General features: G+C 40.9%; 1 protein-coding gene across 1 annotated transcript; it reads right to left on the bottom strand.

The window, feature by feature from the left end:
- Positions 1-47,739: 47,739 nt before the first annotated feature.
- irf2bp2b (interferon regulatory factor 2 binding protein 2b) lies at positions 47,740-50,461 on the bottom strand. Its single transcript, XM_054604529.1, is given in 5 exon segments — positions 47,740-48,658; positions 48,661-48,808; positions 48,810-49,000; positions 49,403-49,616; positions 49,618-50,461. Coding segments are annotated over 5 exon segments (1,617 nt in total). The 5' UTR covers positions 50,266-50,461; the 3' UTR covers positions 47,740-48,242.
- Between the last annotated feature and the right edge of the window lie 21,628 nt (positions 50,462-72,089).

Raw genomic sequence — 72,089 nt, 5'->3', positions numbered from 1 at the left:
TTGACGTTCTGTCTTGAATTTGATTATATTTCTGTCTTTTGTTCTCTCTCTCTCTTTGGCTTTTTGATATATTTTTTTTATCTTTATCATTTAAACCTTCACCTGAGCAAACACTTATAAGACACCTCCTGTCTCTGCTGGCTGTGACTTCAGGGTCTCTTTAGGTTTGATCCCAGACTGAAGCGTCCTGCAGCGTGACCCTGAACGCACCACGTCAGGATTTCAAAAACACAAACCACCGATCCTCACGCTGAAATGTGAACAGACTTTTTTTTTCTTTCTTTGGGAATGTGACCCACAGACCACCTGTTGTTACACACACACACACACACACACACACACACACACACACACACACACACACACACACACACACACACACACACACACACACACACACACACACACACACTGCTGGGTATCAGAAGGTGAAGCTCGCAGGTCGGTGTTGCGGGTTCAACGAGGCGTCCAGCCGGCCTTTCATGTCCGCTGTCACCCTGCATCTGAACAAACACACAGCTCCATTAAACACGCAAACACGCACACACACACACACACACACACACACACACACACACACACACACACACACACACACACACACACACACACACACACACACACACACACACACACACACACACAGCCCTTTGAAGAAATAAGGACAGGCCCAAATGTCCTCACTTTAACAAACTTGAGTAGGTAGGAAGGATGGAGGAAGGGAGGAAAGGAAAGCAGAATACAATGAGGGAATGAATCAAAGGAATGAAGGAGTGATAATGAGGAAAAGGAAGGAAGGAAAGAGAGAAAACAAGCAAAATTGGGATTAAAGGATAGAGAAAAAGTGTTGGGGTGAATCGGAAGATAAGGTGCAAGGATGGAGAAAAGAAAGGATGTAAGGATGGAGAAAAGAGAGAGAGAAAGGGAAGTTATAGGAGGAAGGAATGAAATAAATAAAATGAACAAACTGATGCTATTAGATGAGAGGTGACAGTGTGACTCCCCCTTCCTGTCTCGTCTTCATCAGAGTCTTTTTTCTGGGGGAGGAAAGGTCTTGTTGCTTCGCTGCAGAAAAAGGAAACTGAGCGACGTGTAGAGGACGGTCACGTCTTCCTGTGAAGGACTTTTTAAGGTAGAGAAAAAAAACACCTTTTTTTAAACAGCTTCCTGTGGTGAAGCTGCTCGTCTCTACTGGATGACTTCACTCCTTCATCACCACGCACATTCACAACCAGTCTGTTGTCACACATAGTAACAGAAATTACCGAAATAAATGCGCTGGATTCTGTAGATATCGCATCATATTTAATGATCATGACCCAGGAAGTATAAAAACGGCAAAAACCCCGAACTTGGCGGACGGATCAAACAGCCACATTTCTATTACCATATTGTTTTTTTGCATTTTGAGTTATCGGGTTAGAAAAGCTGTTTGGAAATGGAAAAATGTGATCCATTTATTAACATAATGTTGATTTTTAGCTGTTTTAAGTTAATTTTCTGCATCAGATTAACTGTGTTCCACCTGTTAAATTGTTTACAAACCTTCTTCTAGTCCTGCTTAATCTTTCAGCATATACTCTGATGATCTCCTCTCGAAGATGTTTACGTGCTGAGGTGAATGCTCTGATGCAACCTAGCTGCTGGTTTCTCACATGATGGACCACAGACTGTATTTGGTCTCCATTTGTTTTATGAGCTGACTGGAACGGACTGGAAGTGAATGAGCCCGGGAGGTTTGACTAAACTGATTAAAACCAGCTTTAGTCAGAATAAACATTAAAGGGATGGAAAATATATCCAATGCAGAAAAAACACCCGAGTCACACTGGATTTGTCCTGTGAAGCATGTCGGCATCAAACGGCGTTTTTTTTTTCTATGTTTGGTGAAACATGTCAGTAGAGACACGGAGGCTGTGTAGCTCTGCCAGAAAAGCCTCCGGCAGCCGGCGAGCAGAACATTTGCATCAGAGTTTCATCAGGTGTCTCCAATTCAGACCTCAATATGAAGGAAAGAAAACAATATAGACACAGACTGAAACACGTAAAAACCCGAGAGCGCCGAAGAGCCCTCGGGGTGATGTCATCATCACATCCTGGGAGGACCAATCGGCTTCCTCTGTCGTTCTCCTTTTTACTGTATGCATATCCGCACCTGAGACGCAGCAAGTAGAGCAGAGAAACAGACAGTGGAGACGTTGAAACAGGGAAAGAAATACAGAAGAAAGATCTCAGAATGTAAACATCCATCACTTCTGCACAAGTATGGATCTAGATTTGCATTAAAATAAACAAAAGACAATGATGCCAAGCAAATCTCAACATTGGTAACGGCTATCTGCCCCGTTTGAAAGTTCGACTCACAGATATTCAGCTAACAATATGACAGGGACAAACACGTCTATAAAGTTTTGCAGCTGAGTGTAATTTGCACTTTCTTGCAAAGAAAAAGAAAAACTATTTTTATTTATAATTTCATAATCATTTTTTCGTTTTATTTTTTCACTTTTTTTCATACAAGACTGATATTGCATCTTGTCGTACCCAAATAATCGAGTTTGAGAAGATACTCTTTATAAACATGATCCAGTTACACCAACTCAGGAATAATTTCATTAGAACTGCGCGTGACTATCAGCGCTGCTCTTCTCGAATTGGACTGGTTTTTGCAATCATGCTAATTTGCATAGAAAGAGGCCAATTTTGTGCAAAATGTCTGCATATTCAACCATTATATATATATAAAATCGATTATCCTGGTCAGAGTCGCTGACATTGGCCGAAGGCCGGGTACACCCTGCACCGGTCGCCTGACTATCAGAGGAGTATCCAGGCTGTACCCTGAACACACTCACATCCACACCTAAGGCCAATTTAGAGTCTCTGATTTAACGAAGCTGCATGTCTTCAGACTGTGGGACTTAGCCGAAGAACCCAATAACCCACGCTGACACAGGTAGAACATGCAAATTCCACACAGAAGGAGTAAACACATGCAAACAGAGGGAGTTTGCATGTGTTTACTCCCACCGTGCAGCTTCTGCGCATTACCACACCGCAGGTTTGGTTTTGTCGTATGTGTGAAGGTTAAGCATCTGCAAGAATCCTTGTGAAGAGTATCACCATGTGAAGTCCATTGCTCACTTCATCAAAAGAAGGCTGTACTTTTAAATGAGATAAACAATATTTTCTCTCTGGTTCCTGCACCTTGTTTTTTGGGTATGCTTGTTTTCAAAACCTTAATGGCTGGAAAATAAAAGTGTCCCCACCTTTCCCTGATAAGTTTCACCCATTTTTGCTTTTTGTTTTTCCAAAATAATCTCTGCAAATAAAAGCCTGGGCTTTTAAGTGCAGCTTTACACTATTAAATATAACGTTAGCCTCTTTCACCATTCATTTTGCGTATTTTGTCAGATTATCTGAATTTCCAGTGTGTTGAACTCTCAGGGCCACCGTACTGTCCACAGTTAAACAAACCAGTTCTTTGTAGATCTATTTTCAAACTTCCACTGAATCTCACCAAAAATCTGTGAATTTTACTGAAAGAAAAGAAATAGAGCCTCTCTTGTGTATGTAAGGTGCTCCCAGATGTTCTCCACATCACATCCATCAAATAATCTGCTGCAGTGCTTCACACCGCTGATGTCATCCGACCGCTCAGCGAACAGGAAGTTGAGTGCAGCTGATTTATTTAAGGTGAGAGCGTCTGAGCGCTGAAATCCATCAACTCCCATCATGAGCTCAGCTTCATTAAGTCCTCGCCGTGATGTCATCTCTGCCCCAGTGTCAGCTTTCATTTAACACACACACACACACACACACACACACACACACACACACACACACACACACACACACACACACACACACACACACAGACAGACAAAACATGCTTACACACTGGAAACGGTATTTATATTAAATTTTTCTACTTGAATAAACCAAATGGTGATTTGTTTGAAACTGTGATGGTTTGTCTCTCAGCACAGATCATATAAATAACAAATTTATCATTGAGTCGGGCAAACAAAAGAAAGGAAGTGACTTAAAAATTGAGCGATGTGTGTTATGAAAACACATTAAACTGCATTAAACCACCAGAGATGATTTGAGCAATTGTATGCATTGAAACTGTGCGGTCAAATCTTGAGTCAAGAGTTCAACGAGCTCGAGGCTGAGCAGTTTGGACACTGACTCCACTTAGAAGAAAACCATATCAAAAAACATCATTCTGGTCCGGATTGAAATATTGAAAAAAAGTATTGGATGTATTGTGATGAAATGTAGTCCACAAATTCATGTTCCCCTTAAGGATGGATTGAAACAACTGTGGTGATCTTCTGACTTTCCGTCTTCCGTCAGGTCAACCAAGAGACCGATGAATGATCCCCACGTTCGTGTTATAAGGAAGGCTGGTTTCATCCAGAATTCGTAGCTATACCTTTGAAAAATAATGGGCCGTAATAAGAAGATATGCAACAAGATCATTTCCTATGTGATGTAATCATGAACCAGGAAGTATTTAGACCACAAAAGCCCACACATGACGGGACAAACAGTGATCTTTCAGCCAGTAGACCCCGCTGTCCGTTCAATGTTGATTTATTTGCCTAAACTAAATAGATTTGTTGCCTAAACCTAACTTTTGTTTCCTGTAACAACAAAACTTTATTTACATAAGACCGTATTGCATGTAACGAGCGGAAATTGACTCACGTTGCTGGCTTTTGTAAGATAACGCACAAAGAATTAGGAGAAACTTTTCGTTAGATATCAAACAAACCTTTGCATGAGGATACGTTGCCCAAAGTGTTATTGAGTTACAATAGTGACGTTGTGTTGTTTACGTAATTCACTTATTTTCTTGCTTACTTTAAGCCCAAACATGATGTTTTTTTCCTAAAACCTATCTTTGATGCCTAAACATAACGTTTAATTGTTCCTTGCTTGCGGCAACTTAGTGTGATGTTAACAGGTCTGTTATTTATACGTATTTCTGTGGCGTCAAAAGCGCTATCGACTATTCAATCCGAAACAATGGGCTCCGATTAATTAATATATTCATTATTTTATAATAATTGTCACTGATATTTGGTTCATTTATTGAACACTAGTTTAATAACCAGATAAATGTAATAAAAACATAATGATCCATAATGAAAAAAAAGAAAGAAGAAAGAGTATTGAGAGTTTTGAGGCCAATCTTTCTGCTAATATTTCTGACCAACATCTGAACACCTAGCTCGCCCATGGCGGTTTTTTTTTTACAACTTTTAATCCGCTCTTGAATGTTGCTGTGTCATCACAAACAAACCCAGGGGGCAAAAAAACCTGCAGTTCTGAAAAAAAAAACACCCTTAGTCATGCAGCTCAGACTGGAGCACTTTTACTCCAGCTTTATGCCTCACAGAAGGTAAAACAAGCTGGAGGTTTTATAGTCTGCACAGTCTGTAAAAACTATTAACATGGCAGATTTACTCAACACTAAAGTTACAGACATGCTCCGCTGGCGATTACAGTTCCCCCGCCTCCTCGCTGTAACACTAATCCCGTCCGAATAGGGCTCCCGAGAAGGCAGAGGCATGTCCTAACAGGGATTAGTGAGGTTGAAAAAAAAAGAAAAATCACTTCTTCTGCAGAGTAAATGAAGCTATCAGAGAGCAGGTATTAGCCGCGGGTGACGGCGTGCTGCTCTGCTGCTGTCATCGGGCCATGGGATTGCAGGAGAGTGAGTCACAGCCGCGGGGCCCCAGGCCTTTTGTTTTGGCGGGGAGGACGGTGACTGTGCACGGAGGTTAAGATGGTTCAGATGTTAACAAGGATCAGACATTAAAGCTCGCACACTGCAGCAGCTGTCTGAGGACCGGAGGGGGGGAGCAAAGAATTCTTCTGAGCAGGGAATTCTTCTGTTTACCATCGGAAAGCAACAAGTTAGCTTCAATATTTAACCTTTTATGCACAATTCTCTTACATTTTCTTAAATTGGTTCCAAGTTCCAAGTTAGTTGCAGTGCAACTCGTTAAATATTGTACTTTTTACTCCACTGCATTTATCTTAAAGCTTTAGTTATTACAAGATTTCTGTACACATTTAATATTAAGAGGTTATACAATTGGATGTTTTGTGATGAATTAAACTCCCTAATAGTTTATACAAGTACAGCTGAACCTATAAGTTGACTAATCAATCAGTCTCAAAATAAATTGATTACTATTTTGATGGTTGAAGTCACTTTTAATGTAAAAACATTTATGGTTGCAGCTTCTCAAAGATGAAGATTTGCTGATTTTCTTTAAATAATGTTTATAATGTTAATATATTGGTAATGATATTGAGGTTTGGACAAAACAAACATTGTAAAGGTGTCACTTTGGGCTCTGGGTAGTTGTGAGTGTATTTCTCACTATCCTCACTGTTTTTACAAACCACACAACAGATTAATGGAGAAGATAATCAGCACATTAATCTAAAATAAAAAAAATCACTAGTCAGAGGCGTGAACTCCAGTGGCATGACTTTCACTGAGGTCAGACTCAAGTCACAAATCGAATGACTAAATAAAAAAAGACTTTCAACTTGATTAGGACTTGGACCAAAGACCCGTGACTTCACTTTGACTCGAGCCTTTTGACTTGAAAATACTTGCTACCTTCCCCCAAGCCCAAAGCTTAAAGAGCATGTTATGTAAAAAGTTTGGCACCGATCATTTTACTTTCCTTAATTTTCTGAATCAACTAACACTTATTAACACTATTCATTCCAAGCAAGTCGACACTTAAGTTTCCCAGATCCACTTAGTTTGAACTGATCGGACAGCATCCAATCAAGTTGCAGGAGAGAACCATGAAAAATGACATCGCGTCAATGAGCGCAGGCTGGAAAAAATTGATATCAAAGATAATTTTGTTCGCCACGAGTGGTCGACAAAGTATGCAAAAGTGGCGCAAATGGCATTACGTTTGGTGAAGAGCACACTATGATTTATTTAGCATTCAGAAGTCAAAGTTTAGGACTTGGGACTTCAGAGCAAAGACTTGAGACTCACAATGACTTGGTCCAACCTCTGTCATTAGTTAATAATTCAAAATGAACTCCACCTCAACCAATTCCAGCAGTTATATCCTGATTTATACGTGAATGCATGAGTTAAAATAATCAAATGATGTATTATATAACAGCATAACATTTTCAACGCAGGTCTTTCACTTGTAACTTTTAACTTTTACTGAAGTTAAGGATCTGAATACACTTGAATCCAAAGTGCAATTTCCTTAAAAACAACTGAGCAGAACAGCCGTAACCGTACAGTAGAAAATGCTGTGATGGCGATCCAGATCTCTCTAGTTGGCTATAGTATTACCCACAACCCCATGATCCATCTCACATCAGCCGCTATCTGGCCGTCAGCGAGGCTCTGAAAGCCGCAGGAGGGAGATCAGGTTGTTCCCTCTCTCGACTCTGGAGCCGATCTGACCACAGACATCATCATCACCAACCGAGTGAAGGTCGCAGAGGACACACTCATGGGGTGAAGTGACTCCCAGCAGCAGGGAGACGTCTCTGAGCATCAACAGAGCGCTAACGGTAAGTTTGGAGACCCAGAAATGCAATCTGACATGTCAGTGGTTCGGTTAGTGTGCGGTTTGTTATGAGAACATAAAACATTTTACTCAATGTGGAGCAGAGAAAATATTTTGGGTTTTATGTCCAAGTTTTCGTAACAAATTTTTCGATAAATGTAGAATCAGATATAGACTGATACACTGATTTATTTCACTATCGAGAAGGTAAAGTAGTAAAATGCATCCATCATGTTCAAGATGTTAAAACTATATTTTGTTCGGTCTGATTATTCGAAAATGTCGCACATCCAACATCATGGATGAATCCTGACCATAGCTGTATATAAGAAGTGAACATAGTCACTGTGACGTCACCCATTGGTTTGTTGACTTCCATTTTGAAGATGAAAATTTGAACATTTGGCCAAAACAGTGGAATTACAATATCGGGGTCTGTCACATAAGACTTAAATTAAGAAAGAGGCATCTGTAACTCAGCGGACAATTTTCTTTGCGGTAAATAAACTTCCCAGTACGAACACTTGTCTTTACAATGTTTACTGAGGGAATAAATCAAGAGAGAAGTAGAGTCATTTTCTCATAGACTTCTATACAACCAGACTGCTTTTTGCAACCAGATGAGTCGCCCCCTGATGGCCAGTAAAGAGAATGCAAGTTTCGGACATTTCCGTATTGCCTTTACTTTTCTAAACTGGAGCTTGCTAACTGGCTGAAACGACTGCTATGTGGGAGCCGTTTATTGGCGGTTTCCTATTGGAGCTTAAACAACCTTCTGTCCGTGGCCTGTTCTGCTATTTATTTTATACTCCAGCAACTCCAGCCAAACATGAAAGCGTTACATTAGTCCTAAAAGTGTTTTGTACAAGGTAAATATTAAATACAAACAAAAAAGAAGCATAAGCTTATCCATATGCTGATTGTCTCCATGTTTTACTATAATAAGCTTCCAAACAGGGTTAAAATGCCAAGTATCATTCTGATCTTATCTTTTTTCTGAACATTACTGTATAATACTGTATATGGCCAGCAGAGAGAATGCACGTTTAAGGCACTTTATCATTGGCTTTACTTTTCAGACCCGGAGGTTTCCCTTGATCCTGACATTTCCTGTAACGCAACAAGAAAAGTCAATGTTCAGATTTCCATTACAATCCCTGAACCCATTCCTGCTCCTCAGAGGATGAACCATTTCAATCATAACAACCTCATGGCCTTTTACTCTGATGACCCGAGGACCAAATGGTTACTGCTTCTAGTTCCTGCTACTGGTTCAAACCATCAGGATGTTGTTTGTTCTGTCCAACACTTTAATAAACATTACACCTCTAGAAAACAAAAGCATGGTTGTTGACATAAAGGTGTTTTTTTATTCTCATTCATAGTTAACTAAATGTCACTAGACAACATGTTGATCATGTTTAATATCCTATTGTCTAGGAGGGTTTGTTGTTGACAGTAAACAGTCACAGCTTTGGACCCGCTGAGGCTTTATTATTCATGTTAAACTTCCTCTTTCATGTCATCGAGGAGGTTGAAGCAGAGCTGGTGCATGTCGTGTTGGTGTTGTTGTTGTTGTGTAAGTCAACTGAGTCCTCTGTGGTTTGACTGTACAGGATGCAGCAGAGAGCGTGTTACACATCTCAACCACACTGTCATCTGCACACGACGCAGAAAGAGACCCTCTGTGTCGCCAAGGCGGGAAAATCCTGCAACCGTCAAACGTGAACCGAAGTCGTCGGCTCACCTCAGAAACACTCTCACTTCTTTACTACGACTCTCACTTCCTCTGTGTGACGGGTCTGAAAGCCCCGTCTGTCACTCTGATCACAGAGATGTGAAGTTTATCTACATACATAATGAAAGCAAATCACCATCTTGTGTTTCTTAAATAGAAAATAAAGACAGAAACGGGATTATGATCAAAACTATTGAGATGGTTATAAATGTCACGTCCTGTAAATAAATACAAAAATCTAGAATTACCGCCTTTTTAGTTATTGGTTTTTTTAAACGTTTTTTAATGTATTTATTATTCTTTCACTATGTGATTACTTATTTATTATACTTGTTTTGGTCTTGTTTTTCTACTGATGTCTCTTATCTGTTTGTTTGCACTATCAACTCTGCTGCTGTAATCCTGCAAAATGTCGCTGTCGTGGGACTAATAAATGATTTATTTTATTTGTATTTATTATTATAGTCTTATGCTATTAGACATTTGTGTGAAATTGTCATAATAATTTCATTAATATTAATTCTTAAGTAATGTCTAAAGATTGTGTTTTGCAAGGTTACACACATTTGACCACCAAATAGTAATCAGTTCATTCTTGAGTCCAAGTGGACTTTTTGTGCCAAATTTAAAGTTAATCCCTGAAGGTGTTCCTGGGTGGTGCATAAAATCCCATCAACTGACATTAGGGATCTTTAGGTCCTTAAAGTTGTCCTAAAAGTTGTAAAATGCACTAAACATCAAACTTGTTTTCCTTCCTATGTTTATGAGAGTGAATCTGAGGTCGAGGGCTGGGAGGCGGGGCTAAAGAAAACGCTACTGATCTTGCTCGATATGCCCATTGATGCAGATGATCAGGGGAATTTTCTTTTTTTTATATACCGCTGCACAACTTTCATAGGAATACATTTCTGCCATCAAATAGTCCCTCCTAGTGGGTGAGTCCCATCTGATGCACCTTGGAGTTTGTTTGTAGTTTGCGTCCACTCTAGTCTGATAAGATCAAGATAAACAGAGAGCGAGTGTGCACAAACGACAGAGAGATGAGGGCGACCTCTGACCTGTAATCACATTTATTTTCACCCGTTAGCACTCGGAGTAGGCTGTTCAGCACTACACCCTGACCCCACGGTGAACCTTTGCAGGTAATCCCAGCTGGTTTATGGAGGATAATACTGAACAAAGACGCTGGTGGAGCTAATCCATCCAGCAGCAGCTCTGTCAGATCCCAGACCTCAAAACCGTGTGATTGGAACCCCAGCTGAGGATTCACAACAACAACAACAACAGTAGCTTTTCCCACATGGAACATCTCTGGGTCCAGTTGTGTGTCTAGTTTTTGTTGTTGGTGTCCAGGTCAATGCAGCAAAGTCAATGCATTTCAATGGAATCAACTCAATAGGTGGATTTGTTTGTGGTGGGAGCAAATTTGCATGTTGACTTCAGTCACAGTTCAATTTTGGTGAACTTTTGGTGACACCTTTTTTTGACTTGCTGGGTGCTCTGCTGCAGTTTTGCTCCAGTAATTCATAAATCCATGACTTAGTTTGTGTCAAAACTCTTTCCTTGTTCTTAGTAACTTCTTGCTACTTTCAAACTGAGAAGGAATTGGGCTACACCATTAAAACACAACTAAAAATACCAATTTCAGGTGCCGAAAAAGAGGGAGAAAAAGAAGAAGTGAGAATCTGAAAAACGTCAGTAGACATGAAAAACAAACCCAACGGACGCTTCCTCTTCGGGCGCGATGAACTCAGCTTTCTGTCACGTTGCGGTTTAAAGAAAAAAAACGACACAAACCAACTCTCATCTCACTTCCTGTAGTAAAACGGTCGTCTGATCAGCCGAGCAACGGCAGCCAAAACAGGAAGAGAGCAGAGTGAGCTGCAGAGTGACAATGCACATTGATATAAACACAACAACATGTAACATGTGTCTGCTGGAGCTGCTGCACTTTTTATGTTGTTTATTCTCTGAAAATGTTTTTATGTTGTTTATTCTCTGAAAATGTTTACAATCTATCTAGGTTTCTTTATATATATATATATATATATATATATATCTGTGTCTCAAACCCTACAGGCCATTTCCCCAGCAGACATTTTGCCAAGTAAAAAAAATTAAAACAACATTCCCTGCATGATGGTGTGAAAGTAAACCAGCATGAAACTTAAGCAGCTAAATGGAATCCAGCCATCATTGATTTCATATTTTACACCTGTGCTTTTCCCTCTGTGACATTTTCTTAAAAAGGCCTATTTCGCAAACATTTTATCACCAATGAACAGTGGTGGTTGAAGTATTCAGATCTATTGCTTTAGCAAAAGTACTAATACTATCTTCTGATTAATATCTCCATTAATCGACTGATTGTTTTGTAAAAAAAAAATAGAGAAAATAGTGATAAATGTTGTCACAACTACCCAGGGCCCAAAGTGACAACCTCACAATATTTGTTTTGTCCAGCCAACAGTCCAAACCTCATCATTATGTCTAATACATAACAATTATTAACATTTATAAAAGAAAAAGCAGCAAATCTTGTACACACGATTGACCCTCCCCTAAGCTTCAACTCCTGGTTCGAGCTGTCAGAGCTACGTTACCATGGAGACCACTCTATTGCTAACTGCATTCCCTGAAGAAACATCATCTAATTTTCAGAAAAACAAAAAAAGCGTATTCAGAGAAAAATGGATAGATGGGTCTAAAATATGTGTTTGAAAGATATAACCAGGATTCAGCTGGTAAAACCGATCGAAAAGATAAACAAAGAAGCTAAAGCTAGAAATTTGGGTGTTCCTGTAAAGCCTGTGAGGTCCTTATTCACTGCAACAATCGTTAAAAAGCATAAGCAGCAAGTGTAGACAATCTAGTGGTGCAACGGATCATAAAACTCACAGCTCTGATCGTAACACGGATCGTAACAGCACAAAAGAAAACAAGGTAGCAAATATAACTTTTATAGATCAGTAACCTCAGAATCAAAGAGGTTTTTATAGTTAAGAGTTGGACTTTTGTTCAATAATCATCAGAGCAGAGTGACGTGTAGCTGAGTTCTTCACCTTTTGTCCCATTTGAAGCGTAAAATATTTCCCCTCAGTGATTTGAAGACGTGGAACTGAAGATCCGTTCAGTTTCATTGAGAGTGCTCTGAGCTTTTCTTTAAGCAGTCAGCAGGTTTCTCGGCTGGTTGGTTCGCTGTCTGACTTATTGATGGATTGATTAATTGGCTGATTGATTTTTGGGTGGCCGTGTCAGCATGTTGGGATGTTGCCGTGTTGTTGTGAAACATGTACGGGGAGCGTGTTCTCCTCGTACTCTGACAACATGGAGCTAATGAGGCGAAAGATTTACACGTCTGCCTCCTCTCTGCTGAGGCAGCAGCCTAATGGGCTCTAACTGACCTCTGTAACCTCTCTGAAACACACACACACACACACACACACACGCATGCATGCATCATGACTACATATTTACATCATGCCCACCGTACTGTAAGCACAGGTCACTGGAGACTACACCAGCTTTCCACTCAGCACTAATGCATATGGTTACTCTTTATAATACAGCTGGTGATTTACGGTGCAATTTCCTCGTATGAATCAGGCACCAATAAAGTAAGATAAGAGAGAACTTTATTTATCCCGAGGGGAATTTATTGTGCAGCAGTTGCAGTTTAAAGAAGCAAAGAGTGCAAATGTGGGGAGTGCAAATAAAACAAAAAGTAAGCAACAGCGAGTATAAAAGAGAAACAAGGCAGAAACAACCGGGCATTTTTGGGGAAAGGAGAAGAAAATCTACTTTTTTGTATAGATATATGAAGTATTTTCGTGTATATAAACAGCACACACACACACACACACACACACACACAATGATAACGTCCTCAATTTCAGACAAAAACAGCTTCAGCTAACCAACTAATTCAAATTAACTCCATGTGGGTTGAAAACTCTGTCAAATGTTCTTTAATATGCTTTGAATGGCTTCATACAAACGATCATGCTAACAGACGGAGGTTAAAGTTAGATGTCGATGGTCCGTGTAGAAGACTTTGGAAATAAAGGAGCAGCTTGTCCAGTGTGGCGTTCACTTGTCATAAGACCTTCTGTTTCCACCTGGACAACAATAAAGCAACACCAGATGGATTCAGCGTGCATCACACAGAAAGTTTGGCTTTGCTCATCCGAATCCAGGAAACAAAGACTCTGATCCCTGCTGTGGTTTTCAAATCCTCTCTGTTTTTTAAAGTCACAAGCACTGTATGTCATGGCACTATGTGTTATTATAAAGTAATGATAAGAAAAAAACAAGATCGGAATATTATATTGTCTTATAACCCTGTTTGGAAGATTATTATTAAACGTGACAATAAGCAACACATTGATTAGCTGTATGCTTTGTTGTTAGTATTTAATGTTTCCCTTGTACAAAACTTTTTTATTATAAACTAAATAGCCACTAGCAGAAGTTAGCTTAAGCTCTATTATAAAACCATCCAGAAGCAGCTCACACTTAGCAGACATTTCAGCCAGTTTGCAACCTCAAGTTCAGAAAAGTGAAGCCAACGTGAAGTATCCAAAACTTGCATTCTTTCTGATGGCCAGAAGGGGGCGACTCCTCTTCTTGAGAAAAAGTCAGATTGTATAGAAGTCTATGAGAAAATGACTCTACTTCTCTCTTGATTTATTCCCTCAGTAAACATTGTAAACATGAGTTTATGGTCTCAATCTCTAGTTTCAAGTCTTCTTCAATACAGCATGATGTTCATTTAGTAAATGATGCTCCATTTAGAGTCAAATACACCATAAAGCAGGGTATGCTTTAGGGCGGGGCTACCTTGTGATTGACAGGTGGCTACCAGAGCTGTATACGGCGTCTCTACCACGATGTCACTCCTCAGCAGTCCAAATAAGGTCACTTCCGTTAACTGGTTGCAAAAAGAACCAAGATGGCCACCGCCAAAATTTTAGTTAGTCACAGCCAAAATGCTGAACTCGAGGCTTAAATACGGCAGTCCATGAACCAATGACTCCACGAACACTATGTCCACTTCTTTTATACAGTCTATGGTTGCAGCTCTGAGCTACAAACAAATGTTGTAGGCTAATGATATGCTAACTAAAGTAATGCAAGTTTATAGTTTAGTATTTCATATTTGCTCCTTTGGGTTTTGGCTGGTGATTTAGCTGGTTTGACTAGACTGTCACTGCTCAGGATGCATTCACAAACATGACGAGTTTCAATGGCGTTGCTGCAAACTTCCTCGAATCCAATAACAATCAGAACAGATCTACTAACGTTAGCATAACTTCTGATAGAGTGGCACCCATGACCTGCTTTCACGAAGAGGGAAAATACTACAAAGTCAAAGTGATACTATGAACGTGATTTTTTTTAAGCTGTTGACCCAGAAATGTAACCTAGTTAAATGTAGATAAACACAAAGTTCATCTGCTCGTTAGCAACAGCAGGCTACACGCTCTTAAATACCTCCTTAACTCTTTAAAATTTAATTTTTGTGTATCTGAAAAAAGAATCCTCCACAAGCTCTGAAATAACATCAAAGGGACTGTTTGTGTTTCATCACATATTCAGAGCAGTCTGTCACATAAAAAAAAAAAAAAAAAAAAAAAAAAAAAAAGTTTTTCTTTTTTTAAATCATTCTAGATGCAAGAATTTGAGTCGATGCGTAATCTCACAACATGAGAGGAGGAGAGAGGAAGAGCGAGAGAGTCAGACATGATGGAGGTCTGGGCAGGAAGATAAAGGGGCAAGCCTTCACTCGCTTCCTCTGCCCAGCGCCGCCCCCCCCGACAACTTTCATCCAACCCTCGCCAAAGACAATTTTTCAAAGCGCTGAAAAAGTAGGCCACAAAGTTTGGAGAGAGACAGAGAGGGATAAAAAAAATAGGGAGAGAGGGGAGAAAAAAATGGAGTGACTCAAACAAACTGATGCTTGGTTTCAACCCACTCGAGGTGAAGCGAAGGAGAGTTTTCATATCTCATCTTCACACTTAACCCGATTTCAGAAGCGTCTCGTCCAAACCGACTTTGCTCTTGATCGTGTCAACAAATCCCCCCGTCTTGTCAAAAACGCGGCGAATACCCGCCGACGGATTATGAGACGACCCTGAGCACAGAGATGTAAATACAAGCAAGACGCCCAGACTGAAATAGACACGGTTTTTGTATGTCTCTTCATGTTGGTTTTGCTTCTGTTTGTGGAAGTACACATCTCTTTGACTCTTTGTCTCTTTGTTCTCTTTTTGCTTGTCTTTGTGGTTGGTTATTGTCTCTCTATGGCTGTGTTAGGTCTCCTTGTTGTCGTTTTGCATATCATCACGGTCAGGTAGCATCTTTTTGTGGCTGTGTTGAGTCCCGTTGTGGTGGTGTTGTTGTGTCTCTTTGTGGTTGTTTGGCATCTCTTTGTGGTGGTGTTGTTGTGTCTCTTTGTAGCTGTTTGGCATCTCTCTGAGGTTGTGTTGTGTCTCTCGGTGGTTATTTTGGGTCTCTGTAATATTTTTGAGTCTTTGTGGTCTCTTAGAGTCTCTTTATGTTTCTTTTAACGTCTCTATGTGGTTGTACTGCATCTCTTCGATGCAGTGTCTCTGTGGTATTTTTGAATCCATGTGGTCTTTTTGTGTCTCTTTGTGTTTCTTTTGCTTCTCTTTGTGGTCGTTTTGCATCTATTCATGGTTGTGTTGCAGCTCTTTGTGGCTGTTTGACATCTCTTTGGGGTGGTGTCGCATCTTTTTGTGCTAATACTGTGTCTCTGTTGTGTTTTTGAGTCTCTTGGTCTTTTTTTCTTGTTGTGTTTCTTTTGCTTCACTTTGATGCAGTTATGCGTCACTTTTTTGAGATGCTGCGTATCTTTGTGCATCTCATCATCGCAGGTTATTTTGATAATTTTGTGTCTTTGTGGTGTTTTCAAGTCTTTATGCTCTTTTTCTGTCTATTTGGGGTCGGGTTGCACCACTTTCTGGTAATTTTACGTGTCTCTGGTGTATTTGAGTCTTTGTGGTCTTTTTCTGTCTATTTGTTGTTGTTTTGCATCTCTTAACATGGTTAATGTCTCTCTGTGATAATTGTATGTCTTTCTGTGGTCATTTTGAGTCTTTGTAGTCTTTCTGCATCTCGCTATGGCCACCTGACCATTTATGTCCAGTAATCCATTGATGCAAATACAACCACCTTGACGCCCGGTCGTCACGGCCGTCAAGATAACACTCCGACCGCCTCGTCCATTAACGATCAACTCAACGTAGCAGGGCTGTTCGGTTTTGAAAGCAAGCTCATGTCAGCGGAGTGTGGCGAGGACGGAGGGATGTGAGGAGGAAGGGGATGAAAGATGAGGGAAGATGGCGGACGAGATTAAAGAGCGTGTTGTTCAGGCGGAGGCGGGGCTGCTGGCAAACTGAGTCTCTTATCTAACCAACCAGGAACACAGAGATTTGGCAGCGCTGGATGTCTGCGATCGAGGGAGGAGATAAAAAAGACGATAGAGCCAGATCCCTGAGGAAGACAAATGCAAGGAAGGAAGGGAGGAATAAGGGAGACAAGGAAAGGAGGGAAGGAATGAAGACACAAAAAGACAGAAATGATGAAAGGAGGGGAGAATAAATGGAAGAACTGATTATTGACAGGAAGTAAGAAAGCTGATGGAAACAGGTGTGAAGAAAAGGAATATGATGCAAAGGAATTAAATAAGTTGGAGAAAATATAGGCTCCATAAAGGAGACAGCGACAGGATGATGGAGGGAAGGAAGGATAGAAGGGAGAAAAGAGGAATGAAACTGAAGTAGAAAATTAGGAGGGAAGACGAGCATTAGAAGGGAATCAGAGGAAGGAAGGCTGAAGAAAAGGAAGGAAGGAAGGAAACTCTTGTAAGAAAGAAAGGAAACAAGGAAGGAAGAAGGAAAATGTTAATGATGGAAGGAAGGAAGAAAAACTGATGGAAGAAGGTTGGAAGGATTGGATAAAGAACAGGGATTTACTGAAGTTAAAGGAAGAGAGGATGAGGGGGGGATGAAGGCTAAGTAGAGGAAAGAAGGAAGGGATTTCAGGAAAGAAGAAGAGAAATTTAGAACATGAAAAATAGGAGTAGAACAAGAACAAGTAACAAAGAAAAGTAAGTAAAAAGAGAGGGGAAGGGTGGAGGAGACAGGTGGATGGGAAAGAAGTAGTTAAAGAACAAAGAGAGGAAGGAATGATGGCAGGTTGAAATCAGGAGGAAGGAAAGCAGCTAGAAGAAGAAGAAGAAAAGAAGAGGAATAAAGCAAAGAAGAAATGAAGGGATGGAGAAAAGAAAGAAAGGATAATATATAAAAAAGAAAGGGGATGAGAGGATAAAAGCATAAAGAGAAAGGAAGGACGGAGAAATAGACGTGGGGAAGCTAAAGAGAATGAGATGGACGACAGTGAGGAAGGAGAGAGGATGCGGAGGAGGTTGCTGGATGAAGAGTAGGGGAAAAAATATAATCAGTTTGTATATTTATTTACATGACATGTAAACCTTCCATTCTGCTGAAATGGACCTCTGGATGAGACGCTGACCTTTGACCCCTGACCTCACTGTTTTCACTTTCCTATAGCGATCAGGTTTCTATTTCTATCAAACAGTTCACTCTGACAACAAGAAAGTGTTTGAGACCTCACCTGATCCTGTCTGCAAACTTCCCACAAGGCCTCAGGGCTGCTGATTGTGTGTGTGTGTGTGTGTGTGTGTGTGTGTGTGTGTTTATGTGTGTACTAATTTTGTCGCCATATTTATGGCTCAACACTCAGGCAGCTGTTAAGACGCCCGCAGGGTGATTGTCACAGTTCTGCTTTAGTTGAGGAGGAGGATTGCACTCAATATAAATAAATGTGTGTGTGTGTGTGTGTGTGTGTGTGTGTGTGTGTGTGTGTCACCAGGTCATGTGTCAGCCCAGCAGAATTTATTTGAATTTGTGTATGTGTGAGTTTGTATACATGAGTTGGTGGAAGGAGTGTTTATATTTCCATGTGTGGGCTGAAAGGTTTTATCGTGTTCGTAATACATGTGTGTTTGTTTGTGTGTGTGTGTGTGTGTGTGTGTGTGTGTCAAAAGGTAATGTAAAGGTCGTCGCCAGGCGTCGTGTGAGTTGTTTGCATGTAAACACCAGGCTGTTGCTGGGGGTCTGAGTGGGAACTGATTGCTATTTTGAGGTTAACACCCTCCGCAGCTCTCCACGCTGCACCCGTTCGCCCTGCGAAAGCATCCCAGCAACGCATGCTCGTATCCAGGCTTTCATCAGCTGAACATCCCCAGGAATAGCGAGGGATGAAGCCAAGCGAACACGTGGCTGTCCGAGTACTCTTGAGTAAAATCTGCCTCTAAAATCAGATTATTTAAACTCGAAATCAACATACAAATGAATCCGCTGAGCCACTTACTGACCTCTGGAGAAGTGGTTCACAATCTGGCAGCTGGGACCCCCCCCCCCCCCCCCCCCACAAGGTCACAAGAAACATCTGAGGCAACTTGTTCTCATCCCTACTCTTCATATTTTGCCACTTGAGCAGAAGCCCCTGCAATCACTATAATGATGATGGAGGCTGCCTTCATTATAGGGATGTAGATTTGCACACGTTGTGAAATGGTTGCGGGTAGGTTTAGGCGACAAAACTACATGTTTAGGTTTAGAAAAAAAACAAAAACATGTTTAGTTCCTATGTCTCGATGGAAAAATTTGTGTTCCCATAAATTGAAAGTCGTATTTCAATTTTAGGGACTAATAGCTACTACGATTGGGTCATCTTCCAAATGGAAGATAGGCTGTTTAATCCCAGGCTCGTCCAGTCAATGACGACGTGTCCTTGGGCAAGACACTGAATCCCAAATTGCTCCCAAAGGCTCTGCCATAAAGGTATGAATGGGTGTGAATGTGATTAGCTCAGGGTCCAGGGTTCAGGAGGCATGAATATGAATGGAAACTGTAAAATGCTTTGAGTGGTCAGACCCCTAGAAAGGAGATATACAAATGCAAAGTCCATTACCACATACCAAAGATGACATTTCTATGTTTGTTATGTAACTCAAACATCACATGATTTAACATCACGTGGTATGACGTCATCAGTAAAATTAGCTCACATTTTGGTCTCACGGGGGACACCAACGCTGGTCCTCTGCGTGAAAGTCCTGTGTTTGATTGACCTGTCCACCAACAGTACATCAGTTGCTTTGAGCGTCTCATAATGACGCGGATGGGTTTACATTGGAGTTAGTTGAAGGCCTGGTGCGTCACTTACAGATGGGGCGACTGGGGCGTAGTGGAGAGCAGGGTGGAGCAGGGTGGAGAGCAGGGTAGTTTTCCAATCAGAGGATCGGTGGTTCGATACCCGGCTTCGGCAGTCGATGTGTCCTTGGGCAAGACACTTAACCCCAAGTTGCTCCTGAAGGCTTGCCATCAGTGTGGACTGGATGATGAATGAATGTTAGTTAGAGTCTGATGGGCAGGTGGCACCTTGCATGGTCATCAGTGTGTGAATGGGTGAATGATATGTAATATAAGCTTTGAGCTACTGATTGTAAGTCGCTTTGGATAAAAGCGTCTGCTAAATGACTGTAATGTAATGTAAAAGGAGCCTTGTGCGTCGTATTTCATGTCCTGGGAGTGAGACAAGGCTGCCAGACGGGTCAAGAGATTATTAACAGGAGCAGAGACTAGAAAAAACATTAAGGTTCAATGTTTGTTCTTTACTTTGGAAACAGCAGCTTTCAAACATAGTAACTGCTCCAGAGCTTTCAGTCGTCACACATGATCTTCATTAGCAGAAGGAATTTTTAACTTTTAAGGACTTCTCGTCCTTGATTGTATTAAAGCTGAGATTCAAAATTGAAGCATTAATGATTTAGTGACAACCTGAATCCTGTATCTGCTGGAGAACATCATGTGATCCAGAACAGCCACTAAATGGACCTTGAGGTGATGTTGTTTTGTCAACAGATGAACAGATCTCTTGACCAGGATGTTGATTGTGGTTTGGTTTATTGGTCAATGGTTTATTCTCTAATAAATTAGATTAATCGATTAGTCAATATAAAATAAACTAATAGACAACGGTTTTGATAATTGCTATACTTTTTCAAGCAAAATGGACAAACAGTTGATTTCTTTGTCATATTTGGTACTAAACTGAATATCCTCAAATAAAACATATCCCAATTTAATCCCTTTGAGCTGTGAGAAATTATAATATCGCACTATTTTCTGATGTTGTATTTGCAAAATGATGAATTGCTTCATTGAGAAAATGATTGATGGATTCATTGATAATGAAAAAGATCGCTAGCTGTGGCCTCTGACCAAATACTACTGAAAACTCAAATCATGTTATGCAACCATGATCCCAAGGGGTCAAAACTCCAGCGACACCTAAAGTATATAGAACAACTTCATTGTTTAGACTAACGTGTTCCAGCTTGTGGCCTTCATCCTGGTCACGGACACGAGCCAAAACGTGTTGGTCTAAACAAAGAAGTTGTTCTATACACAAGTGTCTCTGGAGTTCTGACCTCTTTGACTTTTTTCCCTTCACACACCTTGAAAGTTGGTGAAGTTGTGCCAGAAATAGTCACTCTGCTCCAACCGTAATCCTCCATGTTCATTAATAACTATAAAAGAAAATGTTGAGACGTCTCTCGCTGGACATACGAACAAACAGTATTGCTGTAATGGAAGACACTCTAATTTCAGGTTTTCTTTAGTGCTTTATCTTGTTGGCAGAAAAAATGGTGCCTTTGACAACCAAACCCAGAGATAATCTGCTTCCAGCCTCATTCATCACCTTGTCTTTGGGTTTTAATCACAAAAAAGGTTTCCGGTTTTAAACATTAATCCTCTTTGTTTCTGCTATAAAAAATCTAAATCTCTCAAATCAAAGTCGTCTCCTCCCCTCGCTGTCTTCACACCTCCCCTGGCCGGGATTAATTATAATAATGGCAGCTCCATCCGCAGACTCTGAGGGAAAACATCAACTCTGACAGCGCCAGTCAATTCTCATTAAGGAGATTAGGCGCTCGCCATTCTGACTTTGAGTCGCTACGACACCACGCCGTCGGCTCGGGCTGATCGTCACCGCCAACAGGTCTAGACTCGGGGGGCTTATCAGAAGGATACAGCGTCTGGAGATGTCACTAATCAAACACAGATATCTCTGGAGATCAATGATGGAGTCACAGTGACGGGACAGGCTGCAGGCCGGCCGGCTGACCTGAAATATGTGAGCGCTCGCCGGAGAAACAACTGAAGGAGACAGCGACAGTGTGGAGATGCTTCAATCAATCAGAGGGTCACAAATCAACCACACGCCCTCCTGTCACCAGTCCCCAGTACTGATGAGTCTGCTTTATTTCTGCAAAAAAACAAGCCAAGCAGATTCCGGTAAATTTATTGACACTTGCAAATCCAAACTCCACCTTCACTCTTATTAATAATAGGAATAGCTATACATTTAGCAATTTTAAATTAGCTCCAGACCTGAAATGAACTGAAAAACTAAAACAAGGAGCTATGGGGTGTTTCATACCTGGTTTAGGAGACACGGTCAGACAGTAGTGCAAGTGTCAAAGACAGACAAAAGACGACTGCCTTGAAAAGGGCTTGTTGTATTGAAACCTTTGGAAAATTTTCAGGCGGCAACCTCTGGTTCTGAAAATGTAAGTGAAAAGTGAATCCAATGTTGTAGTGCCTTAACTTAACTTGCATTCTCTCTAATGGCCAGCAGGGTCATCTAGTTGCAGAAAAATAGTCTAATTGTATTCTATAGGAAAATGACTCTACTTCTCACTTGATTTATTCCCTCAGTAAACATTGTAAACATGAGTTTATGGTCTCAATCTCTAGTTTCAAGTCTTCTTTAATACAGCACGATGTTCAATAGTAAAGGATGGTCCATTTAGAGTCAAACAGACCATAAAACAGGGTATGGTAGGGGCAGGCTACATTTTGATTGAGAGGTCGATAGCAGGTCTGAAAGTTGTCTGCGTTTTCGTATTCAAATCTTAATCCTTTTAACTGTGTGATTTTCTATTTCTAAAAAAAATGTTGCAAACCTAAAGATGTCCTATTCAGCGTTCAGTTCTACTTAATTCCACACTCTCGTGTCACTTCTGGTTGCAAAAATGCAAGATGGCGACAGCCAAAAACCAAGATGGCGACTGGCAAAAGCCAACCTAAAGGCTTCAAAACTGTAATTCAAAATCCAATGGGAGACGTCTCAATTGGCTATGTCCACTTCTTATGAATTATAATTATTTATATTATATATATTATAAAGTAAACCAGGGAGACTTATTATTGTTGAGCACTCTTCCTCCTCTGGGAGTTGATCTTTGCCAGCGTCGGTGTAGAATAACACTGAACTCCGAGAGGACGAACGGATACAAACTCAGCTCAATCTGCTGAGCTGGCTGCCCCGCGGCTCCTGATCGGGCACAGCAGGATGTTTCCAGGAAACCCAGAAACACACACACACACACACACACACACACACACACACACACACACACACACACACACACACACACACAGTCAGACCAGTTATCACCAGTGTGTGTGTGTGTGTGGACGTCCTGCAGCCCTGTTGCTGCAGCAGTTGAAGAGGAGTCTGGTATATCTGTACTGCTGTGAGCAGCAGTTTTCATGGAATCAGATTAAAGAGATGGATCAGACGTAAGAGGAAAAATCCTCCTCTGATCCTCCTCCACTGTTAGACACCATCAGATCTTCAACACCTCCCAGGAAACACTCTGTACCTGAGGTTTGTAACCACCACTTTCTGTCAGCCTGTGTCGTATATATTCGCTCTACTAGTCTAGTTATTGAGTTTGTAAACCTCCCAGAACGCCTCCGAACAACTTCTTTATTTATCTCATGTGTACAGCCAGCCAGCCAGCCAGCCAGCTGATCTCTAATCAGTTATGATCCCAAATCATTGTGTCTACATTCTGGTCTCAGACAGCTGTGGGTGACGATTAATGAACTTCAGTCTAACTTTGCAGCTCTAGAAGTTTTTCAATGAAGCCCTCAACACTGAAAACCCAACAGTGAACTGACCTTGAAAAACATTATTGATGCACTGCGACATAAGCCACTATGCAGGTGAGTTTCAGAGTGTAAAGTGTAAATGTGGCTGGCCCACAATTGAAAGCGATCTTCGTTCTGGTGCAGATTGTCTGCAGGTGTTCATCACCGGCTCATCTGAGCAGAGAGTGACAGGTTTACTTTGGCTTCTGCATAAACTGACACTCTGTTAATGTTGGTACAACAGGTGCGTGTGTCCATAGATACATGGTGATTATTAATAATCATAGTAAACTTTATTTATATTGCAAAGCAAATAAAACTAGAATAAAATACTCAACAATAATATAAAACAAAACTAACTATCCCCCTTTTGGTAACCTGAGCACATGGAAGGTTCCTCTTTAATTTTAAGTTTTTTTTTGGGCTATGTTTCATTATAATTTCATGAATATATTCCACTTTCTTTGCATAAACTTGTCTCCTTTCTTCTAACATCCCCTGTAAAGCCTCCACACAGTCATGCTGCACCCACGCAGGTGTTTTCACTCCGCGTACCTGATTAGACCGTGTTGGCTTCACATGACTCTGTGATTCACGCTGTTGACTTTGTAGCTTCTGTTGGGCCCGAACCATGTTTATGTTTATCATCAGCTGTTGGTGGACGTCATTTTAGACAATTTACATTCTTCCCGTCTTAACAGAGTAAGTCAGAAACATGTTTATCCTGTTTGAGAGTACTGCTGATATTGTTGTTACTGCAAGATTTGCACATCATTAATCTTTCAATTTTTATCAGTCAGCTTATTGCAGCCCACACCGAGCCACATTTTTTGAAAGTTTTTTGGTAAAACAACGCGTATAAACAAGCTAGAGTCCACTCACAGGACTTTGACAGAGGAGGAAGCTATTCATGTCCTGTGTAAAAGTAAAGTAGGTTATGTTTTTACATCACATTATTTGTTTAACACAAACTCTGATTTATTTTCCAACCTTAACCAAGTAGTTTTGTTGCCTAAATCTAACCAAATGGTTAACAATGTTAACCATGAGGCAATGTTTAAGTGCTGTTCTTCACAATGGGTCATATTATAATTAAGGCTAATTTCAACCAAGTCCTCTGTCATTAGTGTGGTGAGTTTAGTGACCTTCATAACCTGAGCAGAGGTGTCTTCAGCCAAACACCTGTGAGAATGTACAGCCAACCAACATCTACTGCCCTTTAAAGTCACTACAAAGAAGAATCTAAAATACAGCTTTCTTAAACATTGCAGCATACTTGTCTAAAATCTGACTGTGGTAAGTTCTTTCAGTTTAGTCTAGCAGCGACTGGCAGCCAACACATCTACTTATTCAACGTGTTGGCTTCTGTCTCGAGGTCCTGATTGGGTTTCGTGCCTCGACTCTCCCTGGATCTATTTTCGGGTCGTCGTAATGTCACGTAGAGCAGAGGGAGGCGTCCTTGACCGCTACCCGATCCGTTTTTATCCGTCGGGCATAAATCCTCGCCGTTCTCCGTTCAGTTCCCCGACATCGTTGGTGCAAGGCGGAGCTGGGGAGAATGTTGTGGAGCTGCGGGGGTTAAGGCAGCACTGACCCCCCCCCCCGTCCCCGCCCCTCGGTCTAAATATAACTGACCCGCGGCTGGCTTACTTACATTAGCACAGGTCAGGTGTCTCTGGTTACCTCGACACCCGATACCGGGGGATGCACAGCGGGCCATGTGCGCCGAGCTGCAGGAAAACACGTGGACGTTTCAGTTTGGCTGCTTTGTTTGTGTCAGCTGCAGATTTACATGCCGGCATGCATATTTGTTTAATAAAATAAAGATAAAAATCCATGTGCTGGTGCAAAAACAAGTCCAGACATGTCTGAATATCACCGAGACACTACGCAAAGCCGAGCCTCATTTTACATTCAGAGGAATTTAAGCCACATGCTTTATGCTGAGTGACTCAGTGAAAATAATTGTGGTTAAAATTTCAGATCATTTAATCATCTCAAACAAATATATTAAAAAACGGAGAATGTTACAGGTCTTACTCCGTAGAAACATTACATAATATATTAGTCATATCATATTTATCATATTCATATTAAAATCAAACTAACAGTACCTTATGCTAATAGTGCCATTATATTTTTTTTGCAGGTAGCACAAAAGAAGTGGCGTACTTTCCCTTTTTATACCAACAGGAAATACGTGAGTCAACTGCAACTTTGCAATGTTGAGTTTTCAATCTTCTCTGAGCTGCCTCAACACTATCTGCAATTTTTTGAACTCAGTTATCAATGTGCATTGCATTGTGGGGAAAAAAACTGTTCAAAAAAAATCGTCTGCACTATGACTTCTTTAAATAAACTTTTTGGGGTCATTCACATTAAGAGTGATGACATTGGGATACATGTTGTGTATTGAGTTTTTGCTTCATTCGCACTGAACAAGTGTTAAAATAATAATAATAAGATGCAAAAGAAATAAAACTTGCATGTAAAATAATTGATTTTTTAGAGAGGTATTACAAAAAATATCAGAATGTTGTGAATTGAAGGTTATGAATTTTTGAATCTGAAAGTCGTAGTTTAAAGTGGAAAAAGACGACAAAAGAAAAGTCCGGGAATAAAATAGCAGAAAACAGATAAATGTAAAAACGCAGATAGTTGTTGCTGGTGTGAGATGAAGCAGAAGATTGTCGCTCCTCCACTACTATGTTTGGCAGAAAGACCACGAAAGATTCAAACGAGGACTTGTGGGGTTTCGAGTTTAAAAATCAAGACGTAAAAACTCCCATTAGACACTTTGACAGAGCCAGAAATAACCCGCGTCCTTTCAGGAATGTCAGCTGACGGGCTTCATGCGAGAGCAGCTGGAGCATCACAGGAGCCCAAAGGTCGAAGGTGTTGAGTTCTGATGCCGACCACATTCTACACAACACCAGAAGCCTCCTCTGCTGCTGCTAACAGTCAGCGTAATTCCCCCCCCCCCCCCGGAGCTTATTTGGAATCGAGCCTTTCATGTTTGCATTGTGCATTTATATTTATTTATTCATTGATATGTGTTTAAGCTTTTAAAAAGATGAGGACAACAAATTAGGCCGGGAGCGTTTGACACGAGCCTGATTTTTAAAAAGAAGAAAAATAAATCGGCTTCTTCTCTATGATATAAAAGTAGGGCAGAGCGCAAAACAAGTAAACAGGCTCTGTTTACTCGAGGAAACACAGCATTTAAAAAGAATTCAGCAGCAGAGAAATCAGAGCAGTTTGAATGTTTATTTCACATGTTGTTGTTTTGTAGCGCATACAAAAGGGTATGTGAGCTTTTGGAAAGTTTGGACCAGTGAGGACAGTTTAGAAAAAAATCGAGGACATTTTTGGAACCCTTTTAGAAAAACACAAGACATCTTGGAAAGGCAGAACTATTTTTTTTTCGTACACATGAGGACTTTTTTGTGAGCATATGTTTGGTAAATGTGAAGATTTTCTCTAACTTGACAAGACATCATGGTATAGGAGGACATTTTTTTTTTTTAAAGTAAGACCTTTGGGAAGCAATGACATTTTGTAAAGTTTGTAAAGTAGAGACATCTTTGTTGAGTTTGGATATTTTGGGAAAAGTGTGAAAATGTTTGGCATTTGGAGAAATTGTTTTAAAACAATGACAATTTACAAATTGAGGATATATTTTTAGAAAGTAAGGGCAAGATTATTTTAAATGAAGGACATTTTGGAAAGTGAGGACATCATTTCAAAAGCCTGAACATTCTGGAAGGTGAAGACATTTATGGAAAATGAAAGATATTTTGGAAAGTAACAACATTTTAACAACAGGGACAAGAGTTTGGGTAAGCGAGTGGAAGGGAGGACGTTTTGTATAAGGAAACATTTAATGCCTGTATATGATGAGTAAGACGTAAGGTTTAAGGTTTAAGGTCATAATTAGGTGTAGGGCTAAGATATGTCAGGGGTACAGGGGTTCAAACCTGTGTGTGTGTGTGTGTGTGTGTGTGTGTGTGTGTGTGTGTGTGTGTGTGTGTGTGTGTGTGTGTGTGTGTGTGTGTGTGTGTGTGTGTGTGTGTGACTGTGTAAAGGGTAAGAGCGGTTTTAAGTTTCACTAGGTTGGGGTTCAGATGTTTGTTTTAAATATAACTTGATGTATCCGGAAAAACACACACACACACACACACACATAGCTAAAGGAGGGGGTTTCCACCATTTTATCTACGTGTGTGTATAGATATCTACAGTGGGTACGGAAAGTATTCAGACCCCTTTAAATTTTTCACCCTTTGTTGAAGGGGTCTGAATACTTTCCGTACCCACTGTGTATATATATATAGATATAGATATATATATAGATATATGTATTTATCTATATATATATATAAAACTCCCACTGTGCCTTTGGATAAATATAGCCTCCAGGTCTACCCAGCAACCCCCTCTGCCCTCTCAGGAAGCGGGTAAGTGAGGGAGGGTTTGGTGTGTATAGTGAATCTATTTTTACCCCCGGCTGGTGTGAACATGGAGACGTAGGAGCATCCATTTGTCCCTCCATCACATAAACATGTCCTGACAGATCCTCATGTGAACGTTCCAGTCCTCAGAGTCCTGATCCTAAAATACATTCTTTCTTTTTTTTTTGTTCTCTCAGACGAGACAGTAGAGGAGATCAATACCACTATCTTGTTAAGTCTGGAGGACTTGATTAGCTTAGCTTAGCATAATGACAATGACGTAATGACAAAAAAACTGAAATATAAAAATTGAGAATTTCTTGTTTTAGTGCTTTCCCATTTGGTGTAATGAAAATGGCATTATCTTCGACACCCCTGCAGAATTTTAGACTTACCTGTAAATCTTATTCATTATATTGTTGCGTCTTAATTTTACTCTTTATTTGTATCCCTATTAGCTTCCACAAAGAGGTCTCTAGTTTACAGAGTAAATATTTCTCTGGTACCTTTAAATATGAAGTTTCTGTCTTGTTTTGAACTGAACTCCAGTGGTTTATATTCTCATCTTGCTGCAGTGATGCACAGGTGTACTCTCCGGGACACTGTGACATCATCATTGGGTGTGGCCAGGTGTGAAGCTACTCTTTAAAGTGACAGTGAGAAAAGACGAGACCACTTTGAAAAATAAAACTCTGGAGGAACAATATTTTCATTCTTTGCATAAGGTAAAATATTCACAAACACAAACCCCAAAAATATTTCAGAGCTCCCAAACATCCACATTTAGAGCAATTTAAATCCCATTTTCTAGTTCTTCTGAACCCAGACTGAGTGCAGCGTTTGAGGATTGGTTTCCATATTTTTATTTTTTTTGCCATTTTCCCCCTCGATGGAGGTTGGCTCCCGGTGAAAGTAGGTCAACCACAGTGGAAGCTTGGCTTTCCTTTTCGTAGACGATTCCTCACTTTGGGTTTTCTCTGCAGGAGGAAAAAGCTTCCTCAGTCTGAATGCCGGAGCTCGATGAGGATACGAAGGGGGGGACACACACACACACACACACACACACACACACACACACACACACACACACACACACACACACACACACACACACACACACACACACACACACATACCATCATCAGGTGTTTGTGGATGGATGAATGCTTCATTTCAGACGGACTTTGGTTTCATTTTGATGCCATAAATATTAACATGCAGGGACTTGAAACTTGCTGCAGACTGATAACCACGGTCAATATTTTCTTTGTCTAGTATGCAGTAACAGAAACATTTACTGCCTCAAAACCTATTTTTTATTCAAATCTAAAAGGGAATTCTTAAAGATTGAGCAGGAACATTGCAAGAAAAAGTACAAAGCACAGAGATAAAAATCACTACTCACTGCTTGTGGGAAACGAGATATAAACGTTCAGCCATCAACCCTTACCTCCTTTCAGATTTTGTGCTGCTTCCACGAAAATTCGCACCTGACAGTCGTAATTCACACGGACACTAGAAGATGTTTGTCCCGTCAACGTAAACAAAGAACATTTTAGGCAAGAAACCTTTTGACCCGACACTACGGGAATGTGTTTCAACTTCTTCATGACCTGAAACCCGCGTTTCTTGCAACAGAACATTGACATATCATCTAATAAAGGTGAATTCGTAAGCAGACAGTTGCTTATTCCCACATCAAGCAGTTACAGATAAATAACATGATTCATTAGGAGTGTTTGTGAGTCTAATATTCTCTTTTAGCTCCGTTTTTGGTCTCCACCAACGCATTTTGGCATTGGGTACACTGGACCGTCCTTTAAGGAAGGAAAGGAGATGACGCCTTGCCACAATTTCATATATACAATTGGTTTTATTGATATAGTTGGTTAAAAAGACATCTGTTGCATGGTGTTAATGAAGTTGAATTTCACTTAGCACCATCATTGTCTTTTCCTAAGTCCTTATGAATTCTCCTTTGAATCTTTACTTGACCTCATGATCCCATGATTTCATCGAGGTTGATGCAAAGTGGTTATAAAAAGAAATAGGATGTCTTTTTTTTTTTAACAATTTGACTGCAGCCTGACACTGAACAAGACAGGGAATGTGCCACAAAACCAAAACTAGGAGCTAAAAGACTGTAAAAAATGATATATTTTCCACATGATGCATCGATCTATAGTTGATGAAAAATCATTTTAAGAAAACGCAAAATGACCCGACTTATTTCTTGCCAGCTTGAGGAAGAAAAAAATAGATTCAGTAACTTTCAAAGAAACCTTCCGATAAGGAAACAAATGCAACTGTTGCTTGATAAAATAATTAATCTTCAATACGAAAACAAAATCCTTAAATAGGATGTTTTCCCTCCTCCTCATCCTCCCTCCAGCTCTCTGCTCTCTCTCTCTCCTTTGGCAAAGAGCCCAGACTCAAACATCCCGTCTCGCAAAAATGCACTCCCCCCCCTCCTTCATGCCCCCCAAACCACCACCGCCACCATCTAAACATATCCTGCTCCTGGCCCGCCGGATAACTTTCCATGAGGCTGTGACTGACACCGAAGAGTTTTTTTCACCCCCTTCCCACAAAACCCGATCCCATCTCCAACCACGGAGGAGGAGGAGGGAGGAGGAGGGAGACGCTCCTCCATGAATCATGGCTGGGAACCAGATGTTCACAGCTAACAATGACAGAGGGAGAGAAATCTCTGCCTTGGCCTGCTCCTATGGGGATTTCTGCTACCACGCGCAGGCTGTTATTAGAGGAGGGTTGGGTTTTTTTTTTTTTTTTTTTTTTTTTTTTTTTTTTTTTTTGGGAGCTTGGGAAAAAGATGAGAACATGTGAAGCTGTCAGGGTCGTGGTGGAAATCCTGCTCCGCCTGTGGGACGACTCAATGAATGAGTGAATGAACAACAACTCACATCTCATTGCATTTTTAGAAGAACAAGCAGGACAGCAGAGGAAATGTACCCAATCTTTTGTTAATCATAAATAAACAATGATGGGAAATAGAGTAAATGTTGATTATATTTCAATAATATGGTTGGACGGAATTCAAGGATAAATTGATGGTTCATTTAAACCAGCTTTGTGAGATGCTGCAACCTCTGCTGCAACATTCAAGATGTTCTTGGCCCCTATTTCTTTGTGGTTGACATATCGCCACCACGGCGTTGTCCGGTCTGGAATTGGTCCGTGTTTCCATCTTACAACTTTAATCCTTTCACGGTGTGTTTTTATGTCATGAAAGTAAATTGTATCCTTTCTTGGTCGCCTAAAAATGGTGTTATTCAGCGTTCGGTTGTATTTAGGCTCCACCCTCTCGTGTCACTTCTGGTACAAAAATAAAATAAAGAAGATTGTGACGATCAAACACCAAAAAGGCGACGACCAAAATGCAGAACACAGAGCTTTAAAACTGACCAATGGGTGACATCCCAGTGACTACGTCCACTTCTTGTATACAGTCTATGCACTATATGTAATGTACTAGAAGCCACGCCCATCATGGCAACATGACCTCGCCCAATTGCAATTTCCTAGTGACAGAATTCTTACCTTAAACGGACAAAAAACGAAATAAATGCAGTTTAATACACCTGGGACGCTGTAGATAGATGATGAATATGTATAAACTATTAATGTCTTATAGCTTCGGCAGTCGATGTGTCCTTGGGCAAGACACTTAACCCCAAGTTGCTCCCGAAGGCTTGCCATCGGTGTGGACTGGATGTTGCATGAATGTTAGTTAGAGTCTGATGGTGGCACCTTGCATGGTAGCCTGTCATCAGTGTGTGAATGGGTGAATGATATGTAATATACTACTGATTGTAAGTCGCTTTGGATAAAAGCGTCTGTTAAATGACTGTGATGTAATGTAATAGTGGGTTGGCTAAAAAAATCTGACAAAAAAAATGTATTCATGTCTTCTTAAGTCGTCTAAAATACTCCTTCACATCTTCACTTAACCTCATGACGTTTTCCATCGAGGTCCTCGAAAAGTGGAAATGAAAAAAAACATAGGATGTCTTTTATTTTCTTTTTTTTACTATTCAACGGCAGCCTGACTCTGAACCAGACAGGTAATGTGCAACAAAACCAGCCTAAAAGAGAAATATATTTTTCACATTACACATACACATTTATATATACTTGATATAAAAATAAAAATCTGTGCAACCTTAAAAAAAACTGCAGTGACCTGAAAAAAAATTGATTCATACATTTTTGGAGAAATGTGGAGCACGGTAAGAAAGGTTTGCGAATCACTTCTTTCAAGTGTGATAAAATGCCCCCCCCCCATCCTTGTGCCTTCGGGCTCTCGGCCCCATGGGAGCCTCGGGGCTTGTTTTTTTTTCTCCCGGTCTCTCGGCTCGGCTGTGTGGGCCGAAGCTCTTACACAACACGAGACGGAAAAGAGCAACCGAGGTTTAGAAACACGGCGCTCCGAGTCGAGAACTGGAATGTATATATACAGTCACAGCCAACTCTGTTCTGCAAAAGGCAATCACACACACACACACACACACACACACACACACACACACACACACACACACACACACACACACACACACACGGGTAATAGTAAGAGCTGTCAGATTGGTATGCATGGATGGAGTGTGGGAGGGGAAAATAAAGTCATATTTCACAGCCTGCAGCGGCAGCAGCAGCAGCAAACGGAGAAAGAGCCTTTGATGTGTGAAGAAAATTTCTGTGGAAGTTTTGTTCACAGGCAGCTGTTTCATAACAGCAGGAGCAGCAGACCACGCCTGTCCATCACCAACATCTTCTGCCTTCGCTTTAACACACGAGGGCTACAAAACTACTTCATAAGATGACGCCAGGAATAATTGAGAAGAATCTGTTTTCTTTTTTACATTCGGGTGTTATTGTTAGTACAGAAGGTTAAAGATGAATCAAACTGCAACAGTTTATATTACATTTTCCCCCATCTCATCACTTTTGTGACCTTTTTGTTTTTTAAACGAGGTCCCGCTGTATTAAGTCAAGCTGCTCTCAGTTCCTAATTAGGAGCTGGTCCTCTCTCGCTACACAACAGGTGATCTGAATAACGCTCCAATCAACTCGGGAGAACTGTGACATTCAGCTAAAACAAACCGGGAAAAGTGAGATGACACCAAGTAACAAAGAATGACAGACTGCTAAACATATTTAAAAAAAAATTTGCTTAACTTAAAATCATATCATTTTACTTCGCTTCAGGTCACTTTCTCTTCTGTCAAATGGAAACATTTTGTAAAAGGGGTTTGGGAAAGTAGCATTTTGACGCTTAAATATTCATAGTATGACCAAAATTTGAATTTTTCAGAGTTGAACACATAAAGAGCACTACTGGGAAGCAATTGATATAAAAAAAAAGAGAATACTAATCTCGCCCTTTCAGTTAAATTCAGCTAACTTCAGTTCATTTGACTTTAATTGTATATAACCAGGATTGGTTGATGATGTAACTTAACATTAATATGAACAAAAACCCAAGATTTCACTGAACAAATATATACACATTCAAGAAGTAACAATTGTACAACGAAGCAAAACAATAAGTATTGAACATCACGTCTTTCAATCAGAATAAATCTCAGCAGTACATTGCGGCGCTCGTAGCCCAGAGTGGGCAGGAAACACTGGGGTCAAAGGTCGTCGACCCAGCAGCCGATCCGTCGGTCCACGTCAGAAACAAAAGGTGGTGGAGGTTGAAAAAAAACCCGCTCTTTGATGTGTGATTGACACGAAGCAGCTCCACCCTCCACGCAGAAGAGAAGTGAAACAAGCTGCAGGGCGAAACATCGCTTCATCTCACTGTGTGTGTGCGTGTGTGTGCGTGTGTGTGTGTTTACTGTGTCAGAGCCTTTGATATGATCAGAGCTGTCTGATTGGCTCTGACCTGCAGCGGGATTAGAAACACATGTCGGCACTTCCGCCCCGCCGCCAGATGAAACGCCGCTGACGAGGCAGAAGAGAAACACGACGCAGAGAGAGAGAGAGAGAGAGAGAGGTTGTTTATACGCAGACGCTACACACATTTCAACACAACACATGTGATGTGTAAGGACATTTTACACACACATATACAATACATGAGTGATTATGTGTGTGTGTTTGTGGTTTACATAACACACTCACACAGGGCTTTGTAACAGTGTGAGTCTCACACACACACACACACACACACACACACACACACACACACACACACACACACACACACACACACGGGTAAAGTGGTCTGCAGAGTGATGACACCCTCAGTCATACAGTGCGGTGCTGGTGTAGGTTACAGGGTTAAAGGTCATCAGCTGCTGTATTCTCACCAGTGGTTTTTTTTCCATCACGTCTGTTAGCATGTAGCCTACATTTTCCCCCCAGAATATTTTGAGCGTCAAACACTTCATTTATTGCATTCTTTTGACATTTTCTGCATTAATTCATGGTGGAAATGTCCTAATTTACAGAAAAAACTAAATTCAAGTGTCAGGTGACAATTCAAATAAAAAATAAAATAAAAAAAGGAATGTAATGCAACTTCTCTCATTGATTGTAATCAATGTTTAGTCAACCCACACCTAAAGGCAGGATTTGAAATGTGCTTTTGGCACATACTCACCTCAGTAATACATGAATTGATCTTAGTCCATTTATAAACCAGTTGACTTTAATAGCTGACATGTGTTTCAGCAACATTTCTTTTGCTGTTTATGTCCGTATACTCTGTTGTGCTTTTTCAACATACAACTACTTACTATACACATTCATTTGACATGTTTTGTTTATGTTTTATTTCTCATTTATTTCCATTCCTGCCAGTTTTAACACCGACAAGGTTGCCACACAAGCAGACCAGTAATCCACCGCATTTACTGTACGTGCAGCTCATCAGGAATCAGAAGAGAAACTAGCAGATTTATCTACATAACATATTAGAAAACACTGTTAATAGCCATGTTGGTGATGTTGGCCTGTATATGCACTGAATTCAGAAGATGCCAGTGTGAATTCAAGCACATCTGTTTCTTCCTTTGCAGCCCCACAAAAATCTGTCACTTTTCCCTGCAGTCCTTAACCACATGTTGTAGCAGTTGGTGCTGACACTGACGTATGTCCTGCTGATTTGTGCTGTCGGAAACCGGGCAGGAAGATATGTTGACTAATGACATGCCGTTGCTAAGAGTTGGCCAAAAAATCTAAAAAGGAAAGGTGAGACTTTTTTAAAGCGGAGGTGTTTTGTTTTTTTAAACTCCAGAAGGCTGCAGAGGTTCACAGTCCTCTAAAAGTCCCTCCGGGTTTGCAGACTATTTTTTTTTTATGTCAGCGAGGTGACATACTGCTGGAGCGCTCCGAGGAAGAACAGCGGTCTGGAAACCTCATGACTCCAATGAAAATAACCCAGACTATAAATCCTGTTTTCCAGTCTTCCCCTCCCCTCTTTGGAACAGCAGCGGGGAGGAAATAAAATGTGTGTCCTTGTTTTCAGAGCAGCAGTGACCTGATTTTCCCTGCCTCCACACTGCCTTCATTTATCCGCCCGCTATCAGCTGACTGCCAGTCAGATGGGGAATCTCTTCCTCAACCCCCCCCCCTCCCGGCAGCGACACACGCCTCCTCATTTGGATGTTAATCCGTTGCATCCTCCTCTCTGGGGGGCAGAAAGCTACAGTTTTTAAGGCTTGCCGTGTTAAAACTTGTTTTGTACTCTGGCGCTCCACAGGGAAGCGTTCTGGGACGTTTGTGAAAAGCCTACTTTCATGGGGGCCTTCGTCACACGCACGGTAATGTATATCACATGGTGTAAACAGTTTGACATTTGGGCTAAATGTGCTCTACGCAGCGTTAGCAGGTCAACAGAGCTAAATTGCCTGTAAAAGAGCAGCAGACCGTTTCCCACCACGTGTTTGCTGTTGTACAACTAACCAAACCCCGACCCTGTACGCACATTCCCTCTGGACTTTGTCATCTCAACAATAGTCCCATACACACACACACACACACACATACATACCACACATATACACACTCAATTCTCGGTATTGCCACATGGAGTATGTTGTAATTCCAAGATAAGTTTTGTATTTATTTCACAGTTTAAAGGTCAACTGGTCACAGAAAAGAAGCGGCAGAATCAAGAAGATAACACACTTTTTTTTTTTACATGACCAGGAAACACACTCTTTTGTACCTTAAAACCCTCTTAAATGTGTTACATAAAAAGTAAGCTTAAAAGTACAGTATATGGCCAAAAGTATGCAGACACTGCGGTCGACGTGGGAGTTGAACCTGTCTAACACAATTACACCACACCTAACTCGTAAATTTAACACTTAAATGTTCCTTTAAATATTTGTCACTATTTTTAACTTCACCAAATCCACATGAACTACTCTTTATATTAGATTGTCCTTATGTGCCCCAATAATAATAAGCCTGGAGCCCCTCCAGTAAATGGTACATTTTTCAACATTTATCTCAGTGGGAAATTGTATTTATTTATAGCAGTGATAAAATGGGTTTGCACTGAATGAGTATTATTGTATTTATTGCTATTGTCTGTTATGTTTATTATGTTATGTATGTTACATGTGTCAAAAAACTAATAGATAATTTACAACTATGAATATCAGTATCACAATATCCACAGACCTCAATTTTAATAGCTAATGTGGACAAAGTGCTGCTGAATTTTTAATTCATTTTTGACTGATTAAGTGTAGTTTTATGGATAACAAAAATGGTGGAGGTAAATGGGCGGAATTTATATGTCTCTTTTCTAGTCATGGCGACCACTTAAAGTGCTTTACAACACATGTCAGCATTCACATATTCATACACTAGTGGCAAAAGGCTACCATATAAGGTGATGCCTTATCCTCAGGAGCGATAATCATTCACACGCACACTCACAGCAATTTGGGATTCAGTATCTTGCCAAAGGACACTTTCACATGTAGACTGCAGAATCCAGGGATTGATCCACCAACCTTCCGATTAGTGGAAGACAACTCTACCTCCTGAGGTATGTAGTCGTTGTGCTTAATACTTTTGGTACTCTTAAAATTGAAGCAGCAATTTCAACGGTGCTGAGAAATGAAGCCAAGTGCCAAAAAATGCAGTTCCTATTGGAAAGGTTATAGGCTGGCTTCAAACGGGAATCAATCCACATAGACCTCCGTGTTAAAATGTCCAACTTTGCAGCAGAAGTAATCATGTTTACTGCCTGGTACGAAAAATGTTTTTGGTCTCTATAACTAATATCCCTGTTCATGACAACTGTAGGGGGGTGACTTTTTAACTCGTAAATCATATATAAGGCTGAATGTCGAGCATAACTGAGGGGGCATTGAGTGCAAAGGGGCGTGCCGTGGCTTGCCACAAGTCGCCACTAGCCTCAGCTCCAAAAAACGATCCAACTTTTTTGCCCATTTTTGGCGACGAGTCGGGCTGTGACATCACTGCCTTGATGGCGACTGCCAGAGCCAATCCACTATGAGCTCCTCGGCTCTTCAGGAACCTAAAGGTGACGTTGGGGAGACTACGTATTTTATACAGTTTACAGTAATGCCAAGATATAGTCCTTTTTTATTTTTTTCTATTTTTATCTTTGTCAAATTAAAAGTAACAAGTTTAAAGTTGAAAGGATTTGAAGCGCTGCAACAGAAGCCTCTGTGAAACACAAATGACATAGTGGAGGAGTGCTGACGTCAGCACACACACATCAAATATAGCAGCGTCCTGTGGGGAGGCGGGGCAGGATGCTGAGGTGGGGGAACGTTGGACTTTGATTTGGGAAATAACCCAAATATTGAGCAAGCCTGGTTGAAAGTGCTGAGCAGCTGTTACACATTTACCAGAAGACGGTTGGCAGGGAAGCAGCTCTTCCCTTCTTTAAGCGGCCCTGAGCTGCTGCGGGGGATATTTAATTACAAAGCAGATCTGAAGGAGATGATCCGGGGCCCCCCAACACGGCTGAGAGCCCATCTCCACCCTGCGCAGCACAAAACCACACTGTATTTAAAAGCTAACGCTCAAAGCTGAGGCTAAACAGAGAGGCCGGAAGGATGGGAGCTCCTTTTTAAAGAGCAGACCTCTGAGATGTTTGCCAAAAAAGCAGATGAAACAACGAGGCTTAAGGGAAGAGGAAGGAAAAAAAATAAAACTCTGCCAAAACTTGACACTCCGCAGAGCGGATGACTGTTTGAATGAATCTTTAATCAAAATCAAAGAGTAAAAAGAAAAGCTTAAACATGAAGGGCAACAAACAGGGCAGTAGCCAGGATTCAAAAGATAATACCTACTTTTAGATTTGCTCTGATCTTTTCTGGAAAAAAAAGTCAGAGTCCCTCCTGATCTCAGGAGTCCTTTTTGTAGTTTAAGACCTCCAAACCAAACGAGAACCCTACACACACGTTTTACAGGAAGATACCCTTTAACTTTGCCTCCCAAAACCCACCCAAAAAAAATAATTTTTAGTTCTGAGACTTCCATGGTTTAGGGTTCGTCTGATTTGGGCAAAAACAATACTTATTTAGAATAGGGGAAAGATCATTTTTTGGGTAAAAATGTATTCATTAAGGTAACCTTTGTTGCTATAAAATAAAAAACACTTGCTTAAGGTGTGGAAATCAAGCACTAGGTGCGTTTACATGGAACCAAATTTTCCTATAATAATCATAATAATAGCCCAGTCAGAATAAAAATGCCTCAATTGGAAGAGACCTCTGGAAGATAAACATTGGCCTCAGAGTTGAAATCTTGTATTTTTTATTTCCGACTTGGTTTGTCTGAAAGCAAGGTTAATGTTTTATGGGACAGTTAATATTTAACAATAGTACTGCCTCTGTGTACTTTCGGTTTCTTGTACATACAGAACTTGGAACTGTAAAAATCAACCTTCACAAATGACACCAAACAGAACTTATTCTAATAACATGCGTTATCTCTGTAGCACATCAACTGCACAAATGAACTGAGGAGTACCTCAAGGCTCCGTCCTAGGTCCTCCTCTATTCATCTACATGCTTCCACTTGCTTCCACTTGGCTGATTCTTTTGAGCTTTTTTGTTGTTCAGAAATTACACACACTGTAGTTTATTTTGGCTCAACCCCACATACACACCAACAAATAGTCCCCAACAAATCCACTCTTTTCTCCTGTTTGTTTAATAAAAACTCCAGTGACCAGATGCAAATACCTTTTTTTCAATGAAACTATTTATTCATTTCGGGGTGGAAAAGTCAGAAAGCATTGAGAGATGGACTAGATGGCTAAGGATTTGTTTACAAAATATTGAACACTAGCCTTATCCTTTATAAAATATAGTTTTGGATTATTTTCATTTCAAAAGATGAACATCTTTTCTCAGACACCTGCAGCTCTTTCCAGACATCTTACCAGGAAACCTTATCGGGAACCTTTCTGGCCAGATATTATCAGAGTCTGTGAGCTCAGACACTTGATTGGTGTGTAGATTTCAGGTCTGACTCAGCGCAAAAAAAGATCTTGGTTGGCACCTTAAAATATATATCATTAAGATCTGTAGTTTTCAGTGCATGTAATCTGTTTTAATCAGAAGATGTCTCCTTGGTTTGTCATTTTTGGTGTTTTGTTAAGACGTCTTTGCCTGAAACATCTCTGCTTTCACTCTGGACCTTGTTTCCAGCCAACAGATGCTGCAGCAGAGAGCTTCCTGTCGGTTTTATCTCTGCAGGTCCGATGTGATCAATATCACATTTGCTCGGCTCCGTCTGCCGCGTAATAAAACAGATAAGGTGCACGCTGCATCCAAACCCCTCAGCTCTACTGTAAAACTGCCTCCCAAGCCAGCAAACAGTCCAGCCTGCTGCTCTCAGGTTATAAAGTATCAGTCTGGATAAAAAAGGATCGCGCCCCCTCCCCCTCCCCGCACGCTGTGGCCTTTACTTCCTGCCAGCTCACTGACGTGGCAAATCCAGCGTCCCCCCTCTGTTTACCTTCCAGCAGGGATATCCAGGCAACAGGGCCGCGTTGGCTGCTATATTTGGGCCGTTGCTCCGTAAACCTCTTTTCCAGATAAAGAGTGAACACGGCACCGCGTTCCTTTCTTGGTGCTCGCTGCTGGGAGTTCGCTGATTAATGGCACAGGAGCCTCTGCCCGCCTCGACGGCTAATTATAGAGAGTGCAGCTGCTGGGTTTGACCCGCCGCCGTCGTCACCACCTCCTCCTCCTCCACCACCACCACCACCCAACACACCACACACACCTTTAGCATGTTTCCCCTCCCTTCGACTTCTGCCTTCTTTTTTCTGCAGCAGTCAGGGTTAGATGCATTGTCAGGGGGATTTCGGAGGGGTTTAAATGAGAAGTTAGAATCATAATAAATGCAAAAAATGTTTTGGTGATTTGTGTTATTCTACAAAGTCAGCTTTTTAAAAAAAACAACATGGCTTGGGTCAAAATTCTGTTTCAGAGCAAAACTCCTCATGTCTGATTTGAATATGGACAATTCGCTGTACAGTAGCAGAGGCGCCGCACAAGGCACCCTTTAAAGTCTGTATGAGACGCAACAGGCTGTCAGGTAACTCAAATGTAAACCCATCCGTTACATTGTCAGACGTTTAGAGCAACTGCTCCAGAAGTCACCAGCGCATATAAAATCTCAATGTGTTAGCTTGATCAGATGTTTAAGAAAGGCAAAACAATTCAAATAAAATGATTGATAAAACAAAGGCATTCCCAACTTAAAAGAAAAGAAATGTCAACTAAGAGCTGAAGGACAAAAAAAACCCACAACTCATAAAACCTGCAGCCTCAGTTTAACCAAAGGTCTCTCGCTGCCTGGAGGACTTAACGATAATCACCTGTTTCCACTCTCAGTGATTGAGCAGGCGATCTTCATCTTCATCCCAACAACAGGGAGGGAAGCAGCCTTATGATGACACACTTCTGTAAGATTATCGAGTTTAACGTTGAAGTGATTGAAATAATCTCATAAAAATGTCCAAACCTGCACATTTATTAGATAAATCAAAATATTTGACAGTCTCTTTTTTTTACCCTGCCATTCACAGCCCCCGATGGAACTAAAATACAAAGCATGAAAAGCAGGAAATGTCTTTTATGAATCAGTCACTCAGTGTTACGCAATTGAAATCCCCTAAAACTTTCCTCGCTATCTCAAATTTCATTATACATAAGTCACTTGAACTGTTTTATCTTTGCTATAATTGGGGTTTTTTTTATGTTTCTTCTTGTTTTTTTATTCAATTCACATTTTCTTTTCATGCATATATTGTATTATCTAGAATTTTTGCACAGGGAAAACAATTTTATTACCGTTATTATGGTAATTTGGGGTTTTAGTGAGTGGTGGGAAGTAGTTAAATACTCAAGTACTGCACTTAAGTACAATTTTGTGGTACTTTACTTGAGTATTTCCATTTTATGTTACTTTATACTTCTAATATGCTTCAAGTCAGGGGAAATACTTTACTTTTCACTATTTCAGATTCTGATTAATAATACAACATATTACCAACAACTAAAATGTGATTTATATTATAAAAGATTAAGCTACCTAGCAGTGTATAAAGTTATTAAAATTAGCTCCAACTTTACGTCTGCAACATGAAAGTGATGAACACACATATATCATTCTAAAACAGCTCATTCTGCAACATGAGTACATTTACTTTATGTACTTGAAGTATAGTTGATGCTGATGAAGGAATTCCACCTGTAAAAGCATTATTCTACTTTTACCAAAGTAAAAATCTGAGTACTTCTTCTGCCTCTGCTTTTGGTGGAGAGTTGTAGTGTCCCTTCTACTAAATATAGATTTTTAGGCTATTTTGGTATTTGAAAGTAAAGTTGTATCCAGAGTAAGTAGAAGTAGTATGCCCTAGTATCAGTATAGGCGTTTCTATTGACAGAGTACACACTGGGTCTGTCTGTGCGTGTGTGTGTGTGTGTGTGTGTGTGTGTGTGTGTGTGTGTGTGTGTGTGTGTGTCTGATTTGTAAAAAGTGCTGACGTGGCGGAGGCCAGGCCGACCGTTATTATGTGACTACAGCATGTTCTGCCTGAGCCGGGGTCGTCTTTCATGTGGCGGGGGGGGGGGGGGGGGGGGGGACTGACCTTTTGAACGGCGTTTGGATTTGGACACACTCCAGATGAAGTGAAGCTCGGGGGCTCTGCCTGAACGAGCTGCTCGTTTGGACACAATGACCCGGGTGGCGGGGTGGGGGGATTCAGGGTAAACATAGGATCACCCCACCCTAAACCCTAATACCCTGAAGCCAGCACAGCAGAGCAGCATGGACGGGGGCACTTGTTGCTAAGGCTCAGCAGCATGGCGGTCACATGACTACAGAGAGCCGTACAGCTGGCAGTGAGGTGTGATACAGACAGACGGGGGAGAACTATTCAGTGTCTTTACCTCAGTAAAAGTAGCTGTGCATTAATGTAAAAATACTCCATTACAAATATTGACATTTTTACTTAAGTGAAAGTATGTATTATCAGTAAAAATGTACTCTAAGTATCACAGTAGAAGTACCTGTAGTGCAGTAAAAATATTCCCTGTCACTGTTTTAATATTATATATGATGTTTATGGATTAATAATAATACATTTTATATGTATAGCGCTTTAAAGGGAACTCAGAGGTACTATACATTGTAAAAACAAACCACTAAAGCAATACAAATATAAACAAGGGAGATGGATGACATTATAACAGTAATAAACAAAAACATGTGTATGTGTGTATGTTTCATTTTACTGCTTTAGGGGTTTCAACTCCTTGTATATTCTGGGTAGTTTCATCTACATAAATGTGTCATATTCTAAAATATATATTATTAAAGGAATCAATACTAAATGAGTAGCTTGTGAGTATATCGACTACTATTGATCCGCCCATGGATGAAAAGTCTGATCATCACCAACAGTTGTTCTGATACGTCCAGCTTCACTGTTAGCATGGCCGCTATTAGCTTTTCATCAGGCAGGTAAGAACACTCACCTGTAGAAGTCCTTCACACTTTGTTAAAAAGTACAAACTGCAAAGTCAATCTCCATCTTACCGCCTTCACGTGTGGTTCGCTGGAATTTTTTTACAATCTATGTTTATAAGCCTTGAAACAGCTGATGTGACTGCGTACAGACGTTAGCTGTAGAAAGCTAACGGCTAACAGAAACTTCTTTCTTTCTCCTCAATGTTTGACTAATGATGCATATTATACAGAGTGTGTGGATACTGGTGTGCATGTTTTACAATATAAAATGTTCATGGTTTACAATGAATATTAATTGACCTTATTTGCAGTTGTCCTGACATAAGTTTTACAGATAAATCAGTTATACTTCTAGTGTATGGAGAACACACTTCATGGCATTGGCACCAAAGTTTGCTGTGCGATATGATTTTCAAAATGTACCATTGTTCGTTATTTTCCTCCAGTTTTGCTCTCATTTCCGCAGCGTAACAGAATATTAGGTGGACACGTCTTCCCATTTACTTTCTATTAATTTCTGCTTAGCAAGTGCACCTTTAGTGAAGTCTCCCCAACATGGCCGCATGTAACAATCAGTTTATTACTTTTGTTTGTAGAACATTTTTCCTCTAGACATAGTTATGCAACTGTACTTAAAATGAATCATTCCTTGTTAAATTTCCAACAAAGTTTTGTAGCAGTTGTAGAAATAGTCGCAAAATGCAATCTATTGGTTTCGTGCAAAGGCACACCAATTGGTAGTTTTTTCCGTGGTGCTCGCCTAGACTCCTTTTCGGGACGACTTCACTCCACAAAATGAAAGTTGGGTTTAAGCAACCAAACCACTTAGTTTGGTTTAGTTTGGGCTCCTAATATAAGAGTAAAGCTGCAGCCAGTCGTTATGAAATCACAAGGTATTTTCTGTTTCCACCGTGTTGTCGTTGGCAGCGTTCACGGAGGTGAGAACAGCTGAGGTTTGTTGTTCCGTCTGCCAATGAGTTCAAGACGTGTTTCCTCCGGCCCCATCCTGCATTTCAGAGTCAGGAAAGAGGAGGAAGACGAGGAGGGGGGCGCTTTGGGAGAGGGACAGCTGAACAAACAGAGGGAACACAGAGAGAGAGAGAGAGAGGGGAATAGGAGGGGGGAGAAAACTGAGTTTTTCTCCGAGTGTGCCACGTAATTTGAGCAAACCCATTAATCTCGGGCCACCGGCTCTTCGGGCCTCGTGGGTGTTGAGTTTCGGTGACAGATGAAAAGAAATGAGCTGGCTCGGCTGGAATCTGAGGCCGACCTCACGCCAAAGATGAACCGGCCTGAGAGAGGGAGAGAGAGAGAGGGAGGGAGAGAGGGCGGAGGTCTGGATCTGGTTTAGATTGGCCGTCTGATTGGCTGGCAGACATCAAAAGGATCAGCAGACCGAAGTTTTAACCCATCTGAGAGGTTTTGTTCAAAGGAATGTGAGGGTGAAAACCGTGAGTGGAAGTCAGTCTTCTTCTTTCTCTTTTCAATAAAGAACAATAACACTAAAATTAATCCTCTGAACCCAAAGGACATTTTTGGGGGGACCTCATGGACCCGTTCAAGGGCCCCTTGTCATTCACAAATCGGAGTTTATGAAACCATATTAACTACATGTCAAGCTAAGAGTTCAATTTTTTTGCAGAGATTTCAACTGCATCACAGGGTCTTCATCACGGTACACAAAGAAAGTCAAAAAAAATTCCAAAGTCAAAAATTGACTGGTTCTCAGCGATAAAGTGACAAAAAAACAAATAAAAATAATTACGAACCAAAAGCTGTCTGTTGCTAATCTGACCTGCCAGATGGTTTGTAACACAGAGCCATCTGAAAAGCCATCATTGAGAAAAGGGCAGGCACTTTTGAAAAGAAATCCTTGGCAGGTGTTGGATGAACCATCTGTTAATCAAACTCTTAACGAAGCGAGTCGGAAGAAAGCTGGAAACATATTTCCGATCAAGAAAAGCCCTCAGTGTCGTTCTTTGCTCTTCTTTCAATAAAGAAATACTCTCTGATATAAGTGATGTTATTTCAGCATCGACGCTAACTCTTTAGGAGCCGCCATTGTTGTGTTGAACTAACAGTCGCCTCTCCGTGTAGCGCCACACACACCTAAGCCCCGCCCCCATAGCTGCCAGTAGCTCCTTTAACACAAACCCATTACTTTAAGCCTGACGAGATGGATTTACGAGCGTCATGTGATCCCGAGATTCTTGCGTCATTGTGAGAATTCTGCTGCAGTGCAAGGTAAGTCTGTTGCATCATGTTTATTTTGTATTTTTTAAATTTGCTATTTTTCCAATTTGTTTTAGATTAGTTATTTTACAGCTGCTTGTGTTAAGACAATTGTTGATTCAAGTATTGTACCAAAAATCAGATATAAATCATATCAGCGTTGGTGTCAAATTTCCAAAACCAGTATAAATAAATGTATTTTTGTTTGCTCTCGCTCCATAAAAAGTACCATACTGTAATTGTTTTTTTTGCTTTGTTCAGTTGCCGCCTTGTAAACCAGTTCCTCAAAGGTTTGAGATCTGCAGCAGCAGTTCAGTCAGAGGCCGGAGCTCAACATGGTATTTAAGAACAGGAAGTAGGATCAGTATAAATTCACTAGAGGCTCATTAGACAGAGAAAGACGTGTATTTATAGGAGTAGTGTGACTAAATGAAAGTTTGAGGTTTTGCTCTCTTCACTTGTATCTCCTTTGCTACATTTCATACTTTAACTTTACCAGATATCAGAGGGAAGTATTGTACTTTCTCTTACAGCTGTAGTTTAGTGACCGTGCGGAAAAACAGACCATAAAACATGTCAGGAGACGTTTGTCCACATGTTGCAGTAAAAGAGCAAAAAGTTAAACTTGTAAACTTTTGAACAGGTCATTTGTGAAAAGTATTTAAACTTTTAAGCTGTTTAATTTGTTCAGCTTAACACTTTTACCTCATTTTATCTAAATAACTTAACCTACATTACATAATCCAATCAACTGCTGACCCGTTAGTCTGTTGACCTGAAGAGATTTAATCTCACCGGCTCACCTAGAGACCAAGTTATTTTAGATGTTTAAGGGCTGCTATTATTATTTAAACTGATTTATACGCTCAACAGTTTGACATATTTTCCGTAACATGCAATTTAAGATTATTTTAAATATTAATGTATCTGCAAGAAAATGAATAAAAGTGATTGTTTGATCTATAAAATCTTAGAAAATGGTGAAAAGTTCCAATGTGACTTCTTCAAAATTCTTGTTGATTCAGTCCAAAACCAGAAGATATTTAGTTTAAATGATATAAAACAAAGAAAAGCAGCAAATCCTCACGATTATGAAGCTGGAACCAAGCATTATAAGTAAGTTTTTTCTTAAAAAAGGTATAAAATATGTTTATATTTCCAAAGCTAAGCTTTTAAATAAACATTTTAGTTTCAGCCCTACTCCAAAACTGTTTCTCCGTTGCCTTCACGGTCTCTAATGAGCCAATAAAACTAGAGTATAAAAATACTCCAGTGTCAGAATGTGCTGCGCGTGCAAATGTGCAACTTCCAAGTTTTGATAAAAATAAACGTGTCATGAAAAGTGTCAGCTTCAGCTTTAAACCTGAATCTGCAAGTATTAAAGTCCGTGGAGGAGAAGCAGCCAGAGACCCAGGAAGGGGTTAACGTTTCCCTTCCTCGCTGCTGCCGCTCTGAATGGCGGCTGAAAGCGACGGGGCCCCGGCATAAACACACACAGGCCCCCATTCATCCGCTCGCTGTGTGATCAACCTTGAACAGTGGAAGGCGTGTTATTGCAGCAGCGAGGGGGAGGAGACAGAAAAAAGAAGAAGAGGAAGGGAGGGAGGAAAGGTGGGGGTGGGGGGACGGTGACTCAGGAATTCCACCGTGGAGCACGTGACCCCTGAGCAAGGCATTTATGTCCTCCCTTCTAGTCTTGAGGCAGGGGCCCCTAAGAGCTCCTTCTTCTTCGTGTTATTTTGGCGTGACGCAGAGAGAATATCCACACAAGTGACCGAATCACATCATGTAGAATATTCCCTTACAACTGAAGAAACAAAAACAAATGTGCCGTTTTTCATGGGAAATAGAGACAAAATAAACAAGATTCAAGCCTCCAAATCCCATCTGACAGGAGCCATTTTGTCAGATGAAGCGGGGAGCCAGTTTGGATTTCATTCCCCGGGGGCCAAAAACAGAGCCCTGAGGCGCCTCTGTCATCCTGACAGCCTGACAGAGCGAGTTTTGCTTGAAAAACTAGGACAGGCTGCTTGGCGTTAACAGTCCCAGCGCCGCCACGGCCGCTCATGACATCACGTCTCATGCACGTTTTCCGCCCAAATCAGGGTGTGTGATCCGTGTGACCCTGATCCGCTGCCAGGCTTTTTTTTTTTTTTTTACAAACTAAAAGAGGAGCTTGATTCGGTGCCATGAGGGAGCGCGTTAGTCAGCAACATGAGGGAAAAGAAATAACAATCCAAAACATGTCAACATACTGTCAGGGCATGTGAAGCGCTCAGAGTCGTTCTGACACCACGGATGCGTCACCAAACGCTTCGCCGGGGCGTCGCTTTGAAGCGTCGCGTTTCCACGGCAGGCTATTTTTAGGCCCCCTCGTTATCTCCCAACACTCGCAGGACACGAGGCCCGGCAGCGAGCGACCTCAGCCCGCCTACGTGTGATTTACTGTACAAAAACGTTTATGCAACACACTTCTAGCCCGGCCTTCACCCCCCCTCCTCCCTCCTTCTCTCTCCTTCCTCCCACTCCTCCCCTGGAAGCCAGTTTGTGCCTGTTGGAAGGTATTGCATCATGGCTGAATCACAATCAGGCCACGGCTCTCCAAAACCGACTCCTGGCCTCGCAGATTATGGAAAAAGAAGCAAAACCACAGAGACACTGGAGGTATTATTACAAGGTCTGAAACTGTATTTGGCAAGTTTTTTTTTTTTCTTAAACAAGTGCATACATGTACAGCTAGAAGCATTTTTTTTTTTTTTTTTTTCTTTTTTTTTTTTATTATTTTTTTGCCAAGTGCTCAGATTAGTCACATTCTATGTTTGACAGGACTGTCTCCAGACCTAAAGTACACCAACAGATTTAAAAGAAACAAAGTGTGATGATGATGATGGGGGGGAGGGGCTGTTATGAAGAGTACATACCTTTTTATCTTCAAAAATATAGAAACACAATGTATTGAAAAAAAAAAGAAGAATCAAAAAAAAAAAATTATACAGCCATGTTTACGAAGTATATACTTCCCTTGTGTCCAATATGTACATGTCCGTCAGTCTGTCTGGGGCCAGCTGGATGATTTATATTTGGGGTGAGTGTGTGTGTTACTTTATGTCCTGCTGCTGTTGCCGTAGTCGGATTACAAAAAGGAAAAGAGTTTGAGAGACAGCTGGGGAGCATTTCAAGGGTCCCGCTCCTTTTTAACTTTTATGTCCCCGGCCAAGATGGTGGCTATTTCCCCCTGCATGAAGGCCCAGGGCACGTTGGAGCCGACCAGCGGGCACCGCTCGCCGCTTGGGCAGTACACCTCGCCGGTGGCGCCCTGCTGCTTGATGCTCTCCCGGGAGCACGGGAAGCAGAACTTGTGCGACGCCACGGACGGGCACTGCACGAAGTGAGTGTCCTCCAGCCGCTCGTGGCACAAAGTGCAGCACAGTGGCACGCTGCCCGGCGGCACGGAAGAGTCCGGGATGCTCTGCAGCGGCGGCGCGTGGGGGTCCATGCCCCCGGGCCCGTGCTGCGCAGAGGGGTTGGCGCTCACAGGCCCCTCCCTCTGGGCCAGCCTCCTCTGCGAGGCCGAGGACGGCGACAGGGGCTGCCGCTGTTCCGCCGCGCGCCCGCCGTGGTGGAGTGTACCTGGTTGGCGTCCTTAGGCGAGCCCGTGCTGCCGGCGTTGTCCGTGGCGAGGATGAGCGCCGCCATGGGGGACTGGCCATTCTGCGCTGTGGCCGCCTCGGGGGCGTGGTTCGGGAGTGGGGGAGATTGTGGAAGGCGGAGCGGCCGAGAAGCCTTGCAGGGCCACCGGGGGCATTTTCAGGACCTCGGAGGGCGACGGGAGCCAATGTTGGCCCTCGCCGCCGTTCATCTTGGGGGCGCTGCCCTCGCCGTCTGGCTCCGGGGAGGCCTTCCTCTTCATGCTGCGTGGGTGCTTCCCCCTGTCTGTGTGGAAGAGGAAGAGGAAGAGGAAGAGGGAGGGTTAGCAGCACCAAACACAAACCAGCATGCTGCTCGTGTGAATCACTAAAAAAAAAAAAAAAAAAAGCACACACAGGATATTTCTCAACACGCAGTGAATTAAGGCTTTGTTTATGTCGCTACTGGGCTTTGCCAACGCTCTGCGCAGGCGCACTGACGCAAGGTGAACGGGTCCACACCAGCAGCGTGGCATTACCAAGCATGGTTTTTATATATATAAAAAAAAAAACAAAAAAAAAAAAAAACACGTCAGCACCGTGTTTGAAATGTGCTGACACACGTTTTTTTTTTAATTTTTTTTTTAAAAAAAATTATTATTAGTGCTGTTTTAGTTCCTGTTCTCACGGTGCATTCCACATTAAATACCTGTTTTTGAGGAAGTGGCGCCGGGTTCATAGCCCATCACCCTCTGCATGGCGGCGTGGTCCTTCTTAAACCTGCTGTCGAAGGTGTGCAGCGCCATCAGGTCCCGCACCGTCTTGCCTTTGCCTATCCACTCCTTGTGGCTGTCCGACATGTCCGACAGGCTGTCCGGCCTGTGTTTCTCTTTCATCTCCTCCGGACGCTTCCCGTGCTGCTCTCCCCGGGCCCAGGCTGCGCCAGCACCCGGGTATCCCCATCTGAGCCGGGCGTCCGTTCAGCGGGTGTATGGTGGAAATGCCTCCTCCGTTTACCAGGGGCACCAAATTTGGAGGCGCCGCGCTCGTCCTCCGGGGGTTCGGGCTCTGCCGGTTCAGCTCGGGTGGCTCGTCCGGTTTTGGGAACCCATTCGGCATAGGGAGCCCGTTTGCCTGCCTCCCAGTCGTCTGGTACTCCGGGCCCAACCGTGGAGGCCGGTCGGACAGCGGGTAGCGATCCAGCGGCTGCGGCGCACGGCTCGCCTGCTCCCCGGCCGAGTGGTTGAGCTCCTTCCCGGCCAGGTGGTGCGGCTTCCCCGGCCCCGGAGAGCGGCCGTCCTGGAAGCCGTGCGCTCTCTTCAGCTGCCTCGCCGTCTCGATGACAAACTCTATCCTGTCTGCACCCTCGTAGTTGACGCATCCACGGCACACCGGCTCCGTGAAGTCCCAGATCATCGCCCACGGCATGCGGGGCAGGTCGCACAGGTAACACGACTGCCTTCTGGAGGCTGCGACCGCCGCGGAGGACATGCTGAAACCCCGGAGCGAATGCACGGCTGCCCCCCAAACGTCCGTCAGATTCTTCAGAGATAAACCTGAAACTATTAACATATGAAAAGAAAAAAAAAAAAAAGAATCGGAATAATAACGCAATTGTTTTTTTTTTTTTGTTTTTTTTTTTCAGTCGCGCCGGCCGGAGCTCATCGTCGCTGCGTGCGTTGCCTCGGCGCGCCTCCGTCTGACGGCCGCGCTCACAGCTCCGCTCGATGCCTCGGCGTAGGCGTGACGTCAGCGCAGACGCTCTACGGCTTCGTACTCCGGGCTTCTGTTGACTGGAACCCCCCCTCCTCCGTCTCTGTCTTTATCCGGAGAGCTTTCACACCCGGGGATCGTGTAGTGGCCGTGAGGAGGCGTCACTCTGTGGTGTTTAGCGAGTAAGGGGAGAAGGACTTAGGTTTTTAAGATAAGATAAGATAATAATAATGATAATAACTTTATTTATGTAGCAAGGCAGCAAAACAGTCCAATAGAAAGAAACCAAATGAAATAACAAGTGATAATCAAATAAACAAACAAACCAAACAAACCAGATAAATACAATAAATACAATGAATAAAATAAATATGAATAAAATAAATAAAATAAATAAAATAAATAAAATAAATAAAATGAATAAAATAAATACAATAAATAAAATAAATAAAATAATGAAACCAAATGAAATAACAAGTGACAATCAAATAAACAAACAAACTAAATAAATAAAATAAAATAATGAAATAAATAAAATCAAGTGATTAAGATAATCCTTTATTATTTATTTATTTATTTTATTTATTTATATAGCACCTTTTAAAAACAAGGTTTACAAAGTGCTTCGACAGACAAGCCAGCAAAACAGAAAGTGGGGAGAAGTACTTAGGTTTTTAAGATAAGATAATAATAATAATAACAACTTTATTTATGTAGCACGGCAGGCAAGGCAGCAAAACAGTCCAATAGAAAGAAACCAAATGAAATAACAAGTGACAATCAAATAAACAAACAAACCAAACAAACCAGATAAATACAATAAATAAAATGAATAAAATAAATAATAAATACAATAAATAAAATAAATACAATAAATAAAATAAATAAAATAAATAAATTAATAAAATAAATACAATAAATAAAATAATTAAATTAATAAAATCAAGTGATTAAGATATTATTTATTTATTTTATTTATTTATATAGCACCTTTTAAAAACAAGGTTTACAAAGTGCTTCGGCAGACAAGGCAGCAAAACAGTCCAATAGAAAGAAACCAAATTAAATAACAAGTGACAATCAAATAAACAAACAAACAGACCAAATAAATACAATTAATAAAATAAATAAATTAAATAATGAAATATAAAATCAAGTGATTAAGATAATCCTTTATTATTTATTTATTTTATTTATTTATATAGCACCTTTTAAAAACAAGGTTTACAAAGTGCTTCGACAGACAAGCCAGCAAAACAGTGCAATAGAAGAAACATTAAGAACAATCGTTAGGATAAAACTAAACAAAGAAACAAAATGAAATAACAAGTGACAATCAAGTAAACGAACAAAATAAATGAAATCAAGTGAAATAGGTAAAATATAGTAAACAAATATAAGATAAAATACTAAGACCAAATGAAAATGAAACAATAAAACAACGACATCACATAAAAGCCATTCTGTAAAAATGTGATTTAAAAGAGATTACTGATTCTGCAAGCCTTATCACCTCCGGCAGGTCATTCCAAAGCCGAGGGGCCCTTATGGCGAAAGCACGGTCAGCGGGGAAATTTACAGGATTACAGCAGCATAGAGCAGTGGTTCTCAAATGGACCACTCCAGGGGGTACGTGTTAGCATCCATTCAAAAATCCTTTAAAAATAGTTATTTCATAATATTCAATAAAATACAAGTGTACGTTCATAAACTGAATTTTATATTCAGTAGGCTATTCAATTTCATTATCCTAAAAAACTCAAACAATGGAGTCGTGGTTGAGGCGTAGCAGCAATGCTGCTGAAAACACGGAGGGACAAGTGCCAAAGAAGGCGAAACCAGAGCCGTCAGAATTCAGGTCCAGGGGGTAACATCACTGAAAAAAGGTTGAGAACCACTGGCATAGGTTATAGTGCAAACAAGAGACATAGTAAAATAAAAAAAAAAGATCAAAATAAGTACTATAAATAAGCAAATGAGCAATAAAAAAAACAGTAAAGAACAGTAAAGAATCCACAGTAGAGCTGGGAGCAGAGCTGGTTGTGCAACCTGACAGCAGCAGGAAGGAAGGACCTGCGGTACCTCTCCTTCACACACTTTACTGACCTAATAGTACCACAAATAAATACTTTGATACAAGTAAAAGCCCTGTTCTGAAAATTGTACTTAATAGAACAATTATAGGCCTATTAGCATCAAAACATACTTGAAGTACTCAAAGTAAAAGTAGGCTACTCATTATGCAGAATGACTCATTTCAGAACAATGCATTATATTATTGTATTATAATTATTTATGCATTAATATGGGGACTAAATATAAGTACTTTATACCGCTGGGTAGTGCACTCTATAATATTACATTATTCTGTATTAATAATCTGCATCTGCAAAGTAACTAAATATGTAGTAAAGTAAAATGTATAATATTTACCTCTGAATTGTTGTGGAGTAGAAGCGTAAAGTCGTAGAAAATGGAAATACTCAAGTAAAGTAAAGTGCCTCAAATTGTACCACAGTAAAATAACTAAAAACATGTATCCACACGAATATAGTAATTAAAATAGTTTTATTTATAAGTTATACTGTTGGCAAATTTAAAATAAATATATGGATTTTCCAAGGGAGCGATTATTTCCTCCTCCAATCACAGGGAGCTGTATGTAGCTTGAGAGGATACAGTATCTGTATGATATTAAAAACTATCTTTTCCAGGTTGCCAAAAATATATAAGTATGTTGTTTCAGTAAATGTGTCAGAATATTAGGAATGAAATCTGGGTCCAAGCTGCACAATACCACTGACACGACTAAAATCAATCAGGTATCAGGAAAATAATATATCCAAAAACCATACAGGTTTTAACCTTGTGTATTTGATATGTTGTTTTTTTTCTGGGTTTTGCTATTTATATTATATTCACTCCAAGTCAGAAGAAAAATTCATTATTTCAAGATGGTTACCCGTGTTTGTAGCCCTCCAGTAATACACATTACATTTAACCAGATTTAACAACATGTGGCAATGAAACCAAATATTAACAACCAGAATGCATTCTTTTTTTTTTAATTAGATAAAGCAAAAACAAACATTTTATCCTAAAGTTGTCGCCTACAGCCTCGTTGTCTGCAGTATAAGCTGTTGTTCTATTGTCATTTGGGTCCATTTAATCTTTGGCCTGCTTTGTTACAGCCACTTTAAACTTCGGCATCGAAAATGAAACTTTCGGCATTGAAAACAAAAACATGAACTGAAAAGTAAAAATTGGCGTTGAAACAAAACACTTATATTGTAAAAGGTTGTATTTCCACTGGGAAAACACAACACAGGCATTAATTGCCAACATCTAAAGTCACTTTCTCAGCTCCATAAGCTACTTTGTGGTTCAAATTTTGATCCCTTGAATCAGAGGCAGAGTGAGAGCTCTCTCTTCTCTTTCCTCCTCTCTGCTCACAGGGAACCAAAGAGGTTTTATAAATACCAGAACCCTGAGCAGGGAGTTCAGCTGACAGCCTGCACACACACACACACACACACACACACACACACACACACACACACACACACACACACACACACACACACACACACACACACACACACACACACACACTCCTTTCACTGTTCAACAAGTGCTGAATCCACACACTTATATATTACAAGACAAATTAATAAATATATATATTTTTTTAAATGTATAATTATTATTTATATCTTAGCTTGCCCTATTTTAAGAGCACATGGCAACATTAAAATAATAACATTTAATAGGGCATGTGAAAAATGTCACTAAGTGTTGAAAAACAGGAACAACTCTGCAGAATGAAAGCAAACAAGTGTGTCAGAGATGATTGTCTCTCTCTCTCTCTCTCTCTCTCTCTCTCTCTCTGTTGCATTCCAGTCCCGGTGCCAGGCACCCGTGACGTCACGGGGCCAACAGCCAATCACAGAATTCAGCCGTTGTTGCCAAGCAGAGTGTAAGTCCTGCTGCTGAGCTGACTGTACACTGAGGGCAAAACATGGGAGCTGCACACCAAATATAACAAACCAGTTCCCGTTTTTGCAGACAAACAATCCAGATGACAAGACACATTTGAGTCCCAACATTGCCAAAATATAGAAAATATAGATGTGAACAAGATATATATATATATATATATATATATTATTTCATATAATTTAATCTTTATTTTCTTTAAAGAGGTGAAAAAATATGCCAGTGCAGCACAGCTGTTTAAACCTGTTTTCTACACAAATACGTTTTTATTAGTTTATTTTATTTATTTTTTTAATTTTATTTATTTTTATATTCTTTATTTGTGGAAATGTGAACCCTTGCAGTTACTTATCAGAAAAGAAAGAAAATATATTTATAAAAAAGAAACATTTTCTTACATAAAATAAAAGTTTTAGTTTCATGGTTTTATCAACAGGCTTAATTATATTCTATGTCAAGATACAGACAGTCATGTCTAGAAAGAAACAAGTTGATTTTATTTAGAAAGCGGTTGTAAGGCAGATTTCTTTGGGTAGTTTTTGGTTCTTTGGCATTATGTGGGACTACAGCAAACCTTTTATCTGTTACCACCATGTCAAGTTTATTTAAACATTAACCCACAGTTTGTAAATTTGCTCAGTCTGTTGACCTTTTAAACAAACAGTAGATTCCAGCTGCAGTTTGGTCTTTCTGCTTCAACAGCGCAAATACATTTAGTTATATATTTAGAAAACATATATAACTAGAATGTTATTAAAATAATTTATTGGCCTAGCGAAAGAGTGAAGAGACGTTGGTGTAAAAAGTCAGATAAATGCAGAGAAGATGAGTTCAGGGACAGAAAAGCAAGATGTTTGATCGTGTTTCTGTCTGGCCTGCGGTGAGTCAGCAGCACCGTCTCTTACTCACACAATACAATCACTGAAGTCGGCTCACTGCTGTCGGTCTTCACGGCATCATGTCATGGCCGACCTCTCTCCCTCCCCCACCCCCCCGAGTCAGCTGATGGAAAGAGAGGAAGAGAGGGAAGGGAAGTGAGAGGGGATGGAGGCAGTGGTGAACAATGAATCCTGTTTTTACTCCAGCAACGCCTCGGCCTGCTGCAGGCAAATGTGCAAATGTGCGTCCATGGATGGCGTTCACACATGAGCTGAGTTTGAGGCAAATTCAAAGCGGGAAAGGGAAACAAAAAGAGGTGAAATACAGAAGGTTACATAACGTCATCACCTCAAACACAGACACTAAAATAACAACATTGTGGATGAACATAACTTAATCGTGTCAAATACTTTCATCTAAATCATATCAAGTAAAATCAGTTTGTCTTGATTGTGTTATTTGAACACAACTTAGACTTGCAAATGAAATATAATTTTAATATTTAAATTCAATGTATTTGCCTTTTATTGAAACGATTGTTTGTCCTAAGTCAAGTCAAAGGAATTTAAGTTCCATTAACATTGGTTAAACAGTTCAAAACTATAAAAATGTTGTCTTTTTGTGTGAACGTGTACAAGTTTTGTCTGTTTTATTAATGTCAGTCTTGATAGTTTAACCAGTGTCTATCTTGTCTTTTTAATTAATGTTGTTGTCATTGCTGGTACTAGTAAGCGTTCATTTAAATTACTTTACCAAATGTGCACTAAAAAAGGATGACAAAATCATAATTTAGCATAGTTTAAATTATAGACACATTTATAGCTTCAGACCGCATAAAACCAGGCCTGTAAAAAGAAACGTATCCTGCAACTCTCTATGTCCCCATCGAAACACTAAGATAACTAATTACAACAGTCCTCCAGCCGTCATAAATGTGAAAAAGTAAAGAATGGGTGGAGGTGAAGGGGATTACATGGCTAAAGAGGAAATTCACATTTTATTAATGACTGTATTGATGCTGATGCAACGCTTTAGTTGCTTCAGTAAATCCTGATTTTGATGCCCATCATTTTTTTTATGGTTTTCTTTTGAAATGTTAACCCCTCCTGTTGTTTCCTTCCTGTCCTTGTGTGTTCCCCTCCTCCTTAATGTTCCACACCTGCCTTCAATTACTCACCTGCCCCTGATTTTGCCATCTGCCCACCTCGTTTATACGCTCCCTATAGTTTTCCCTGTTCCTCTGCCTCTTAAATACCGCTGGGCTTCGTACCCCGCTTGTTTGACGTCGCAACACTATGAATTGTGGGTAATTCCTTCAGGCAAAGTCTGCAGAAACGCTGACGTACACGAAGTCTGCATAATGTCTGCAAAAGGTGCTGTCAGACACTTGACGATTTGACAGTGGGATATTCTTCAACCCTTTGCAGGAGTGCACCTCCACGTCAGGAAGTCTCTCAGTGAGAACGTTGAGTTTGGGTCTGAAACTAGAAACTCAGACATCCATCTTGTGGATGACGAACATCTCTCGAGTATATAAATGTCCTGCTGTTGGTAGATAACGCAGGAATTTGATTTTTTTGACAACTAAAAACCAGAAACAGAGCTTCACCATGTTGCAGTAATGGTCACAGATGAACTGTAGGTCATGTGACAACCTGGTAACCTGATTACAATGGTGGTAAACATAAGTAATGAGATAAAAAAAGGTATTGATATATTCAAGTTACAGTTTAAATTAGAATAATTTGCCTTTTTAATTCCTTTTTTTGTAGTTCTTTTCAATTGAGTTTCATTTATTCAGAGCAAAAGTAATGCGTTAAGAGCAGCTAGTTAAGGAAGTAGGATTTTTCTTTTGTTTATCCACTTTTTAAATACATAATGCTGCATTAAGCATCACGGTGTGATTGTGAACATGCCTGAGTGTCCTGATCAGGAATGCATCATGGCTGCTGTTGCTCTCTGAAGCCTTTCTCCTATAATGAGCCTTTACAACCTGAAGATTTAACCCCCCCAATAAATCCTCTGAGTCAGCTGACTGATCATCCAGTCGCTGCCTCCCACAGTGGGGGGGGAATCCTTCATGTGATTTCACTTCCCAAATGGAAACACAAACATGAACTGACGACATTTCCCACATCATTCACTCAGCACCCAAACACAGGCAAAACACAGACGGGGAGATGTTGTTTTTAGCATTTTGGTGCTCAGGATCTCTGCGTTACATCAGAACTAAACTAACTGATCAACAGGTTCAGAAAACATAGAGCTGAAGACACACAGTACGTACTTATATAGTATATTCAATATGCTTATACCCAGTTAAAAGTGTTTTGTTAGTGCACCAAACTAGAACAGCCTGGTCTCAAAAACTCTCTTATGTTTATGCTTGAAGTATCATAGAAAACGTATTTTCGTCTGCAAAAGTCTGTATAGAGTTTGTTGAAACAGTTTACAGCAAAAGTCAAGTTGAACAAATGTATATTTACATTGGTTACTTAAATAACAAAACAAGCTTGTATTTTAAGCCAATCCAAGGTGTTTGTACTAAACCTGATCAAGTATTTTTCTTGCGTTTTTGTTGTTTTTTGGTTTCTATTTATAATATCAATAACTTTGACCGTAATTCACAAGAAAAACATTTTAATTTAACGTAATTGAGAATACAGTTTAGTTGTACGGGAAGGTCATTTTGTAGGAGACAGGATTGCTATTAATTAAAAACATGAGTTTCTCTATCCTTAGGTAAGAAAAACCTTATGCGACCTGTCAATCACAGTAAGCCCCGCCCTAAAGCTTACTCTGCTTTATGGTCTGTTTGACTCTAAATGGAGCATCATTTACTAAATGAACATCATGCTGTATTGAAAAAGACTTGAAACTAGAGATTGAGACCATAAACTCATGTTTACAATGTTTACTGAGGGAATAAATCAAGAGAGAAGTAGAGTCATTTTCTCATAGACTTCTATACAATCGGACTTCTTGTTGCATCCGGAGAGGTCGCCCCCTGATGGCCTGTCGAGAGAATGCGAGTTTTAAGAAACTTCCGCATCGGTTTCACTGGTCAGAACTGGAGGTTGCTTCCTGGTCTGAACGCAACTTAACAGCGTTTGAAATAACAGCCACTTTAGGCAACTTTCTGTCACTTTTAGGATTTTAGAACAGAACACAAATTACACAAAAGTTAGATGGGCAGTGAGATGAAGCAAGGAGGAGGACGACAAGTAAGCAGAAATACTTTCTTCTTGACATGGGCAGACTACTATGTTTGAAGCTTCCTGAGGCCTTTATAAGGAGTGCAATAAGTAAGACACCCCTTCTCAAAGCTGCCTGCCCTTCTGATTATAAAGCCTACATAGCAAAACATTCCTGCGACCGTCTCAGGCTCTAAACCGGCCGCAGTATGTGGGACGCTACAAGCTCACGAAGCTCAGTCAGCCGTGTTTTGCCCGATCAGCGGGGTCTTTAAATAGCCTCCCCCCGTGGGCCACTTGGATGAGAGATTTGCAGACTTGGCCTCGTGTCCGCAGGGGTCGACCCAGTCAGTTTATTCAGCTTAGCGCTTTCACATGGGGGGGGAGGAAGTCTCCACGATGGGAAATCAGTCCCGGGAAAAGACAGAGCTGTGAGGTGAAGCTGAGGTCAAACTGGAGCTCCAGGAATGATTAACCGTTTACAGTCACAGAAAATATCCTTCGGTTCCTGCATCAGCAACTCTACTAAGAGGGCTTCAGGTGACTCGACTCCCCACCCGTCTGACATGGTGGAGGTCCGATCAGCTCTGCAAACATCTGATTTTAGTATCTAATCACCTCATGAGAGTTACACAGATACAATTACAGCTCCTACGAAATGCTGTCAATGTGATACTACCAGAAATTTAGCATTCACTACTAATACCATTTAAATTCCATGATTACTGATACCCAATTCAATTTCATGGTAAAGAAAACAACAAATCACATGCGCTTCAATATTCTTTATTACAATTTGCATTACGTTTTTTCCCAAATGTATTATTAGTCACAGAGGATCCTTCTCAGATTTCTTGCCGAAAACAAAACATTTTACAATATTACATCTGAACACATCTCGATAATGTTATAATTTACCTTCACTCAATACTCACTTTTAGTGAATAGAGCATGAACGCATCATCATGTTAGCTGTTAGCTCCATTATTTAGCCAAGCAGCGCTGTTGCTAACTGCTAACTTTAACTAGCTCTCCCCTTTCAACGCATATTTATTTTTCACAATGTAGCATTATGAAGGGAAACTTTCTATTGTCCCTGGGATGACTGGACACATAGTCTCAAGCCTTGATCCATGGAAACTGCAATACTGTAGAACGTTTTAAGAATTTTGGCATCGACTTGGTATAAACTATTGGTTTTCTTGACGTGCCTGGTCAAAATTTCCCTTAACCTGCAGTAAATTAGTTTTTTGTCCACTTGTTTGCAGAGGGACAAGTTGTGATCACAACCCTGACAGTTGTGTTTGCGTCAGTCTGATGAATTTAAGTCCAATATTCTCTCTCTTTAGCTCTGTTTTTGGTCTCCTCCATCTCCCTAAGGTAATATCTGTCTCTTTTGCTGCTAAATGCTCCACTAAGTTCACCAGCTGGTCTCCAACTGTGTCTGCCTGCTGTTTGCTGCTGAGCAGGTAGTGTAAAGTGAGTTTTTTTACAACTTTCTCTCTGAAAACGTCACAATGAGGGCAGTGTGAGTGTGAGCCAGAACAGTAAAGCTGTGGGCCGGCCAGATAAACAATGAGCTGAAACGCACTATAAAGCCCCGTAAAGCTGAGAGGGATCGCTTTCACATTCTCATTTGATAGATTTGCAGTTTTCCAGGAAGTTCAAGTGCCAATTTCCTGGAGTCTTTTATATCTGCTGGAAAACTCATCATGTTATCACTGACGCATATGATTTATTTTGTGTTTAAAGAAACACCATCAAACGACCAAAAGTATATGGACACAACATAGTTCTGCCTACTTTTTATGGTCTGGGCTTGTTTCTTGATTTGGTCCTCTTACATTTTAGACAAAAGTGTTCTAGCTGTGGATTGTCTTTGTCTCGTTTCCTGTTTCCATGACAATGTGTCCATGTACAAAGCAGGCTACATAAAGAAATGTTTTTTTTTGCTGAAATGGTGTCACAATCACATCTATAACGTATGCGCATAATATTTGGTATATCCATCTATTTTTGGCCATATGTCCTTGGGCATATGTCCTGAATCCAAAATTGCTTCCGGAATTTCTGCCATCGGTGTGTGAATGAGTGTGTGAATGGGTGCTGTATAAATTAAAGTTTATTTTCCAGCTCATAGTGTGTCCAAAATCTAAAGGGTTTATCCTCTGTGGAGCGTGAATGTTATCCGGAAATGTTACAGCAATTTGTCACTTAGTTTTTTATGTTTCTGGTGAACAAATTAAAGCTTTTTTCTGATGGTGACGGTACAGGAATGGACACTTAAATGATTAGGATTCATCCTCTGGGGACAATGAATACCAACAGCAAATTTCAAGTCAATTTGTCCGGAAGTTTTTGAGATATTTAACTCAAGACCACAATGTTCAGTGGACTTTCTTTTTGCTGCTTCTGTCCACATATATATATATATATATATTTCTTTTTTACCAGCTGTTATTGATTTCTGTTTAATAAGGAGGTGAAACTCAGATCTCCTTCAGGCACTCTGAGATTTAAAGGGAGCATTTTGGCAGATCTCTCTCGGCCTGTGCGGACAGACATCATTAATTGCGCAACACTTGTAAATACCATTTCAAACGCCTTTCCATTAAACATCGTGTTTAGAGTCGATCCCACCGGGAACCGCAAAGGCTAATCTGTTTCTCTGTTTGAATTGGAGGCCAATCCTTAATTATTTGGAGCGCCGACGGTTGCCTCCGATTGAAGCGAGATAAAACAGAAATGTTTTTTTGCCCCGAATGCATCATCTGTTCCACATCATCAAAGCCTCCTCTCTATGTGCAGCGATGCTTCATTCACCAAACGCTCTGTTTAAAAATTAAACCCAGTTTTAACACTTCAAAGCCAATACTACAAAGCTATTTGCTCAATTATTAAGGAACCCCCCCCACTGCACCGATGCCTGTATGGCTGTTTCAGCAGAACAAACGTCCACTGACTCATGAGGAGGTTTGACTGTAAACACAACAGCTTTCTGGGGAAGCTTCCTCCCTGGTTTCTGTTTCAACTTGTTAACTGTTGCATTAAACATTTGTCATAGGTTTAGGAAAAGATAATGGTTTGAGTTGGAATGACGTTTGTTACGTAACGTAGTATGTGACGTGGTTCTTACATTGATGTATTGGTTGGAAAGTATTACAGGTAAAAAAAAAATACACCGGTATGAATTTGAATTTAGCTTGGAGATGCACTGATTGATCTGGTGCCAATTGGAACGGACCGGTTTTCAGCATAATCAAAACCATAATCAGAATCATATTCATTTTCAGTCACATTAACTAAATGATGCCGCGTGGTAGTTTTAGGTCAGCACACTGCGGTACGGACGTAACAGCCAGACACACACAACATATGTCGGTGAGTGAAGAAGACATAAAGCTCACAATTTTTCACGACTGCAAGTCCAAAATAAGCCGTGAAGGGCCGACCTTAAGAACAGTTGTAACAGCTAATTTAATCAGACATTTGTTATATTGTAATTCATTCCCATCATGCTGCTCTGAGTCATCCCCTTAAACGGCTCGTCTGCCGACAGCATGAACCTTACAGCTAAAGATAAGGGACTTAGTAAAAAATATGTAATCTTATAAAATGTAGTTTGGGGCGATATAAAAGGCGTTGCAAAATAGATGTTAGAGAGGGAATTCAACACCAGCTTTAAGCAGCAGATAATACAACATTTGAATTAGTAATACTTTAAATAAAAGCACGTATTTAAATAAAACTATAATCATTTATTTCCTTTTCATTTCCTTTTCTGCAACTAACCACAATAGATGACAATAAGAAAAAGTAAAAAGATAACATTTTGAATGTTTGAGGGTTTACATTGACTTCAGAATGGTTGAAATGATCCCAAGTAGTTGCCATACCACTGCTTTACCCTTCCAAAAGCATTTATATTGACATTTTAGGAAAAACAAATATACCATGATGTATATGGTGCTTCAAAAATATACTGTGATATACATTTTTAGGCCATACCATCCAGCTCTGCTCAAACATAGTAACGTAGTTAGTTACGTTACATAAAATAACTCAACATGTTGATTCTTGGTCTCAGATGGGACATGAACGCTGGTCTCCTGGGGGAAAGTTATGTGTTTGTTTGAACCAACCATCAACCTAGACCTCCACCCTACACCAACTTTTATAGTTTTTTGTGAAACTACACCTTTGCTACTATCAAAATAACTGATTACATTTGTAATCGCCACCTACAGCCATATTGTAATCGAGGATGCTTTGCACATTGAGTCTTTAATGAACTCTATCCTTTTGGCTAGTTATTCCTAAATAAACAACATATCATTTATAATGTATTTTCAGTTGTTTGGCAGTCTGAAGCTTCGGCAGTAAGCAATAAAATTCCATGCAGTCCGTATTACATTTATTCAGTGCAGGGACTTCTGGGTAAACCCCCCCCACACACACATACACACATAGATGTGATGTGTCTCCTGTGCTGTCTGCGGAGGGTAAACAGAGCCTCGGCGATGCACTTTAATCTCCTCACTTATCAGCACATAACCTCATTGTCAGGATATTAACAGTAATGAACTGCTTCCTGTTTACTGGGACACCACCGCTGCCTTCTTCTTCTCTTCCAGCTGCAAGACCGTTGGCGCACGACCAACCACAGTCTGTTTACCATTTCAACAAACACATCTCCATCTCATTTACATGCACCGAGTCATCCGGGCCTCTCTGTGCCCATCCCTGCCTGGAAACATTCCCATCAGATGGAAGCATCTACCGTCCTTCAAAGACACAGATTCTCAGGAAATGACTCACTGATCTATTGATAGACTCGCATTCAAATTTAAATCAATAATTGCTGGGAACAGAAGGCGATTGGACGAATAAAAGATGAAAGCATCCAGCCTGGCTCGAGACCTCTAAATGTCTTTTCGTGATTTCAAAGAGCTCTGCAGACAGGATTGACATTGGTGATGCTGTCTCTCTATAGCTCGCTAGCAAAGTAGCAAGACTGTAATTCAACTTACAGAGATAATACATCTTAAACTAACAATTTTATTTGCTTCTAATTTTACTTTCCCAAGCAAAAATTGCTAACATGAACATGTTGTCAGGCTAGCCACGACTGCTTCGAAAGAGAAAATGATATTTTCGCACATCAACATCTATTGAATTTGTCCAATACTTTGGTTTATGCCCAAATGCCTGCAGAACTAATGGCATTCACGCCAGCCTCAGCTGTACTAATGTGTTAAAAGAAGAAAATTAAAATGGTAAACATTATATTTGCTAAACATAATCATGTTAAAACTGTCATTGTGAGCTTTAAGCATTTAGTATAAAAAAACACTTTTACACTTCCAGACAGGAGTTATTTTGACATTTACAGCCTGATCGTACAGAAATATTGGAAATGACCTCTTTTATACCAGCACCATGGAAACAATGCCAATGGAAAGTCGATTATCATGGTTTAGCAGAATTACCATACCGTTCTCAATACCAGGGTGTCAAGTGCTGACCAACACACAAGTCTGTATGAGGCGCACCAGGCTTTAATGTGAACCCATTCATGTTAATATTATTTGATGGACAGAGAAATTGCTCAGGTAGTGTGATGACGTACAATGACAGAAAAAAAATACAAAAGTGAGTTCGGAGGTGAAGTGGATCGGTCAAACAAACACAGGACTTTCATCCAGGGTCCCAAAGTGAGATGGACTTATTTTGAAGTTACGCTAGCAATGTTGTGACGTGTTTTCTGTTCTCATGTTACGTTGTTTACATTTTACCATAAGTAAGCCAAAGTTAAGCTCAACCAAGATGTTTTTGATAAACCTAACTTGTTTCGTTGCCTTAATTTAAGCAACTGTTTTTATTTGAATCGTTTCAATTTAATTCCGTTGTGGAGAGTCATTGGTTAGAAAGTTACCCGAGATGTCTTACAAAGCGTCAGTAGGAAGGAGGTTTGGGTGGACGGATGGGACTTTCACCCAGGAGACCTGTGTTCATGTCCAGTGTGAAAATGAAAAGTCAGCGCTGAGTTAATTAAAATTACGTAGGCTACTTAGGAAGAGGCACAACAAATGTTGTTTTCTTAACCCAAACCATGACCACTTTTCCTTCCTAGACCGAAAAAAATGTTTTGGTGGTGGCAGCAAGTCATGTGTTCAATTACTTAATGCGATGTAAAGTTAAACATATCAACCTTCTGATGGCGCGAAAGTAAAAATCGGAGGATCACCAAAATTGCCTGCAGTTCATCCTTTTTTTTTTGGCCGTCCATCTGATAGTTGCTATGATAGCCCCCCCCCCATACCCCCGAATCACCCTGAGATACAGCATCCGCCACAACCTTTATAAAACGGACGTCCAAGTCAAATAAACCCGGAGAGAAACACTTCTGGACGCCTCGCATCTGGAATCGGAGCGGTGGTGATGTCACCGGGGGCGAAGTGAAAGGACAAGAGAAAAACAACAAGGCTCTCTTTTTTCCCCCTCGTCTCCCCCCCGTCTCCTCCCCTCCCTCCCTCCTCTGTCCTAATCCTCTTTGCAAGCCTGCAGGGAAAGGTCGGCCAGCTGCCAAGGCAAGGGCTGCTGGGAAAACGTGGTGGCTGCCAAGCGGTGGCGGCGGCAGTGTGGCACGCAGCTTTGTTCTGCCAGAGGCCTCGGTTGAGACTCGGAGCTTTATGGACGGACTGGACCGTCGCCAGACCAAAGCCCCCCCCCCTCTTTTGTTTACACACTTTAACTCTCTCATTCTGTCACACAGCCATACACACTTTGTTGCTTTCTGTTTCTCTGACACACACACACAGAAATACACACAAAAACCTCTCTCTCTCTCTCTCTCTCTCTCTCTCTCTCTCATTCCCTGAGCTCCACAGCTCTCTTACTCGTTCGGCCCCGGCTCGGTGCCAAGGACTTCCTGCCAAACATCCGTCAGTTGCCATGGCGGCAGAGAGAGAGATAAAGAGAGAGAGAGAAGGAGAGAGGGGAGCAGAGCGGAGCATCAGAGAGAGCCAAGAATAATGACTCATTCCTGGAGCCAGATGTGCCACATCTGCAGCCATGGTGGGGATTCTGTAAGTGTGTGTGAGTGTGTGCATGTGTGTGTGTGTTGGGGGGGGGGGGGGGGGGCTGGTGGTCACACAGGGCTTCCAGTCTAACAGTCTACATTTCCAAATAAACTGTGGAGAGGAGGGAGTAGCTCGGGCCTCTGGAGGGGAAATGATCGGAATTTCCCTGGAAGAAAGTAAGAAATGTTTTGGTTTTTTTCCTTCCAAAAAAAAAAAAAAAAAGCTTAAAAAGCAGACGGGAGGAGAGCCGTTCCTGAGATTTCGGCCTCGTTACCGAGTTGACATGATGATGATGATGATGATGGCAGCGTGGAGTCGTCCAGCAGCTCGGAGCCTCTCCAGCTCCTCTCGTCGGGAAAACGTTTCCAGACCGCAGACAATTTTTAAGAGGCGGGAGACGAAGCCCGGCAGACTGCGAGGCTCAAAAGAAAAGAATCTGTAAAAGCAGTCACTGAAGGAGACTCGCTCCAAACTGGACGACGTTTTCTCTTTTCCTTTCGCTCTTCACTCTTTCCGACGGCGTCTGCAGGGACCGACTGCTAAACTCATCAGCAGGGGAGCGTTTGACTTTCATGGAGTCTTTTAACGCTTTCTGTCACCTCACCCCCTCCTCCTCCCCTCCTCCTCCTCCTCCTCCTCCTCCCTCCTCCTCCTCCTTCCTCTTCTTCCTGAGTGCGGCGCCAGCCTTTTTCTCTCCATTCAGGTGCATAGCGCTGCTTTGCCAAAAATAACATCAGCACCACACGGCAAAGTTCAACCCGTGATGTAACCGAGGGCCCCGGAGCAAGAGGCTGCAAAAATAATGACGGCTTACGTAACGTCCCGAGAAAAACCACAACCAAACCACAGGGTTTTCGGGCTTCTTCCAGACTGCTGACTTCAAACACTGAGCTCGCCACGAGTTCAAAGCCGCCGGCCGAAAAAGGCGGATGGTAGAATATTAGAGGGAGTTTCTCCTCGATGGTTTTAGAGACAGTAAACATACTTAATGGCAGCTGAAGAAAGAGGGAGTTTGTTGCTTTTTGAAGATTCATCGGATCCTACAGGCTCAGGGAAAAGGCCTTCATGATGCAAAACATTTTATCTGACTTATACGTCGCATATTTATTGATAAGAGATGAGGTTCAATCATTAATAGTAAATGGTCCCAAAAAATATATAAGTTTGCAGTACAGAAACTGCTCAGTCTTAACGTAGAAAAAGATGGCTCTTCATCAAAACCAAACAGTTTTAGTCAGAGGTCTTTGTCACAGCATGAACTGTGTTTAGCTGCACAACACTTTTATTTAAAATATAATTACACACAGATACAAAGCAAGAAACACGTTACATTTCTCAAAAATCATGACTCCAATAATGTACGACTTAGCAGAGTTCCAACCATACATATATTTATTCATTTTTCTTTTTTTATGTTCCATGACAAATGTTTGGCCTATCCCACAAGAGAACTCTTTTTTTTTTCTCGTACTTTTCTTCATGCATCATTTTTCCCGTCATGCATAACTCAAAGCATGTGGGGAAAAAAGAAAAAGACAAAAGAACAAAACAAAATGATTAGATATCTACAAATGTTCTTGGAGCTTTTTTTTCTCTCTTGTCCAAAGTTTTCTGAAATAACTGGCTAATTTACAAGTTTCACATATAAACAGTCATCTTTGTGCATCATCCATATTTACAAAATACCAATTTTCTACGCGTCACGCTGCTTGCATACCGCCCAGTTGCGACAGTCAAAGGTGATACCTGATCTCAACTGAGAAGATCTTTGCTTTTTAGACAGATTATATAAAATGTAATTCTCCGTACCAGATTCAGTTTTAATGAGCATAAAAATCCATAATTTAGGATTAGTCCACATATAGTCAGCCCATTTACCTTCGTTCTTGGCAAACACAGATTCTCTAAACAAACAAATGTTGAGCTTTTTTTTTATCAAAATAATGTGCATATATATTTAGACCAAGAACCAATATACCAACTATACACCTTCAAACAACTCAAATTCTGTGAGATATCTGTTGTCTCATTGAGTCAAAGATGCCAACAATGGAATTTACCAAAATTCACACCATTCAGACCAGGATGATGCTAGTTTCGTAGCAACTCTAGTTTAGCTGGCACCCAAAAGTATTGTAAACAGTGACATTTTGAATAAGCTTCAGTGGACCACACCGAATGCTCTGCTGATCAATAGCTAACCATCATGACAGGTTTGACCTTTGATGGAACTTAGAGCGCCTGAATTGGAGGAACTTGTCCTATTAGCTCTGATGCATTATCCAATTTTTTTTATAAATCTGCTCTGCTGGAGTATTAACTGCTGCACAAATAGTTGCAGAAAGGTCAGCGGTCCGTCATGAGACAGGATGCGACGGTACAAACACGTCCCCTTGAATTAAAGGTATGGAAACCAACTCTGTGTAGGTGTGTATCCGCCTCACAACACATGTCGAGTGCCCTCATCCTTCCTCATGAAATGGCTCATTGTTACACTTAACTGTAATTGGAATAGTGTGAAACCGTCGGGAGGGATGTGAGTTTGTGGGCTGTAGAGCTCAACAGCGACCCGCCAACGTTTTGAACGGCTCCCGGTTCAGAAAAGTGAATTTCCCATTTATTCATTCATCCATCGAGGTTTCAGCAAATCCTTCAATGTAAATAGATGTAAGCACGGAACTAAGCTGACAGACCACGAGATGAACGGCGATTTGTTTTCTATAGCAAACAAATTATCATTGGAAAACCGACAAAAAAGGCTTATATAAAAAAAGGTTAACAATTATCTCCCTTCATTGTGTAGGCGTTTTTAAATCTAGGAGCAACCCCCTGGAGAACCACGTACGAGTCCGAACACTCACTAGGCGTGGGCGGCTGCAGTAAACATTTACATGGTAACAATGAGCTCCACAAAACCAAGACGTTGCTGTTTCATGTCAGGATTGTGGGTGGTGTAATAGATCTCCATGTGAATACACTACGTTTTTTCCTCAACATATGGTTGATATCACACACTTGTGGCGTCTACAGGAGCGTATGCCAGCGTTTCAAAATCTCATAGCTTTGTGATAAGTTGAATTTAGATGGTTTCGACATCATGGCTAATAATCGAAATCCTCCACTCAGAACAAGCATTGGGATTTTCACCTCTGGAACCTCACTGTTTGATCTCCATTGCTGCTAACAAGTGCTAGCATGCTAATGGTTAGCTAACAGCTGACCTGCGAAATCATCCACTTCCTTAAAATCTTATGTGACAACGAGAAATAAAGCATAGTATTCTTTGCAACAGGGCGTCAAACTCCACTTTAAATCTTCAAAATCCTCTGCCACAACATATCACATTTACAGCTTATAAAAAAAGCTCTAAAATCTTCATGTTTGTTCTTTTTTGATTACCCTTTAAATATAGTATCTATGTTTATTAATCTCTTGTATCCCACCGGGCGCACAAAGATGTTAAATCACTATTTTAAACCTCCACGCAGGCTGAAAAGACGGGGAAAAAAAGATAACAGAGAAAAACTCCCTCCGTCTGGTTGTGTTCCTACGAGCACTGTTCATTTTGGGAGGAGAAGCTTGTAAAGAAATGACAACCCCAGTCCCTCCCTGAGTCCTTGAGCCGCAGGAAACGGTTTTACGATGTCTAGCACATGAATCCGTCCAACTTTTTAAATTTTTTGACATTTTCCAGGACCTCCACCCCTCCACCTCCATCACCACTTCTGTTTTTAATCCTCCGGCCGGCTGCTGAGACGTTGCTGCTGGATTCCCTCCCCAGGCCTCGCTGCGTGGCTGTGTGTGTGTGTGTGTGTGTGTGTGTGTGTGTGTGTGTGTGTGTGTGTGTGTGTGTGTGTGTGTGTGTGTGTGTGTGTGTGTGTGTGTGTGTGTGCCATTGTTATGAATGCTGCATACGTTTGATTCTTTCTGAAACAATCAGACAGCAGGAAACATCATCGTCCTTCTTTGCATGTTTATTTGCATATAGTTATCTTTATGGTGTGTGTGTGTGTGTGTGTGTGTGTGTGTGTGTGTGTGTGTGTGTGTGTGTGTGTGTGTGTGTGTGTGTGTGTGTGTGTGTGTGTGTAACATTATTCCGTTTCCTTCTTCTATTCTTGGTGCAGCTCATAAACCTTTGAACTCACTTAAGGGCCGCTGACCAAATTATAACCAAATTATCAGAGCGAACATCCAACACTACAATTTTTATGAACAATAAAACCCTCCTACATCACTGAGTCCTTAAATGACTTCACATTTCTGATGATTCAGGGATTTACTGCTGTAGAAGGAAAGTCATGAGGGTCATTAAAGTTATCCTGAGGAACTTTTAACTAGATAAGAAACAATCTTCATTTAATACTGATGCCTCCATAAGTAAACAAAGCTATCAGCGAGAACATCGAGGTCATGTGTCTCACACCCTGCTGCAGTAAAATAGGAGCTTTTCTAAAAGGATTTAGAAACACTACCGCTTTTGTCAACAGGGTCGAAACTGTTCATCCTCTGGGGAGGACGCATGGCGGAGGTGATTTAGAAAAATAAAGAAATATTTTTTTTTTGTGGCCAAAAGGACTCCTGATGGTAGTTTTAGATTAAAGGTTGTGAGGGTTCATCCTCTGGGGACCACCAATAAATACAACAGAAAGAAGAAGTGATATGTCCGTTTACAGCGCAGCCAAACAAACTTTGAGCATTTATTGCCTCACTTTGTTTTAAAGAAGAGCACTTAGTGAAGACAGTCAGCGTTGTTGGACAGCCGTAGCTTTTGTCTTCCTCATCACAACCAGTAACTGAATGCATCATTTCCAGTAACAGCGAATGCTATAAAGAGAGCCAATTAGGACATGCATGAGAACTGAAAGGCACTGAATGTTGTTGGAAAAATGTAGACCAAACAATACCAAAGATAAGAAGTTGAAAAGCAGCAGAAGTTGTTTTCTGACAAGACTGATTTTCGGATGTCAGACTTTCTTGAAAAACACAAACAAACACACACTGATGGTGAAAGCCTGGTTGTTTGGGGAGTTGATAATGTTTTTTATTGAGCGTCCTCTCACTGACCTGATGACAGTTTTTCCAGCCTGCAGCTTCGTGTCATCAAGTTTTGACTCAGCATTCAACACCAACGGAACAGTTAGAGCACAACAGTTTATGTAACTGAGATCTGTGTGTGTGTGTTAACGAAGCAATATTTTCTATTCAGCAGCAAATCGTAGCAGAAATAATCTTGTGTCACTTATATATATATATAGAGCAGGTCTAGATCATGTCCTATAATGTACAGAGACCCAACATTCTCCCATGAATGACGAAAAAAAATCCCATTTAACGATATCTACTCGAGCAGAACCAAGACTGCCTCGACCGGAGATACTCCGAGAGATACACAGCAACATCAATGATAACGTTAACTTTAGAAATATAATTTTAATAGAACAATTAATGGAGTAGCAGTGGGCAATGATCCATGGTCCAAGCGAAAAACAGAAGTGCATTGCTGTAGTGGATTTTATGAATTTGACTCAGCAGGAATGTAAAAAGCAGCAGCAAAACAACTCTCTTGACATAAAAAAATTCAACATTAGGAAAACATTGTCCATCAACTTTGGACAATGTTTTCCAACTGGTCGGGACGCTCTGGCTGGGTGGTCAGTTGATCGTCTCAAGGCCAACTTTACTTCACGAAAAGACACAAAATGACAACAAATTAAAAAACAAAATGTAGCCAAGTTGATGGGAGCTACCGGCAGCTGCGTCCCCATGAGCCGTCGTTGCCATAGCAACCTGCAAGACAAGTACAGTACAATATGAGTAGATACACAATAATGGGCCATTTTGCATTATGATTGTTTTTACTTTTGGTACTTTAAGTATATTTTGATGCTAATACTTTTTTACTTTCACTAAGAAAAAAAAGATTTCTCGACAGTATTTCTACACTGCGGTATTGCTAGGTATCTGAGTGCCTCTTCCACCTCTGGTTATACTGGTGTGATTTCATTTTATCCTCTACCTGCTCTGTCGCTCGTCATAAACCTGTTTTTCGTTCAATTCCACTTCCTCTAAATGGATCTGCACTCAGACTGCTTAGGTCTGCACACACACACACACACACACACACACACACACACACACACACACACACACACACACACACACAGTGGGTCAGAGTACACTGGGTGCCCTTGGCGAGACAGATAAGCCAGCTTTATGTGATTACGCAGCTCGGCTATTGTGCAACCCCATGACTCAGTGCTCTAATTGGAGAAGGCAGCGAGAGAGAGAGAGAGAGCTGACACGAAAACGCTACCAAAATAAAACTTAAACATGAAGAGAGCTGCAGAATAAGGTGGAAGTTCTGTACCTCCAGTTACTCAGAGATGCCAGAGCTTCATGGAGATCAACATAAATCCGGTCAGAGCTCTGAGGAAATGATAAGTGCAAAACAAACACCGAAAATGAATGCAGCTTGATCAGTGGCCTTAAGCTTCACACTATGACGTTCCATCTACTTGTCTAGCGTTAGTTT

This window comes from Anoplopoma fimbria, chromosome 9 (genome assembly GCF_027596085.1).
Source record: "Anoplopoma fimbria isolate UVic2021 breed Golden Eagle Sablefish chromosome 9, Afim_UVic_2022, whole genome shotgun sequence".
Lineage (NCBI taxonomy): Eukaryota > Metazoa > Chordata > Actinopteri > Perciformes > Anoplopomatidae > Anoplopoma > Anoplopoma fimbria.
The sequence above is the reverse complement of the archived record's forward strand: the minus strand, read 5'-3'. Positions and strand labels throughout refer to the sequence as shown.